The 60,948-nt window shown below is 41.2% G+C and overlaps 1 protein-coding gene across 3 annotated transcripts; it reads left to right on the top strand.

The window, feature by feature from the left end:
* Window positions 1-13,042: 13,042 nt before the first annotated feature.
* On the top strand, window positions 13,043-40,758 carry Sh3glb1 (SH3 domain containing GRB2 like, endophilin B1). 3 transcript variants are annotated; one of them, XM_051194713.1, is made up of 11 exons: window positions 13,043-13,179; window positions 21,492-21,633; window positions 23,912-24,040; window positions 25,122-25,255; window positions 26,754-26,846; window positions 30,165-30,203; window positions 32,669-32,692; window positions 36,682-36,771; window positions 37,191-37,291; window positions 39,715-39,943; window positions 40,295-40,758. In XM_051194713.1, exons 1-11 carry the CDS (start codon window positions 13,108-13,110, stop codon window positions 40,400-40,402), a joined length of 1,161 nt encoding a protein of 386 aa, XP_051050670.1. In that variant the 5' UTR covers window positions 13,043-13,107; the 3' UTR covers window positions 40,403-40,758. The 3 variants fall into 3 exon arrangements, with proteins under 3 accessions (XP_051050670.1, XP_051050668.1, XP_051050676.1); XM_051194711.1 differs by having other exon boundaries at window positions 30,165-30,251; XM_051194719.1 differs by lacking the exons at window positions 30,165-30,203; window positions 32,669-32,692.
* Window positions 40,759-60,948: the final 20,190 nt, after the last annotated feature.

Below are 60,948 nucleotides of genomic sequence, written 5' to 3'. Positions count from 1 at the left end.
CAGTATATATTCTATATATCAAGATTATACAGACAAATGAAATAATCCTCCTGGATTCCCACAGATGTATGTACCCACTAGATGGAATATTTTCATGAGAAATACACACAAGAGCAGTGGGAAACACCCAAAGCTATTTTCTTAGTGAAGAGATGAAGTGACTCCATGGCCTTGCCAGATGGAGCTCCTTTATCACTTATGTGGTAGGTCAACCTGTTGAATATTAGTTATTACGCTGCACTTCTCATGGCTCTTGACAATGAACATTGATGCAAAAATACTCAATAAAATACTGGCAAACTGAATTCAAGAACACAGAAAAAAATCATTCAAGTAGGCTTCATTCCAGAGATGTAGGGAAAATCCATCAATGTAACCTACCACAATTCACAAACAAACAAAAAAGAATTTTAAAAAACCACATGATCATCTCATTAGGCACTGAAAAAAACCTTCAACAAAATCCAACACCCCTTCATGATAAAGGTCTTGGAGAGAATAGCAATGCAAGGTAAACATAATATAGCAAGCCAACAGCCGACATCAAACTAAATGGAGAGAAACTCAAAGTGATTCCACTATAATCAGGAACAAGACAAGTGAAAGACCTGTATGAAAAGAACTTTAAATCTGTGAAGAATGAAATTGAAGAGGATATCAGAAAATAGAAATATCTCCCATGCTCTTGGATAGGTATGATCAACATAATAAAAGTGGCAATCTTACCAAAAGCACTCTACAGATCCAGTGTAATCCCCATCAAAATCCCAGCACAAATCTTGAAAGAACAATACTCAACCTTATATGAAAAAAAAAAACCCCAGGTTAGTCAAAACAATCTTGTACAATAAAGGAACTTCTGGAGGCATCACCATTCCTGACTTCAAGCTCCATTATAGAACTATAGTCATTAAAACAGCTTGGTGTTGGCATAAAGACAGACAAGTGAATCAATGAAATGGAACCAAAGACCCTGATATTAATCCATACACCTATGAACACTTGATTTTTGACAACGAAGCAAAAATTATACAATGGGAAAAACAAAGCATCTTCAGCAAATGGTGCCGGCATAACTGGATACTGACATGTAGAGAATGTAAATAGACCCACATCTATCCCCATGCACAAAATTTAAGTCCAAATGGATCAAAGACCTCAACATAAATACAATTACACTGAACCTCATAGAAGAAAAAGTGTGAAGTAACCTTGAAAACAGTAGACCACTTCCTAAAAAGAACACCAATAGCACAGACACTGAGAGCAACAATTGATACATGGGACCTCCTGAAACTGAGAAACTTCTGTAAGGCAAAGGACACAGTCAACAAGACCAAACAGCAGCCTACAGAATGGGGAAAGATCTTCACCAATGACTCATCTGACAATGGGATGACCTACAAAATATTCGAAGAACTCAAGAAACTGAACATCAAAATACCAAATAATCCAATTTAAAAAAATGGGATACAGATCTAAACAGAAAATTCTCAACAGAAGAATCTCAAGAGGCTAAAAGACATTTAAAGAACCACTCAACATGCTTAGACATCGGGGAAATGAAAATCAAAACAACTCTGATATATACTATCTCATACCTGTCAGAATGATTAAGATCAAAACACTAATGACAAGCCAGGCGTTGGTGGCACACACCTTTAATCTCAGCACTCAGGAGGCAGAGGCAGATGGATCTCTGTGAGTTCGAGGCTAGTCTGGTCTACAGAGCTAGTTCCAGGACAGGTCCAAAGGAATACAGAGAAACCCTATTGCAAAAACAAAAACACTGATGTCAGCTTATGCTGGAGAGGATGTGGAGTAAGGGGTACACGAGTCCATTGCTGGTGGGAGTACAAACTTATACAGCCATTTTGGAAATCATTATAGCAGTTTCTCAGAAAGTTAGGAATAAATCTACCTCAAGACCCAGCAATAGCACTTTTGAGCATATACCCAAAGGATGCACAATCATACTACAAAGACATTTGTTCAACTATGTTCACAGTGAAAGGATGAAAATACAGCTTAACTCTCTAATGACCACTAAAAGTCAGAAATTTAGAAAAAGTCCATCAGTATGTAATTAAAAATCACCCTAGCTTCATGCAAAGCTCAGGAAAAAAGAAAAACACATGAAATAGCTTGATCATGATGACTGGTTTCTGGATATTATTATTATTATTCATAATCACCTAGTGTCTGAAGAATGTTGTTATCCACAACAACAGTCTGGGAACTATTATGGGTCATCCTGTCCACAAAGAAAATTAATAACTAAAAGATGAAATTCATAGCAAAACGGGAAAGACAGAGAAAACAAGAGCCTCTGCTAATAAATATAGATAACTCCCTGACTGGAAAGTACATTCTCCCAGCCGCTCAAGGACAAGACCACTGAGCCCACTGGTTCTTGAAAAGGAAAACCCCCTAACCTTGCAGGTGTGCTAAATCTCTGTAACCTAGGAAGCCTTATTAACCATTCCAAGTTTTGAACTATCCCATGACCTTGCTTTTAGGCCTAGTGAAAATAACAGGCTAGCTTTGAAGCTGGCCTTGTTAGCTTTGATGTAAATCTTATAAAAGCTGTCTCAGTTCTGCCCTCGAGGTCCTCAGTCCTCTACCCCTGCATGAAGTATGACTGTGGACCCCAGTGCACTTGGAATAAAAACTCCTCGTGCTATTTGCATCAAGACCGCTTCTCGTGAGTGATTTGGGGTGGGTCTGTTTGGCTCTCATGTCCCATTCACAGTCTGCAACTGAAGGAATCTGGAGCAGGAACCACGGTAAAAGGCTACTTACTGGCTTGCTTATTCTGGCATGTTCAGATAGACAACCTAGAATCACCTGCCCGTGAGTGACATCACCCATGGCTATTGTAATCCAAGAAAACACCCTCACAGGCATGCTCACAGGACTCTCTGATGGAGGCAGGGGCTCTAGTTTGTGTCAAGTTGACAAAAACTAACCATGGTATACAAAACTGAAGGAAATACATTAAACATATTCCAAAGTATATGAGTGAGTAAGGAAAACCACAGAAGGACAGGTAAGGTGTTATATATTGTGCACAGATTAAAATACAAATGGCTCTATATTTGTTTGTGGGGTTAAGTGAGCAAAAAGCACATTAAATTCTTTATATAGGGAGTTGATAGATAGATAGATAGATAGATAGATAGATAGATAGATAGATAGATAGATTTTTATTTTTATTGATATGGGGAGTTTTTAAAAGACTTATTTTATTTAAAATTTTGTGTATGGGGGAGTGGGTTATGTTCACCAGAGTGCAGGTGTCAACAAAGGCCAAAACAGTGGAGCTGGAATTGCAGGAGTTTGGATGTGGTGATATATTATTTATGGTTTAGTAAAACTTGCCTGAGAGTTTAGAATGCAAAGTTAGCTACAAGCCAGAGGTCAGGCAGGGGTGATACACACCTTTAACTCAGCAACCATACTAGCTAGCCATAGAGCGTGGTGGTGGCACACACCTTTAATCCTAGAACTCAGAAGACAGGCAGTTAGTTCAAGGCCACCCTGATACACATGAAATTGATCTAGTCCCAAAGAGAATTAGCTCACACAACAATGATCTCAGTACGGGATCACATGTACCAGGAAAGTATAAAAGGGTCTCATGTGGAGATTTAGTTTCCAGACAGGGAGAGCATCTGTCTCTGAGCGTTCAGTCTGAGGTAGAGGTAAGAGCTAGTGGCTGGCTGCTTTGCTTATGTGACCACTAGCTTGAACCCCAATATCTATCTCTGGGTTTTTATTTTTCATGTTGCAGTTGTAAATCACCTGATATGGAAGCTGGGATCCAAACTCTGGTCCTCTGTTAGAGTAGCACATGCTCTTAACTGCTGAGCCGACCCTCCAACCCATGATGGTATTGGTCTTGTTTGCTTTCCTTAAACAGCAATGTTTTAACTCTAGATACATTAATCTATGATAATAAAAAGTACTATGATAAATAAAAAGTAATAAAAAATAAAAACAAGAGGGTAAGAGTGCTTGTTATGCCATTTGTTTTTTGTGGGTTTTTTGTTTGTTTGTTTGTTTGTTTGTTTGTTTATTCTCTTGATTTTTAGCTTCAAGTATGAAATACCTTTTCACTCCAGGCCCATTAAATTAATTTGCAAATAAACTCAAATTATGAACTTAAGTTAGAGGCATTGGATGTTGTGCCCACTATCTTGATCTACCTCTGCATACATACAGAGCCACTCTAAATGGGAAAATTGGCAAAAAGTCTCTGATATGATGGATCAGGTTGGTACGTGTTCACTGTGTTACTAACCTGCAGGTGCTGAGCAAACAATTTGAGCTGTGCCTTTGGGATATTCACCTTCAAAAAAGAAAAAGAGAAAAAGAAACCCTGTGCAAAGAAGACAAAAATGGAGTGATAATTTGCGAGTTATTGGAGTTCAGCAAGAAGTATTATATTATGGCTGGAAGACAGTTCCGTGGTTAACAGCACTGGCTGCTCTTTGAGAGGGCCCAAGTTCAGTTTCTAGCACCTACATGGCAACTTACAACCAATTATAACTGTAGACCCAAGGAATCCTACAGCATGTCTGGTCTCTGCACACACCAGGCGCACATGTAATGCACTCATACACAAGGCACACATATAATGTGATACATTTATCTAAGTATTCTTTACTAATAAAAACTCAGGAATCAGATATTTGGGTAAGAACCTGAACCATCACAAAGATGGGGAAGAAGCAACCAGTGACCCTAAGCTCCACCCTACAACTTCCTGTCTATCTGTCTCAGTCCTCCAAAACCTCTATGGTTAATTTTGGTTGGCTAGTAGCTACCTCTGATTCAAAACAAACTTTATTGTCATTTTGGGAGCATCAAAATGCAATCAAAATATAACACAACAGTAATGGACACAATAGGCACACATGTAATACACATACCAGGCACACATGTAATGCACACACTCCTGTAGGCAAAACATGTATACACATCAAATGAAAATAAATAAACCTAAAATACTAAAGAAGTGATAAATCGTAGTAGAAGTGATAATTAGTGATAAGCATGGTGCGAAGAGAATGAAACTCGATTCTCCACCTCCTCCACTCTCATTTCCAAGAACAGAGGTACTTAAAGATGTTGGTTGAGTGCAAAATAAGTTATTGTAATTCTTGACTTTTCAATGGAAACATAGTTGCTCATTTTTAAAATTCAATACTAGCTTCTATAAGCAAACTGTCTATTGATACATTCAGATACATATGGACATCAATATTGGGTCATCTACCATGACTCAAATAGGAAGGACTTTAACTCATGCTAATTTTCCTTTGCTCTCAGATTCACAAAAATATTACATAAATTTATTGAACTACAAATGGTCACTGCAGTAAACGGTATGTATTTTCTTATTTAGCCTCCATGTCACCACTGTGAGGGAAACACTTTGGCTGTATTTCCACTCTATTAATAAGAGAACAGTTTCAGGATATTTGATCACACTGTGAACCCTGAGATTGCATTATTTACTGGAAAAACCTGTTTCTAGTTGTGGTGTGGCTCAGCCCTTGGCACACACCTTTAATCCAAGAGCTTTCTGTTCATTATAAACGGGATTAAATAAAACCACTCATATGTCAAGATACAAGCAGGCAACCAGTTGACAGGATAAACCATAGAGAGTAAGAGGGAGTCAGGAGGAGGTGGAGCCCACAGGAAGTAGAAGGGATGGACACTGAGTTGGAAGCGTTCTTTTTTGGGGGACATTGGATGTGGAAGGTCAGCTGGGTGCTTTCTCTGCCTCTCTGAGCTAGCAGGCTTTCACCCCAGCATCTGCTCCCAAGTCTTTATTGGTAAAATTGAACACTTGAGATTTTGTTTGGAAAAAAAAAAAAAAAAAACAGAACTAAAGGTCAGAGGTGTAAAATAACTCTCCCAAGATCAGACTAGGGCTACAAATGGTATTGCTGACAACCAAGGTCTAATTACAAACCTAAACACTCCTTCCACACCTCATCATCATTACCAACCTGTGTGTGTTAACAGCTCTCGTGATTAAGACTTCTCTAGTGTTTAGAATACATATTTATTTTTATGAATAATTATGAATAGATAATAGGATTGAATTTTTAAGAATAGTTACTTAAATTCTTTAAAATCTAGTTTTCAAAATAGGTTATCTCACCTGGGAATGTTTTATTTGTTCTTTCCTCCAATCCATGTAGGTCTTAGGGATCAAAGTCAGGTCATTAGTTTGGCAGCAAATGCCTGTACCATCTTGTCAGCATTTGAGATGCTTTTAATTGCTGCTATAATTTGAGGATAAATATTATACAATATTAAAATATTATTAAGTTATCAGGCTTGTATTTGACACTCAGTAAAATATTAATAGCTTTTATGTCTTAAAGATATTTTAAACCTTTGGGCTTAATGAAAACCAAAAAATTATTTAACACAGGAGAATTCTAATCTTCACATTCAATATACAGCCACAGAACATATATAACCTCAGTTTCAAAGGTATCAACAAAAGCATTCTCTTTCCTCATTAAACTAACATAGAAACATACAATAGTTTAACTGCGATTTTACTCAATACTTTTATTATATAGCAATTAACTTTTTAGGCTACTCTGACATCTAGTGGAATTATTATAACCATTCAAAATATATAATACACATTTTTTACTTTTTAAAACTAATAACATTCTAAGCTAAGACTGATCACGTAATCTCTAATGCTTTTTGGTTTTCTTGATTGGTTGTTTTGTTGCTGCTTGTAATTTTCAAATAGGCGCACAAGAGAGAAAGACACCATGCAACAGAGTTTAAGTGGAGGGTTTTTTTTTTTTTTTTTTTTTTTTTTTTTTTTAGGGAAAAGGACCCATAAAGGGGGAAGGGGAGAGGGTAGACTGGCCTCTGGGGACAGGAGCACTGGGGGGAACAGAGAGAGAAGGCTGGGAGGGGGCGGGGCCCTTTTAAAGGGGAACACAGTGAATAGGCACAGGTGGTGCTCTTAGTGGCAGCAGCTGAGGGCGTATCCTGTCAGGACTCACTCCAAGGGCAGACCAGTACAGATGCCTAAATACTGACAGCTGCTGCTATCATTGTTGTTTGAGACAGGGGTCTTACTAAGTATGCTCCCTGGCTGGCCTGGAACTTTCTATGTAGACCAGGTTGGCTTTAAACTCACAAGGATCTACCTTTGCCTCCCAAGTGCTAGGATTAAAGGTGTGCACCACCACACCTAGCCCTGAGATTTTTAATATTATAGATTGTATGTCAAGCCAAGATTATCATTATGAAATATCACTTAAGATTTCTATATTCCAGGTGGGCAGTGGTGGCTCACACCTCTGAGTTCAAGGCCAGCCTGAATTATAAATTCCAGGACAGCTAAGGATACACAGAGAAACCCTGTCTCAGAGAGAGAGAGAGAGAGAGAGAGAGAGAGAGAGAGAGTTCTATATTCCATTCCATAGATGTAGGTGACTGGCTAAGCTGTTACAAGTAAAATGTGCATGGCCTTCAAGCAGGTGACAGATTTTGTTCTTTATCCTAAAACTAATGAATAGACATTAATGGATTGAAAGCAAAAGATTAACTTAATTTAAACAGTTGTTTAAATTTGGAAAGTGTCGGTGCCCATAAAGATGGCTGCACTCCATCTTGGCACAAGAACAGAGTTCAAAGCTGTCCTCAGCAAATCCTAAGACCTAAAGGTCAAAAGTGTGGCTACTACAGTAGGGTGTTTGGCTGTCTTATTCTAAATAACAACAGAACTGGTCTGAGACCTGACTACTCCTGACTCCCAAGTCTAGGGAACAAGAAGTGAAATCTAAGTGAGGAAGAAAATTCTGTTCCTTTACATGATACCACGCTCCCCTTTTTGGTTAAGGTACATAAGAGTGGTGAAAAATAAACTCATGGCATTTCAGAATTGGCTGACCTGCCCTCCTGACCTTTATCCTATCTCTCTCTCTCTGTCTTTTCTTTATCGTCTATAGCTAGCCTTTCCCTCATCCACAATCCCCCACTCAGGTACCGACTTGGGGCCACTTGGCTGGTTCCAACTGCAGCCCCACAAAGAATGCTCTCAACAGGAAGGATTTTATAATTATGAGATAAGTAGAAAGTTATGGTTTAATAGGCCACTTGCCAATACTGAGAGAATACTGTTAACTTTTCTTGAGGCATATTTATGGTATTAGAGTAATATTTGACAAGACGATAACAGAAAATTTTATGGCATCTGTGTATAAGCAGACACTTAAATGGAAGCAACAGTGTTATAGAAAAAGAGTAAAGAAACAGCAAATGAGACCTCGAGAAATTCCCATGAAAGTCTGGAGGGAAAAGTGATATAGAAAAACACACACACACACACACACACACACACACACACACACACACACACACACAAGAGGTCTTACTTGAGAGGTAGAAGGAGTATCAGAGGAGGGTTAAAATCATGCCGTCAAAGCCAGAGAAGATTCGAGAGGAAATACTACACATAAATAAGTTAAAGCTGTAATTGGTACATGGATAAAGTGTCAATACATACTGTTCTTATGATGATAGCTGAGAAGAAAACAGAGTAGAACACTGCTAAAAAAATCGTTCTTGGAAATAATGTAGAAGGAGCCATGTTAACGTGACTGGAGTAAATGGAAATTAATAGACACTGAGGCAGTATTACTAAGCATTCTTTCAAAAGTTTTGTCCACTCTGGGAGGGAAGGAGAAAAAAGTGGGCCAGAGTTGTGATGGTGAATAGAGGCAGTATTTGTGACTGTGACAATGGAGGGAGATGATGTTAGGATCAGGAGACCCTGACGGATACTAAGGATAGTAAGGATCCTCTGAAAAGATGGATAAATACACAAGTTCTGAGCTAGGAGAGGGAGAACTTGGGCCACCCATGTAAGGACTAACCTCTGGTGAAGGACAGAAGGAGAGGAGGGATGTCAGGGTCAAACGTAAGTGGGGTGGAAAGGGATGCTTACGAGTTCCCTTCCCTGGAACTCGTAAACAGAATGGTTGCTGATGCTGGGAAGAGAGTAAAAACACTTGCTGCACAAGTCCTGAGTCCTGATTCCAAGAATGCATGCCAAAGCTAGGCCTGGTCACCTGCACCCGTAACCCCAGCACTGGGTGCTGGGACAGGAGGAACCCTGGGGCTCACTGAATCTTCCTCTGACCTTATCAGTCATGGACACAGGCACATGTACATATACACACACATGCATATGCCACACGCAAAAAGTTAATTAGTGAAATGAAAAAGAATGCTTGTTTATATCCTCTATAACATCAGACACTGTTCACTCAGTGTTACTCTCTATCAGTAATGAAAACAATTTTAAAAAGCAATACAAGTTGGCAGAGAGAGGATAAGGAATGATGAATACATGAGTCATTATCTCATGTTTAATATAGTAATTAAATGAATATGCCTAAGATTAACACAAGCAGCTTGGAAAAGAGGAGAAAGGAGATAGTGACAGGTTCACAGAAACACATCCCTCTGTCCCAGCACTCAGGAGCCTAAGTAAGGAGATTTCAAGTTCAAGGCCAGGCTAGAAAGACCCTGTCCTAAAAATAGAAAGAGAGAGGGGGAAGGGAGAGAGGGGGAAAAGGGAAGGAAGGGAGGGGGAAAGGGAGGGCTCAGGACCAGAGTTCGGTCTCGATCCTCCAGTGTTGTTCACTGTCTATAACTTCAAGGGATTTCTCTTCTGACTTCTGAATACACCAGACATCCATGGACATACATACAGGCAAAACACCGATATATGCGTTTTTCTTTTTAATCATTCTACACCATAACTTACTAGTACACTTGTCTGCTAGCAAAATTCACACAAATAATCTAACTTTTTAGTTTTTGCTTAAAATGGAATAGTAAATTTTAGAAATGCTACCATGAGTCAAATGACAAAGAAGAAATTGCAGTTTATTCTAGCACCTTTTAATGGGACCCCTCCTTTCTTTCCTCTAAGGTTTGTTTTCTTTCAGTTGGGAATGGAACCCATGGCCTCACATGTACTCTTGAAAAAGAATTTCCTCCTGAGTCTTTCAAATTATGTAACTGGCCTAAACCCTGAAGACAAGTTCTGGGAGCATAAGATCCTTTGCTTCTTGCAGAAAACAGCAGGACAAATATTAACAGTTGCCTGTCCTATGACTATTCTCTCCCTCTTCGCTAACACAAGCTCTGTGTCCTCTGAGATGACAATGTGTACTGTTTAAAATGAGAGCTACTATTTTCTCCCAAATGTTCTTAGTTTTTGTTTTTGTCTTTTTTTTTTTTTTTTTTTTTTTTTTTTTTTTTAACCAGGGCACCTTACATTTATTAGGTTGAATAGCCATTCTGAGGAACTAAATGGCCCAATTCCAGCTAGTGTTAGGAAAATTAAAGTTTAGTAGCTGGGGGATATGGGAACATTTGATTTCAAAGAGAAAGAGAACTAAGCTGGTGTGTATACCCTTCATCTGCTTTTTGACTTTGTGACACCTAGAGATCCCAAGGCATCTTGAGGCATCAAGATGAAAGTTATATGATAAGAATCACAAAACAGAACCTCGTATGTACAGTGGTTTGGTCCCAGGCATAAGAGAAGGAAAGAGAGAGGACAGGAGAGAAAACAGAGACAGGAAGATGAGTTCGAAGCCATCCCCTGGAACCTGAAGGCAGCCTGAGTTACACGAGACCCTGTCTCAGAAAACAAACGAAATTGGCTGAGTGTGGAGCTCAGTCAGTCACACCTCAGTCAGTCACACCTCAGTCAGTCACACCTCAGTTAGTCACACCTCAGTCATCAGTCACACCTCAGTCAGTCACACCTCAGTCAGTCACACCTCAGTCATCAGTCACACCTCAGTCAGTCACACCTCAGTCAGTCACACCTCAGTCAGTCACACCTCAGTCAGTCACACACCTCAGACAGTCACACCTCAGTCAGTCACACCTCAGTCAGTCACACCTCAGTCATCAGTCACACCTCAGTCAGTCACACCTCAGACAGTCACACCTCAGACATCAGTCAGTCACACACCTCAGTCAGTCACACATCTCAGTCAGTCACACACCTCAGTCAGTCACACATCTCAGTCAGTCATACCTCAGTCAGTCACACCTCAGTCAGTCACACCTCAGTCAGTCACACCTCAGTCAGTCACACCTCAGTCAGTCACACCTCAGTCAGTCACACCTCAGTCAGTCACACCTCAGTCAGTCACACCTCAGTCAGTCACACCTCAGACATCAGTCACACACCTCAGGCAGTCACACCTCAGTCAGTCACACCTCAGTCAGTCACACATCTCAGACATCAGTCACACCTCAGTCAGTCACACCTCAGTCAGTCACACCTCAGTCAGTCACACACCTCAGACAGTCACACACCTCAGTCAGTCACACCTCAGTCATCAGTCACACCTCAGTCAGTCACACCTCAGTCATCAGTCACACCTCAGTCAGTCACACCTCAGTCACACCTCAGTCAGTCACACCTCAGACATAAGTCAGTCACACCTCAGTCAGTCACACCTCAGTCAGTCACACCTCAGTCAGTCACACCTCAGTCAGTCACACCTCAGTCAGTCACACCTCAGTCAGTCACACCTCAGACATAAGTCAGTCACACCTCAGTCAGTCACACCTCAGACATCAGTCACACCTCAGTCAGTCACACCTCAGTCAGTCACACCTCAGTCAGTCACACCTCAGTCAGTCACACCTCAGTCAGTCACACACCTCAGACATCAGTCACACCTCAGTCAGTCACACCTCAGTCAGTCACACCTCAGTCATCAGTCACACCTCAGTCAGTCACACCTCAGACATCAGTCACACCTCAGTCAGTCACACCTCAGTCACACCTCAGTCAGTCACACCTCAGTCAGTCACACCTCAGTCAGTCACACCTCAGTCAGTCACACCTCAGTCAGTCACACCTCAGTCAGTCACACCTCAGTCAGTCACACCTCAGTCAGTCACACACCTCAGTCAGTCACACCTCAGTCAGTCACACCTCAGTCACACCTCAGTCAGTCATACCTCAGTCAGTCACACCTCAGTCAGTCACACCTCAGTCAGTCACACCTCAGTCAGTCACACACCTCAGACATCAGTCACACCTCAGTCAGTCACACACCTCAGTCAGTCACACACCTCAGACAGTCACACCTCAGTCAGTCACACCTCAGTCAGTCACACCTCAGTCAGTCACACACCTCAGTCAGTCACACCTCAGTCAGTCACACCTCAGTCAGTCACACCTCAGTCAGTCACACCTCAGTCAGTCACACCTCAGTCAGTCACACCTCAGTCAGTCACACACCTCAGTCAGTCACACACCTCAGTCAGTCACACCTCAGTCAGTCACACCTCAGTCATCAGTCACACCTCAGTCAGTCACACCTCAGTCATCAGTCACACCTCAGTCACACCTCAGTCAGTCACACCTCAGTCAGTCACACCTCAGTCAGTCACACCTCAGTCAGTCACACCTCAGTCATCAGCCCACACGATGCCGGTCGCCGTGTCCGCCCGAGCCGTCGGTAGCCCCTGGCACCCAGCGCACCCGGCCCGATGCTGCAGCGCGGGCTCCGGGCTCCCGGGAGAGTGGGGGTGGGGCGCTGCCGGCCTCGTCCCGGGGTCCTCCAGGGTCACCGTCCTGAGAGCGGCACAGGGGCCCGCAGCCGCCCGCCAGGGGCGCCGTTCCCGCGAGACTCTGCGGTGACCCCTCCCCAGCCGCCCGCCAGGGGTCGCCGTTCCCGCGAGACTCTGCGGTGACCCCTCCCCAGCCGCCCGCCAGGGGCGCCGTTCCCGCGAGAACGCCCGCTGAGGCCACGCCCCCTGCGGTCCGGCTGCTGACCTGCACCGCGGCGGCTCCTGCGCGGGGACGCGCGTGCGCGGGGACGCGCCCGGCGCCGCCAGCGTGTGCGTGCGAGCGTCCGTGCGTGCGCGCGCCACCCGCAGGAAACGACGGCTGCGCGGGGCCGGCGCCGCCCCCGCCCCGCCCCGCCCCGCCCCGCCCCGCCATCGCCATCGCCGCGGCGCCCCCGCCTCCCCGCCAGCCCAGCCGGCGGCCCTGCCCCGCCGCCCGGCATGAACATCATGGATTTCAACGTGAAGAAGCTGGCGGCCGACGCGGGCACCTTCCTCAGCCGGGCCGTGCAGGTACGGGGCGGGCCGGGGCGGGGGCGCCGGGGCCGGGGACGGGGACGCCGGGGACGGGGACGGGGAAGCCGGGGACGGGGACGGGGACGCCGGGGAAGCCGGGGACGGGGACGCCGGGGCCGGGGACGGGGACGCCGGGGAAGCCGGGGACGGGGACGCCGGGGAAGCCGGGGACGGGGACGCCGGGGCCGGGGACGGGGACGCCGGGGACGGGGACGCCGGGGACGCGGACGGGGAAGCCGGGGACGGGGGAAGCCGGGGACGCCGGGGACGGGGAAGCCGGGGACGGGGACGCCGGGGCCGGGGAAGCCAGGGACGGGGACGCCGGGGAAGCCGGGGACGGGGACGCCGGGGCCGGGGACGGGGACGCCGGGGCCGGGGACGGGGACGCCGGGGACGGGGACGCCGGGGCCGGGGAAGCCGGGGACGGGGACGCCGGGGCCGGGGACGCCGGGGACGCCGGGGACGGGGACGGGGACGGGGAAGCCGGGGACGGGGCCGGGGACGGGGAAGCCGGGGACGCGGACGGGGAAGCCGGGGACGGGGACGCCGGGGACGGGGAAGCCGGGGTTGGGGACGGGGACGCCGGGGACGGGGAAGCCGGGGTTGGGGGCGCCGGGGACGGGGAAGCCGGGGACGCGGACGGGTCGGCCCGCTGATGGGCGCGGCCTGGCGCCCCGGCCCCGCCGGCCGCTTCCGCCCCGCTCGGCCCAACCGCCGCTCGGCCGAGCCCGGAGCCGGGGCGCCGCCCGCACCCCTGCGCCACCCCCACCCTGCTGCCTCGGTCGGGTCGCGCTCGCCCCACCGGCCGTGCCCCGCTGCCCTTGCCCGCACCGCGCCGCCTCCGCCCCGGGAAGGGTCGATCGTCCCAGCCCAGCCCCGGCGGGCAAGTGCACGGTGCAGGTCGCCGCCGCCGGGGCCCACGCTTCACCGAGGACGCAGCAAAGCTGGGGTCAGGGCCGCCCCGACCCGTTCCCCACACCGGCTCGGGGCGTGGTGTCCACCGCCCCGCGTTGCTGTGCTTCGGGCCCACTAGGAGGGGAAAAGTTCACTGCTTCTCCTTGTTCTGTAATCAAGGACTTGGGCGGGTTTTTACAGTCAGCGCCACGTTATGCAAACGCAGTTTATATCTGTGAACAGATGTGTCACAGCGCGGTCCGGCCGCAAACAGTCTGGTGTGTAAGTTAGTGGCATAGGGTAGTGGCAGCATCCTCTTCTGAGAGGAGAAAACAAAAGTATTGTGCCCGGATCATTCCTTGTATCCTTTGCCCTGATTTTATTGGCACCATTTGACACCGTATTGCATTATCCTAGGCAAAAAGAATGAGAGAGTCCCCCCCCCCCCCCACACACACACACAAGGTAATGACTGCCCACCTCAGGGAAAATGCTGTGATGAAGCAGTCTCTGATGGCCGCACATTTCACATGTCAGCTGCAGCAGACATTGTTAACCCTCCTTTGTATAAAAGGAAGTGGCCTCAGATGTAAATAACTTGCTTGACTTGACTTGCTGGGCTAGTAGTAAACCGTCGCCCTCTGGCCTACTACTACATGAGCAGCTGATTTCTCCTAGAATGAGCCTTACAGTGTGTGGGGAATCGCAACATGATGTGGCCTTGAAAGAACTTAAAGAGGGCTGGAGGTATAGGTATCTCTGCCCTTAAAATGCAAACATCTACCTTATTATCAACAGCAAGAACTCTTAGAAGTGGGAAATGCTAATTCCACCAAGCTTTCGGTTTCCTGGATCGATGCGATGAGTGATAAGCTAGCTGTCAAACTTACCCCTTTATTCTCCTTCCTTCCCTGAGATGTTCGGTTAAATAAATGGGAGATGAAATTAAAAGAGAGAGAGAGATTTAACATTGACTTCAGTAGAGGACCAGAGCTTGTGGTATTTTAATTTTAGTGCTGGTACCTGTTATTCTGGATATTTAATGAAGATTTGGTACTACATAATGCCACAGTTCAATACAATTAGCTATGCTCCAGATACATACTTTCCTGCCTCAACAGGTCACATTTATGAAACTCAATCTGAATTATTGAAAGACACAATTTTAAAAAGTAAATCTAGAAAAACTTTAAAGCTATACTTCTCAAATGAATTTTAATTGCTTATTGTTTCAAGTACTTTTTAAAACAGTTTTTCAGTTGTATCCTAATATGTGAACTGGCAAATAATTTCCAGTCTTATTCAAGCATATGTTCCATGTTTAGATTCTGTATTAGGAACATCACTGATTAGCAGCAAATTAGTGTTTCTCCTCATGAAACTTACAACCTAGGAGAACACAGACTATGACAATACCAGGTGATGGTAGCGGATAGGGTAAAATAGTAGAGGTGATTGTAGCCGAAGGAGGAGAGTTAGACATGTCAGTCTAACAGGATGAAGTACAAAAAGACTTGTGTGAAGTGATGACATGCAAGTATATGTAGTTTTTGTTGTATTCCAGACAAAAGACGTGAGTTCAAAGACTCTGGGGCTCTAGAGATACTGGAGAGACCCAGGGGGAGAGAGCTATGGCCACAGGACAGGGAAGGTGGATTTAGTATTAAGTGTCCTTAGATAGTGTCTGTAACTGTTAATGTCACATGCTGAAATTCTATGGTGAAACGTACAGTTTGAGGTTTGTTGTACAGGTAGTTGAGAGCAGCTTTGCGGAATGGTGATAGTTGTTGAAGCTGAATTGTGGGTATGGGCTTAAGTTTCATTATACCACTTTCCACTGTACTACTAGTTTATTGTGTGTTTGCTACGTCCCACGGTGATTTCAGTTAAGTTTTTAAGGGAAAAGGGTGTTTCTAAAATAAAGCATGAAACAAGAATGCTGGCATAGTAGTTTACAGCGAAACACCTTTCTTATTCCAGCATTTAGTCAGTAACTGAGTTAGTTACTACTCTGAGCTATAGTGATAAGGGTACAGTGCCAAAGTGCCAAGTTTCATGCTAAAAATAGTTTCAGACCTGTGCCAGTGAGGAATAGTAGAGAGAGTGAGGCCTTCTCGTTCCTAAATAATTTCCTTTAAAAAAAAAAGAAAAAGAAAGAACAAGCCCTCCCCTGGTCAACTATTGTAGGTACTTTCATTTTACCTAGACAATTTTAATTAGAAATTAAATTTTTTGTTTTAAAAAGAAGCATGACTATTCATGTTTATAAATAGGTAGATAAGTCTTGGTACTTAAAAAAATGCAAAGGTAGAATGTATGAGTGACCAAATGTTCCTAACACATCCAGTGCCTAATATAAGATCCTGGGAAATACCTATTTTTATAAATTTACATTTTGATAAAGAAATAGGAATATAGCATTAGCAGTGTTACTACGTATCTGCCCTAGCTACCTCTCACCTTTTTAAATTCAGGATAGCATTTAAGCAGTCCTTAGTTGAGTAGTTAACTGAATATCCTATAGGAAGTAAAGATAGGCCTACAGTACTGGAAACAAATACGCAGCACAAGGAAGCACAGAGTCTGGGATATTTGGATTATGGAATCAAAATAAAGGTTACGAACTTCTTGAGGTTAGCATAAGTAAAACAAGCAATTATTCAGTCCCAAAACTGACACTTAGACAGAATGTTTAATCACACCAAACCCCAGCTCATCCCTCAGTAGAATTACTGTTCTTACCCTGTAAGGGTTATTTTAATCTGATATAAATAAGACTCATACCTTAGTATAAGGACCTTTCTAACACAAACTGAGCCCGGAAATGAGGAAGCATAACAAAGATGCATTATATTTTTGGAAGGAAAAAAAGAAAAGCAAGCATCATAGAAATAAGCTAGGCATGGTTGCATATACTACAATACCAGAACTCGGGAAAGTAAGGCAGGGAAATCAAGTTGAAGGCCAGCCTGGCCATATATACCACGGCTATCTGCCTCTCAGTAACAACAACAACAATAATAATAATAATGGTAACTTTGAAATTTTTGAAAAATAAATAGCAAAGCTATGCAAATGCTTTGCCAGTTCTTCCTAGCATCATGTGAGACTTCCTTCCTCCAGAACTGTTTTCTAAACAGGCTTCCACATTCAGACTCTTAGGGAGACTTTATTTTGTCCATAAGGAGTTCACTGTTACTGTCTTTTTTGTAGATTCTTACTTTATAATTCACTTCTAATTTGCTTTCTGTTATATAACCAAAACCAACTTGGGAAAGAAAGGCTTACTAATGCAGTTCTCAATCCACCAGCAAGGGAAGCCAAAACAGGAAGGCACAGGGGGCGCTTGATACAGAAACCATAGGGGAACACTGCTCTTCCTAAGCTCACACATAGCTGCCTTTCTTACCTGCCTGCAGGAGGTTCTGCCCATAGTTCTGCCCAGTTCACAAGAAAGTGCGCGCGCGCACACACACACACACACACACACACACACACACACACACACACACACACACGGCCTGCAGGCCAGTCTGATAGAGGCAGTGCCTCTTGAGGTTTTCCTTTTACCAACAACCACGGTTAGACACCACAGTTATATACTGATTCATAAGTTATGTAATGTTTGCTTTTTTTCTTGTTTCTTTCAAGACTGAAACTCCATAGCAAATACATGACTTGTAAATATCATCTTTGCTCTCTTAAATCCTCACTATTTTCTGAGACCAAAATATAAGAAAAATTTAAATAATAAGCCAATAGGCCTACTAACCTGAGATTATGAAGTGTTTTTTCCCAAATGACTAACTTTATGAGCATCAGCTCTGAAATATTGCACAGAACTTCCTTGAACCCTAACTCGTGTTGATAAAGTCAGTGGCTATCTTTTGAGTCACTATCATAAACGTGTTTTAATAGTTTCTAATCTGTGCCTTTAAACCTAGTATTTCTAAAATATGTTAGATAGAATTGACATCTTACATACTAGAAAGAGGGGGCTGTATTTTCCTAATCCTTGGGTAGTACACTTCAATGTGTTCTACCATCTAACTTGTTATGAGAAGGGCACCTCACATAAATACTGACCTAATGAGTAATGATTTTTAAATTAATGATGTTGATCTCTGTAGTTAATCTCTTCAATTAATGTTTGATATGTATACAGTGGTGGTGAGCTCTCCTTCCTCACAGAAACCGATGCTCTAAGCTCCTCTCCCAGACTGCTCCTGGCTTCTTCCAGGTTCATTTCATCTCCAGTGAAAATGTCCCCAACTCTACTGATTCCTATTATTCCAAATAGTTATTCTTCTCTACATAAATTTATTGTATCATTCAGAAAAAAATAAAATCACCTATGTTGATCTTCTGTTGAGATCCTTAAACCTTTGCGTGCTTATTTTCTCATTATTTAGGTTTTATTTCTTCTCAAAAAATTTTGACCGTGTGGTGGTGGCACACACCTCTAGTCCTGACACTCAGGACACACAAGCAGGTAGATCTCTGAGTTTAAGGCCGCCTGGTCTACAGAGTGAGTGCCAGAACACAGAGAAACCCTGCTTGGGTGGGTGGGGGAGAAGAATATATATGTATGTGTATGTTAATGTTAATATATTAATTTTATATGATATATTAATATTAATAATTGGATTATTAAAATAAACCGTGTATATTTGTATGTTGATATTGATATTATGCATACAATATTAATATATTAACTTATGTCATATATTAATATACATTGATCTATACATCAGTGTATTAGCATATTATATATTTAATATATTAAATATATTAATTTATGTTATATATTAATACATTGTTCATGTTAATGCATATTAATATAGTATATGTGTTGTATATGTATTGTGTGATAATTTTTATGTATTAATTAGATTCTTAAGAACAGAAACTTGGCCTGTTTGTTGGAAACCTAAGTGCTTGTCCAAGTTAGTACTATTACATACACACACACAACACACACACACACTTGGTAGTTATTGAGAGTCAGGGAGATGGCTCAGCAGGTTAAAGCACCTGTCACCAAACCTGATGATCTCAGTTCTCCTCCCAGGACCCATATGATAGGAGAGAAGCTACTTCTCCAAGTGGTCCACTGACTGTCAGTGTGCGTACACACAATAAATAAAATGTAACTTTAAGTTTTTAAAGAAAGACTAAATATTTGTTGAAGGAATGACTGGAATAAAGGAACAAATAGCATGTATTTTTAAATTTTTCTTGCTCACCCTTTAAAGATGATGTTCACCTAAGTGTGTTTCCTTTCTCACGATGCTTTCTGAGGTGAAGCATTAATGTAAAATTCTGATGCATACCTTTTCAAAAGGTCTGCTCTTAGAACCCTTAAGAAGAAGTAAAACATACCAGGCCCCATCCCAAGCGTGAGATTGCAGTTGGCATGGCTGACATTGGGATCGGGGTTTGCTGTAGGTAGGTACAGTGTACTGCCTGTTGACAGTGTATGGCAAATTTGGGGGTCTCAAGGAAAGTAGTTGGTCTCTGGTCCCATACAGGATCTTTGATGAGTGCTGATAATCCTTTGAAAGTATGAAACTCAGAAGAATGAGGCCCAAAGAAATGGCTACAAAACTCAGAAAAGTAAAACAGAAGAAAGGGCTGTAAGAAGTGGAGGGGGAGGGGCAAGGTAAACATTGCTTTGTTAGCTAACCACCAAGTCTTGCATTTTCCTACATTGAAGGAGAAAAACCAGACATTGTAGAAGAAAGTTACAGATTGCGTAGAGCCTCAGATATCACATCTGTTGTTTACTTGAAAAATACCCAGAAAACCCCATATGGCCAGAGGCCTTTTCCTCTATTCTATAGACATCGCTGCCTTTCCTTAGCCACCCTCACAGCCCGTATGTTAAAACAGTGTATGGTAACTATATTCAACCTCCTTTTCTGATCTTTAAAGGGAACACCTCCACTTTGGAGCTGGAGAGATGGCCCCATGGGTAAGAATGCATACCGACTGCGCTTGTAGACAGAGGCCTGAGTTCTGTCAGGGTACACCATGTAGTGCTGGTCGGTTAGAGAAAGAAGGCACTCCAGGATGAAATTTTAAGGCCTATCTGGCAGCTGACAGGTCCAGCCTCTCTGATGGACTAAACCCTGAACAGCTGTACAAATGTATATTTATTGATTGTTACACAAAGTATTTCATCATACCAAGGTCCCTAATCTAATTTGCATGTTTTACTGAAGGAGATCATCATATGCCCCATGACTCTAGTCCCTTATTATGTATCATTTGCAATACACAATAATTCAAGAGCCTCGGGCGTGCCTGAGGCATCTTGTGACCAAAGTCATGGGATGGCTGCAATGCCCCTTCAGCAAAACAGTCACTGTTTTCCACAAGGGTTCTTAAAGGTAAAGTACTTTAAAAACACCTGTTCATTCTACTGTCTACCCCAATACAGTGATTGCTAAGTTCCTACAACAGAGTTCAATTCCCAGCACCCATGTCTGGTGGCTGACAACCCCTGTAACTCCAGCTTCGGAGACCCATTGCCCTCTTCTGGACAGTGTGGGACCTATACCCATGTGCGCACACACACACACACACACACACACACACACACACACACATACACACACATACACACACACACACACACACATTTAAATTCTTTTTTTTAAATAAATCTTATAAAAAATACTTCTACTGTGTGAATAATGTAGCAAAAAATAGCCTATAAACACATTGTTAGAGCATACCCTGAAAAACAACGTAAGTGATAACTTGCTCAGAAGGTTTCATAAATGTGTGACTTGGGTGTGATTAAACTTATAAGTAATACATGTCATAAAAAAAATTCAAATTTGAATAACGATTACCTGACTCTAAGCAGATATTTATTTCCATAGACAGCCTTCTTTTTCTCTATATAGACAGTCTTAATTAATCCTCAAAATATTAATTGTTAGGGAAGTTGAGTTAGGAGAACAGCCAAAACCATTCTGAACTACATAGTAAAACCCTATCTCAAAAAGAACGTTATTTTATCACTTCTATAAGAAAGGATACAAATGGAAAAAAAAAAAAAATACTGAAAAGCTTGCCCATGTCTGAACTCAGATTCAGCCGGCCCAAATCTCAGTCTTTGTTAGAAGTGTTTATGTACCAGGAAATAGAGAATTCATATCATGCATTTTAGTAGAAGACATAGGATAGTCATCATAAGTAGGATGTATGTGGGTGATATATTACCATAGTCCCCACACACATACAACCAATTTTCATAGGCACTGGCTTACAGACAAACCTGGGGTATAATTATTTACATGTTTAGGATTATTTGGATTTGATTTTTGTTTTCACTTATTGACAGTTTCCTAACATACATTTGAAGTGTGTTTATGTATTTATGTACTTATTTTAAATAATCACAGTTCACAGAAGAAAAGCTTGGCCAAGCAGAGAAGACAGAATTGGATGCTCACTTGGAAAACCTCCTTAGCAAAGCCGAATGTACTAAAATATGGACAGAAAAAATAATGAAGCAGACTGAAGTGCTATTGCAGCCAAATCCAAGTAAGACACTTTGCTCCTTATCTGCACTAAGCGTTGCTATTAAATGTTTGTAAGGTTCACGGTAGAGTCTGTGTCTTCCAGGTCTGTGGCGTTTTTATTATGTGTATTTGGGTTACGAAGAGATGGTGGAAATTTGTTTACACCTCCTAACAAGTTTACAGAAATACTAGTAGAGTCCTGACATTCATCTTAAGACTCACATTTTCCTCTAAGTTATTACACTTGATTTTTGGACAACCATAAAGTGTTTAGGATCACACAAGTCAGCATAGCCTTGCAAACTGGGACTGCTAAGTGTCTCTTAGGTAGAATAGCAAGCTAACTGGAAATGGAGCTTCAATTAGAAGCAAATGCATAGACATCTAGTCTTTTTAAGGTGTGCATTAAATGTCAAAACGAGGCTACAGTGCCTGTTTTTCTTTCCCCCATTGCTATTGGAACACATTGCAAAATTCCAGTTTTAAATTTCAAGCATTATAAGAATCCTAATAATCACATGCCATTGTAGTTTAGCTGTAGTAACTTTAAAAATGCAAGCCTTGAGTGAGGCTTTGTATCTTTGGTCACCACGGGCACAGTACAATGTTTCTTGCTCATTAAAGAATACTTAAGTTATTCACAATTGTACTTTAAAACTACTTCTGTTCTTTTTCTGCCAAGAGGTCTCACATCTGTATACAATTTGTAAGCTCAGTGACTGGCAAACAGAGAAATATAATACAGTGCCCGCTTATCATTCTCTCCATTGTTTTGCAGCAAGTAAATCAGGTTGATTGTTTTGTGGTATGATTATAAAATTATATAAACTTAAAGTAACCTTTTATTTTCCCTGAAAGTCCTATAAGCTTGACATTTTCGACAAAATTTGCATAAATACATAGTGCTATAGCAGAATTGCCTGCATATTTTCAGATCTGGTGAATGACTTAATGAATGAAGCAGTATTTACTAATGTACCACATATTTTATTTACTGAATCAAAATCAATTTAAAATTTACCTTTTCACTCTTGACCATATTGGTCAAATGCATTTAAAACTGAAAATCACAATCAAAACCTTGAAACCTGGTCAGCATTCATAGGTCATTTCAAAATGACCCATTTTGGTTGGCAGTTAATGTTTTGGGTTTTTGGTTTTTGCTTTGAGGCAGGGTGTCACTGTATAGCTCTGATTGGCTTGAAACTGACTAAGTAGATGAGGCTGGCCTCAAACTCAAAGATAATCATTCTCCTGCCTCTGCCTCCAGAATTCTGAGACTAAAAGCATGAGCCATTATGCCTAACTAATTAAAGGTTTTATGTTCTGCTTTAAAATTCTTATCATTTTGCAGAAGACTGCCAAAAAAGCCAGTATTTTTTTTACATCATCTAATTCATATATTTTGTATATTACAAACTAAACCTTTTATGTATTATAAATAACATTATTTTAGCCAACTTGTAAAGTATTTCCATTACTATTTCAGGTCCTTAAAAAAAAGAAAGAAAAGAAAAGAAAGAAAGAAAGAAAGAAAGAAAGAAAGAAAGAAAGAAAGAAAGAAAGAAACACTTTTCACTGTAATTCAGGGAGATATTAAGACACTAAAAATTAACCTCTAACTGTCCCATGGACTTGTATGTGTGCATACGAGCACAAGTTTTAGCTGTCATACTGTCGATGGATATGAAGACTGTTCCAAAGCAGGACGATTGTAGTCCTCAAGCTCTGTCTCTGTAAGAGAGTTAATACATGTTCATGCTAAAACGCATAGATGTGGTTCTTGGATCTTAGATACTTTGTATACATTTCTGTAGGTGAATATCCCTGATTTTAAAATGATCAACATAACTTTAGAATAGATTAAAGGCAACTTCACTGGATATTAAGTTTATAACTCTCTTAAGATCTCAAAGAATACTCAAGAATGTTTTTGTACTGAGGTACATTACCAGGTTTTTGAACTGTAAACCTTTAGAGATTATATAATAGTCAACATATAATTATATATGATTAGACTTAAAGATACATACTAGAATAAATGGTAATTGTATATTTTCCAGTGGTAGTGACTGGAAGGAGAACAAACTTAAATCATTTTGCTCTTTTGAAATAATTGCGGTTTATTTAAAATTCTTTTCATTTGTTTTGATTGGCGGGGTGGGAGGGTTCCACTGTGTAGTCCAGGCTGGTCATGGACTAGAGTATTTCCCCACCACCTCATGCTGGAGTTACTGGAGTCCACCATGCCTGGCTTATTCCCTCTTTTGAAACACTGGTATTTCTAACCTTTCTCCTAGATGCCAGGATAGAAGAATTTGTTTATGAGAAACTGGATAGAAAAGCACCAAGTCGTATAAACAACCCAGAACTTTTGGGACAATATATGATTGATGCAGGGACTGAGTTTGGCCCAGGGACAGCTTATGGTAAGTGAAAGTGAAAGGTTCTGAAAGGAAATAATTTCAAAGTCATGTTATTTGTCTTCATTTCCTTGTTGTATTAGTAATTGTTGTAATGACTTACATTTAAACTTCCAGTGCCTGTTTATTTTACATTAAAAATACTTCACACATAGTAAATGTTTGGCCAGACCATACTGCTTTTGTTTGACTTCTGCAGTGTCAACACTCAGGGTATGTTAGTAGTCATCGTCTCTGGATATGTAGGATGCATTGTATTTCTAGTTCATGTTTTCCATTATGTGTTTACAGGTAACCCAGCTTTGTTAGTTCCTATACTATTATTACATTTTTCTTTGTTCTATGTAGATATATGTGAATTCATGTGTCTATATGGATATGTATGTACATGCCACAGTTTTTATACAGAGAGTTAGTGTTCTCTTCTATCATGTGGGACCCAGGTCAGACTCAGGCTTAGCAGCAGAAACCTTTACTGTTAAACTATCTCTGGCACTATGGGGACCTCAAAGTTCCATATTTCTATTATAAGGCCTAATTTCAATTTTTCTCTTTCTCTTAGTCTATTTGTATGTACTTCTAGTAATTCTAATGAATGTATTCTGATAATTAAAATTAGACTTTAAGAATCTATTCATAGAAAATAGTGGCCAAAAAAAAATGGGTCTCCTGGCATTGGTCTAAACACAGTATAATATATTTATTTGTTATTTTGGTAAATCCTCACTTTTTTGTATCTTTTAGAGTTTTGAGACAGGGTATTGCTACATAACATTGTAATAGTATATTTAATAGTATAAATTCTGTTGTGCCCATTTTTAAAACAAGGAAATGTCTGTGACCACACAGATATCAACTCAAATGTAGATGTCTGTTTTCAGAGTCAGAAGTTCTTAACTCCTTACCTGTGGGGAGGGATCTAATCTCATGTTAACAACATAAAGGGTTAAGATCTGCATAACCCACATTCTTTGGAGGTAGAACTGGGGCTGATCACGGCTTCTCTTTTCTACTCTACTCTAACTCTGTTTAAATATCTATCTGGGCATAGTTTAAAAAACAAAAGACGATTTTTGTTCCTCTGCAGGCAATGCCCTTATTAAGTGTGGAGAGACACAGAAGCGAATTGGAACAGCTGACAGAGAATTGATTCAGACATCGGCTTTAAATTTCCTCACTCCTTTAAGAAACTTTATAGAAGGGGATTACAAAACCATCGCAGTGAGTCGGAAATACTCCATTTGTCACATAATGTAGACTATGCTTACTTTTTAATAGCAGTGGTGGTAATGTTGCATTTAAAACACTTGCATACTCTGAACAAGTGCATATCCATCAGAATACAAACTAAACCTCATGAAAGGGCTGTTACTAACATAATCCCCAGTTTTTAACCCCACATTGTTAATATGCCTGTACGTTGATTTTCAAATCCATGGAGAAATTCCTGTTAATTATAAAAACAAAATATTGTTATAGTATGCTTGCGTGCTAATTTAAACTGGAATTTAGAAACCTGCTAATTACTTTGGCTCCTATACTTTATCTGTGTATTCCAAGAAGTATTATTACTTTTAAAATGCTACTTATTGTGTAGTCATTTATGTTGTCATGTTTCTTTCTAAACTTAATCTGTTAGTCCATGAAGCTTGTCTTATTGCTGGCAAAAAAAGGAAGCTGTGAGGGATGTTTTTCTTAAGACTTTCTCAGTGCTGCTCATTGTTGTGCATATAAACTCCAACGTTAATTTGCATAGTCTATACTACAGAATAGCAAGATTCAGTTTGTTTAACTATGGCTTTATCTTTGTATACGTAAGTAATTTGGGCCTGACTTAAATTAATGTAACTAAAAGATACTAGCTTAAGCCAAGACTATGGCTCAGTAGTAGTGTTTGATGAAGGCTCCATTAAAAAGTAATAACATGTCAGATGGATGAAATCTGATATATGTAATATAAAAATTAAGAAAACAGACTCCTACAACAGTTAGTATAAAGCATTATACAGTGACTTGAGTTATGTTTATGTATTATTCAGTCTGTAAATTTGAAATTCTGTCTTGGAGTAGTTGAGTTATATTTGATGCTATGACATATTAAAAACAGCCTGCCCAGTCTGTAAGAGAGATCACATAGAACTTTACAGAGCCATGTCCTAGGCCTCTCTAAAAGTCTGAAACAGCTTCTTAGCGTGGCCTCCTCCAACACTGTAGGCCAAATGACTCTTCTTAGTTGTGGAAGCTGAACTGCATTATAGGATGGCGAGCAGCATCCTAGGCTTCTGTCTGATAAATGCTATTAACATCTCTTGTTGTGACAACTGAAGATAGTGCCAAATGTTCTCCAGAGGGATTGCTGGTGGGAGGGAACCATGCTGGAAGATACAAAAACTAATACACCTTTGCTTCACCTGGGATTCAAAATCTGGAATGTTTTTAAGTAGTTTTAAAGGGGCAGGGAGGGGAAATGTCAGGTATAACATGCTTGCAATCATAGCATTCAGAGAACAGAGGCAGGAGGATTGCCACAGTTCAGGGCCAACCTGGTCTGGTCTACATGGTGAATGTCCTGTCTCAAACAAACAAAACGGAAAGACACGTGCGAGGCCACTGCTCTGTATGAACTGGCACACATACTGCATGCAGAGTGACTCCTTAAATGGGGGTGGTCTCCTGCATTTTAGCCTCCTTAGCTTTACTTTGTTCTTTTTCATTATAGAAAGAAAGAAAACTATTACAGAATAAGAGACTGGATTTGGATGCTGCAAAAACGAGACTTAAAAAGGCAAAAGCTGCAGAAACTAAAAGTTCAGTAAGTAGTGTATATTTATCTGTTTCTAATAGAAAAACATTTCGGCTTAATAACTTGAAAGACTGTGAAATATTTTACTAGTACACCATACAAGTACAGAGTACAGATAGAGTATGGCAAGAATCGGGTGTGTTTTTGTTTGGAAACAGATTGATCAGAACCAAGTACATGCAGGTCAGTGTAAACTAGTCATTGTCAGGAGGCATTAGTCCCACCACTGAGGTGGGCCCAACACTGTACCGTGCTGCATGCTTAGTGTGCGTTCTAATGCGCTTTTAAAGGGCTGCTGCAGTGGGGAATGGGAAAAGATTTTAATTTAGATGAAAATGAATCAAGTTCAAGAATATTTGCCTATGGCTTAAAAAGTAAGTAATTGTCTTTAGATATCCAACTCAAAATAAATAAAGGAATTGTCACCAAGAATAGTTAGAAAAGATTGAATAGTGTTAACATGGTTTCCCAGGTAGCTTTTTCAAAGAGGAAGAAACCCATAATATGGGTAAATAAGTTCTGGTATGTTCTTTTTAGAAAACCGGCCCCTAAAATAGGTTTCTCTTTTTGTCTAACTCTTATTTAAAAGGTTTTAAACTTTAATCTAATAGATGTGCTGTCTATATTTTCATTCTATTGTGTACAGTACTTAAATTAGATTTTAATTGTAATAGGTTGAAAATAGTATAATATAAACAAGAATGAGTTGTTAGAGGAAGATAGCATTTTAATTAGAGCATAGGGATGTGTTTTGTTAAGAGGGATAATATCTGGACTCCCCAACCACAATTTCACTCATTTCATAATACACATATAACTAGAATGCTAGAGAAAGCGTATAGTTTTCTTCGGTGAAGGAAAGGTTGAAAATTATTATATCAAGAAGTTGACATTTTGTATTATCTACTACTGGGGGAGGGCTAGCCTCTATCAGATATTAATTGTCAATCACTTCCTTTTGCACTTCTTAGAATATCACAACATCATCACCTCAGTGTGATTTCCATAAAAAAAAACTGTCTATAATATTAAAATTTATAAAAGAATGCTGTAGATGGCATGAGACCCTAAATTAGTTTACTGGTTTCTAGTGTTAAGGAAAGTGAATTAGTATGATTTTACTTTTAAGATACTAATTTTATAATCAGGAAAATCTTAACAAGGATCATTGGAAAATAATGTCAAAAAAAAAATAACTTTGATGGTTGTGGAATAAGAATAATATTGCCAGGTTCCAATACAAATGTTTAATTAACAACCATTCTAGTGACGGTCTGTTCTTCAACCTAGGAAAGTACCAGGAAGCACACAGACCTAACTATACTGTGCTTTAATTATACTAGCATAGTGTAGCAGCACTGCTAGGAAGCACAGGAACTGAATATAGCCTTCTGAAAAAGGATTCTTCTTGATACATCTGGAAAAGTTGGCAATTGATATAGCCATGAAAATTCATCTTCAAAATTAAAAGATGATGCAGGTGGTATATCCCAGCAATTTGTGTAAAGGTTTTTAGAATCACTACATGATACAAACAAAACTTATCTGCAGCCAAAAATAAAAATATTAGTCCAGAGAAAAATTGTATTTTTATTCTTTCTCTGCAAGACTTGTTCTTCTTCAGACATTATTGCCATAGTCTGAATTACTCTTTGCCTGTCTTTCAAGTCCATGAAAACGATAGAGACTACTAGAGTTTAGTTCTTTTTTTTCCCCCCCTTTCTTTCTGATACATTTCTTGGTTTTGAATTGACAAATAAAGAGAGTATTTTACTCTAGAAATTATTTGATTTCACTGTTTTGTTTTTTATGTGGATTTTTTTGTGACTACCCATTACTGTCCTAGTTGGGTTTGAGAGCTAGGTTTATCCCTACTTACTAAAATGCTTCATTTACTGTTTTCCTGGCCTCGCTCTTTAAATTCTCTCTGTACTGAATGCTAATTTTGTCAAATGTGTTCTAATGCAAAGTTCATTAATAATAAAAAATTTCTGCTACCCTCAGTTCACAAATTGTTAGATTAAACTTTTTGATGATTTAACCCTATACATACATACACCTGTATCTAGTATTGACTAATCTTTGTTTTTTGGTGTAGTGTATTGAAGAAAGATAAAACATCAGGGGTATTTCTCAAAAAAGTGTAGCATCTTAGTAAACAAGAAAATAAGACTTCTGAGAATGGGACTCAGCCATAGAATGCTTGCCCTGGATTCTGTTCCCTGCATCACACAATAAATAGTAAAAATAAAATAGACAAAGCCAGACATAGATACACCTGTCATGCCAGAAGTTGGGAGTTAGAGTTTCCTTCACTACACAGTGACACTGAGACCAGGGCAGGGTGAATGGGGCACCGTGCCCCATAAAAATCAACCAAAACAGTAAACAGTTATGTCAGAGAATTAAGGAAAACACTTGAATTGGTTCCTTTTAAATTATATTTGGTAACCTAATCATAATATTAGCTTTTTAAAATTTTGTTTAATGGGTAAAAAAAAAAAGTTCTTTTTAGTGTTTTCTAGCCTTTAAAGGAATCTGAGAGAAATGACCCTTCATGTAATTCACATAGTGTGTGTGCTCTCTGTGGACGTAAGCTGTACCACTGCAATCCAAACCTTTGCCCTACAGTCCCGGTAGGGTGGAGCATTTTCAGTTGTGAGAAATGCAGGAACTGCATGCCTGAGAACTGAAACAGAAAATGGTTAGAGGTGCCAGAAATTCACAGAATAGAAAGGAGCTTTAAATGGGAAGCTTATTGGTATAAAGCAGGTTTTCGTGGATGAAATTTTAACTGTGTTACTTTGTAATCTTTAAAGAGGTATGTTTCTCCTAAACAAGTCTAATTTGATATTAAATATCAGCTGCTTTTTGTTCTGAAAATTCTGTAATGAGCAGGCACCATTCATGAAATATGTAGAAAAACAAATAGTTTGTTGTTTTTTAAATAGAAAGAACATCCGCTGTCGCAATGCCTGTTCATGACGAGCTCTATTGAGCAGGTGTAACTCCTTTCAGTGTGCTCATGGGTATAATGTGTTCTCCATTGAGCAGGTGTAACTCCTTTCAGTGTGCTCATGGGTATAATGTGTTCTCTATTGAGCAGGTGTAACTCCTTTCAGTGTGCTCATGGGTATAATGTGTTCTCTATTGAGCAGGTGTAACTCCTTTCAGTGTGCTCATGGGTATAATGTGTTCTCTATTGAGCAGGTGTAACCCCTTTCAGTGTGCTCATGGGTATAATGTGTTCTCTATTGAGCAGGTGTAACTCCTTTCAGTGTGCTCATGGGTATAATGTGTTCTTTGTCTCTCACCTATGCACTTAAGCAACTAAACTCCACCCGGCTTGAAGGAGATAACATTATGGTAAATTTCTCTTACATGCTCAACTTCCTGCATGTAAAATGGCTGAAGGTTTGTTGGCCTACTGTGTTCTCTACATCTTCAACAAAATGCCTTCTCTTGCTATTAGCTGCATGTAGAAATCAAGTAGCTGAAGTTAATAAGCATTGATTATGTCTGGGAAAAAAATGCCAGTTGAAGTGTTACTAAAACTTGAAAAACCCACCCAATTTGTTGTTCATGCCAAAACATTTTAAAACCATAGGTGTGTAATGCTCTTTTACATCTAGTAAAGGTTTAGTGTTAGTTTAGGCTGAATTTGCAGAGTGTTACTTTAGCAATGAAAATTAACAAGATTTACCTTTCTTAGAAAACAGTAAAAGTATACAAATGGACTTCATTTTTTGTTCTTTGACCATATTGCTATTGAAATTCAATATAGAATTATTTTGTCTGCTATTCCAGATAAGACATATTCCAGTGGCCAGGCCTGTTCCATATTCAGTTTTGCTAAGTCCTTAAATAACTCCCCAGAATAAGGAAATGGAAATTGTTTATAAGAGCTAATGTACATATTTAGCTCAAATTGAAGAAAGTTTTGAGAAGCTAGGTTTGTTTTTGTTTTTTTTTTTTCTTTAATTAAATACAATTATGTGAATATAAGAAAACAGTTAATTCATGTTAGCCTCTAGCAATTGATAGTCCTTGGGGCCGGGTACATGGTTCAGTCAGTATAGTGCTGAGTTTGGATTTCCCAGCACCCACATTTTAAAACCCATGTATTTCAGTGCCTATCTACAACCCAGCACCAGAGGCAGAGACAGGAAGATCCTGGAGCCAATTGGTGAACTCCAGGTTCAGTAAGAGCCCCTGGCAAAATGTAAGGTGGAGGGAGAGCAGTGGAGGAGGGCACCTAAAGTCAGTCTATGTCCCAGTGTCACCCCAACACATGCACACGCACACTCACACTCACATATACACACGCACACACTCACACATACATATACACAAGCACCATATACACACGCACACATGCACACACACTCACACATACATACAAGCACACATATATACACACACTCACACAGTCACACATACATATACACACACACACACCACACATACACGCACGCGCACACACTTACATACAAACACATGCACCACACACACATGCACACTCACATGTACATACACACATATACACACACCACACATATACATATACATGCTCATACACAAACACACATGCACTACACATGCACCACACACACATATGCACACATGTACCACACACACATATACACATACACACACATACATACCACACATATACACAGGCACTACATATACACTCTTACACACACCACACACACACACATGCACCACATGCATACACTCATACACACACGCACTGCACACATACACACATACATACACAAACCGCACACACACACACACACGCACACACACTCACATACATGTCACAGACACATACCACACACACATACACACGCACTCACATACATCCCACACACGCATACACACAACACGCACCACATGCACACATACATATATTAAACACACACAAAAAAATTCATAATTCTTGGAATTATATTCTAAATAAATTGCTGCCATTTAAAATGGCAAGAAGTCAGTAGTCTCCTTAATAATTAATGGCTCATTGATTGCTTTTATTCTGTTAGCATTAAACTAAAAGCAGGAAAAATAAACCTGATGTTTAGTATTTGCTTTTGTTTCCAACTATTAATTTTTTAAAGTCCTGACTAAATAACAGCTTTCGTTACATAGCAAGAGAACGTATTTATTTATTTCCATTGTCCTATCCATAGGTAATTGAAAAGGGTGGGACTATTTCAGTCATTTTTAATTTTGTGTAAACCGTAGGTTTCCTTTTGTTCATGGTAAAAATATTTTAAAATGTTAGTAAGACTTTGCTTGGTTATTAAAAGCATTTGTTTTATAGCTGTTTATCATCTACTTAGTAGATATATAACTGGCATGATAAATATATAATAAAATGTTTAACTGGCAATCTTAAATTTATTATATTTCAAATTAATTGTTTCTCCCCAAAAATAGTTGTATCAGTAACACTCAGTGTCTATATACCCTTGTTTTGTTTATTTTAGAATGTAACCCTCAAAGTTAGTAGTTCAAACCTCTCCTTTTACATGAGAAGCTGTAGGTTCTCTGAAAGCTCAGATAGTCTCAGTTTGAGAAACCTGTTACTCTTATTTGTAGAGTTAATTAAAAGATTTTAAAGTTGGTAGTATTGATACATATAATAGGCAGACTTCATAATACAGTCAGCTATATTGATTTAGATTACTACTGTGTTCACTTTGTAAGGGGGAGAAGTATGCCATTTCAATTCAAGTACATTTTTCTATACTATAAGTTGTAAGAAATGTTTAACTCCAACTTTATTTCATGTTCTATATTTCTCTCTAATTTTTAATGCTGGCTAGATTTGGGCAGAGGAAGTGACGAAAGTAAGTAAACTTTTAAACTACAGGGTTGTGAAACCAGGATTTAATTGACATTCCTTCAGTAAACATTAAATGGAGCTACTGACAATTATGGCCTATGGTACAACTCTTTTAAACCCTGAAAAGTGAGGAAATTGACGTTTGTTTACTACTAGCAGCCGCATTCAGCAGTAGAATTGCACTCCACAGATGCTGTGCACACCGTGAGGAACCCTAGACAACAGAGAAGCAGGTGGAATTCACACGGTGTGTTGCTAGAAGACGGGCGAAATACTTATTTATTCATTGAGTTATTTTAAATGTAAAGGACACCAACTGTTGTACCCTCCCGTCTTTAGAGAACTGGGTTTCAGGGAAGTAAAGGTGGTGAGCCCAACATGAAATTTTCTGTCACTTTAGTAGAGTATACCTGTAAAATATATAGTATATAGCTGCATAAAACGCAGCCTAGCAAATATCTATAGTCACCATCATAATTCCAATTTCATCATTGTACACACAATTAGATCTTTTGATTTTTACCTTCTCCCTCATAGTAGTGAAAGCCATCCGTCTGCTTGTTGTTGGCTGTCCCTCTGCCTCTCTTACCATCTCTCTTTTTCTCTTGGCTGGGAAATCAAGTTTTAGCTCAAGAAAATGGTGGTTTTTAGTGCAAATTTATTTCAAATGTTATTTAAGGTCTTCAGGCATTTGTTTCACTTGCCATTCTCAGGCTTACCAAAGTCTGCATTCCAGATGAAGATAATGTTAGTAATTAAGGGTAGGTACTGACTGTGGCCTCCGATATTTAAATAGCTTGGTAAGCCTTAATTTTTATTTTATCACTTATAAAATTGTTGATCGATCCTACAGTGTGTTTCATGCGTTTGAAACACATGTAGTTTGTTGAGCTATATTGATTGTGTTGTTTGGCAGTGCAATGTGAAATGCTTGCCTTAAGGTCTCATTTTCCTGTGTGGAATCTTAATCAACCTAGTGCGGTCCCATTCTCTCCAACATGAAGAGGAGGGCCAGCATGTGAGAGAATATAAGTGGGACTGTGAAACCAGGATATAAAATACCATGACCAAAAGCAACCTAAGGTAGAACGTTTATTTTGGCCTTGGTTTCAGAGGGAAGGGCCATGTCAAGGGAAGCATGGCATGGTGACAGGAGCAGGAGGCTCCTGAACACATCTGTATTCATTCACAGGGAACAGAAAGAGAAGCAGAAGCGAGGCTATAGACTTGCGAAGCTGTACCTCCTCCAGCAAGGTGCCCCTTCTAACACTCCGTAACCTCCGATCAGGGCTTTATTCCTACGGAGAAACGCCATGACCCTGGCAGCTCTTACAAAGCAAACATTCAGTTGGGGGTTGCTTACAGTTTCAGAGGGTTAGTACATTGTCTTCATGGCTGGAAGCATGGCAGCACACAGGCAGACACAGTGGGTGCTGGAGGTCTGAAGGCAGCGGGAAGAGCAAGACACTGGGCCTGGCTTGAGCATTTGAAACCCAAAGCCCACTCCCAGTGACACACTTCCTCCAACTAGGCCACACCTCCAATAATGCCACTCCCTGTGTGCCCGTGGACCATTTTCATTCAGACCACCACACCCCCTACAATACCATCACCTGTGCCTATGAAGGACAGTTTTCATGCAAACCACCACTTAGGGCATCTTTCCTTAGTACAAGCTCATAAAAGATTTCTGTCTACAAGACTGAAAAGTAGTTGGTGTAGTAAATGGGGGAAATTTGTGGTTTAAAAAATGCCTGTTACATAAGAGTATATAAAAACACAGGAAATTTGTCTAAGTGGGCTTGAGACCTAAACTAACCTAAGCCTATAAGTAGGTAGTCCACCGAGATTGTTAGAGCAAATGCCTCAGAAGTATGATGAGCATTTCTAGTATATAGGTGCTGAGTCGTGGTACCACCACCCAATAGTGTGTCCATTTTCCAAGTTTCATCTTAAAGGAGCTCTTACAATATACCGACCCATCCTAAACTGTCATAGTAAATAGGCAGCTTGCTAGCAGTAATTCTTCTATGATCTTTTCCTTACATATCTGTACCTTAATTGTAAATGAAGTCAGAAAGAAAAATGATACCCTAGGAGATCAATAATTATTGGTAAAATTCATTGTCTTTCAGCCTCTCTTATGTAGCATTTCTTCTTCAGTGAACTGATGATGTTTATTAGCCTCTATTTGTTGGGTGAATAGACAGTTTGAGATATTTGACTATTTATAGCAACCTTGAAATTACCTTGGAACTTGTTAAAGAGATGAGATTCATTCCTGCTGGTTATTTCTCAGACTCTCAATAGACAGTGCAGGGTGACTCAATAAGCTTCATAGTATGGTGCTGTTCAGCTGAGATTAAGCATGACGTTTTAGTCCCGCCTAGAAGACTAATGTCCTGGCTTTGTTGATCTTTGCTAGTACTGCCGATGTCTCCTTTTTTCTCCATTAAAGCATTGTCGTCATTTCAGTCTCATGTACCCTGCTCACTTTAATCAGACACCTAACCTTATAATTTCTGTACATTTGTAGAAGTAACCCATATGTTATATCAGATTGTACTTTCACCTGGATGGAACCAGCCCAGTTTACCTTTGAAATTCATTTGTTTTAATTTGCTGGAGGTTTTTCTATAAGAAAAGCCATTTTGTAGTCCATCAAACAGAGTAGTAAATAGTACAAGTGTAACCTGAAGTGACTGAGGCTTCTATCTATACCTTCTGAAAAAAGAACACTGATTCTTTTCATGAACTTTTATCTGCTTCCTATTGTCTTCCAGATAAAATTAATTTTAGGCCCCCTAAAGTATCTGATTTTACTTGAAGTTAATGTATTAACTTTACTTATTATGCAATATAAATCAAGTTTATTTTTGTAAAATAAACTTAGTGGTCAATACTTACTTAGTCCCTCGGCCAAGTCTGTTGCCAGTAGGATATTAGAGCCACCGACTGGCAATGTACTCCTTTGTTAGCTGGCTCATGGGAGTCTTTTGTCACCAAAGGATAAAAGAGATAAAGGAAAAGTATTTGGCCTTGCTTCATTACATCTAAGAAAGCATGTCAATTGTTTGCATGTGGGTAACTACATGCTAGAGAGTCCGTCACTATCGATGATTTCCAGTAGTGAAGTTAACCTGATTGTTTCAAATAGGCTGTGAATTTCATTTTTCCTCCTCATTTTCCTACCACCTACTTCTAACCAAAGTTTTGAGATATTGATATTTAGTATATTTAGATTTACTTAGTTTTTCAGTGAACTGTTTGGTTCCGGCACTAAACAGAATCCAGTAGTGCTACCTACTTCTCATTTCCAAAACCAGTGACTTCATCTTGGTAACTGGAAGAGTATTTATATCATGCAAATCAGGATGTTACAGCACTTCCTTATTCTTTAGAATCAGTGCTGGCACAACACTGAAGACTAGCTGTAACTGTTAGAAAAACTTTCAAACCCTAATCTTAATAAATGATGTAATTACCAAAGCCTATAAGAAAGTTAACTTGTAGGACAACCAAGAACTATCTTAGCAACAAGTGTTTAGTAACTATACATAAGAGGTGGGAATCCTATGGCTTTACTCTTGCAGTCTTTGATTTGAAATTAAAGACTGTTGTTAACTTTTAGTACAAAAGAAAAGCACATATTAATAACTTTTAAAGTACTACTGTTTTATAATCATAAAACTATGGTACTCAGTAAAATACTCACTGTAGCAAAAAAAAAAAAAAGTATATGGGTATCTTAACTGTCATAATATGTCTTCAGACTAATTAAGTATGAGTCAAGAGTGAGTGAGGGACCAGTTCTGTTCATTGGGTTTGATGACACAGATAGGTCTAGAAACTAAAAACCAGTTAAGACACACACAAAGAATAGGGAATCATCAAATTCTTATTTGGAGTATACTGGCATTTGGGGGGGGGGGGGGTCTGTGTAAAGTGAACTAAATCTTCTAATGACATCCTTAAACTATGTTCTAATTTAAGTCTGAACAGGAACTACGAATAACTCAAAGTGAATTTGATCGTCAGGCAGAGATTACCCGACTTCTGCTAGAGGGAATCAGCAGTACCCACGTGAGTATTGAATCACCCTGAACAAAAGACGCTGAGACAGCACTTAGGCGGCTAAGGAGGAGTCTGTGACGTTAAAGGGTCCCTGAGCTACGTAGCAGACACGGCCAGTCTGTCAGTCAAGGGAAGCTGCAAGTGTGAGTTGTTAGCCGGGGCCTGAGGGAGTACTTCATTTTCTCTTACACCTCATCACTTACTTTCTCCCCGTTTCATAAACCCTCATGTTGGTTCCTCTTGGCTAAGCGAAGTTTGTCAACTTATTGTCCAGCGGTAATTAGTCTTAGTAAGCCTGATCGAAATATGAGTGTTAATAAGCTTTATGGTGGGGCACTACAGGGTCCCTCCTTCACTACAGTGTGTCCTCTGTTCTCCCGTGCCACCTGAAGAACTTCCCAGAACTGACTGCAACCTTTCCATTGCAGGCCCATCATCTCCGCTGTCTGAATGACTTTGTAGAGGCTCAGATGACTTACTATGCACAGTGTTACCAGTACATGTTAGACCTCCAGAAACAACTGGGAAGGTAGCGCTTTCCTTTTGCTATGTGAGGGGAGAGTGGAGACTGGGAAGGGGCCTCCATGGGGAACTGGGCACACAGCACTGGCACAGCAAGATGGTAGAAAGAGACAAGAGGAAGCATGAGGCTGGCAGGGAGGGCATTGGAAAAGAAAAGGGAATGAAACAACGCATAGCACAAAGCTCATTACTTTGCACAGTAACAAAACAAACAAACAAAAAGACACAAGTTTTTTAAGTCCTGATGGAAGAAGATCAGGTTTTTTATGTGAGGCTGGTGGTGTGGCCCAGTGGGTAAAGGTTCCTGCTGCCAGGCCTGATGACCCGAGTTCAGTTCCCAGGACCCACATGACAGAAGGAGAGAACTGGCGTCTGAAACGAGTGCTGACCTCAGCGTGCCCGTATCACACACACGCATGCACACACCACAGAAAAATGAATGAAATTTAATTAAAAACTGAAAAGTTTTTATACACAATCCAGTAGCAAGGGTGAGAATTGAAAGAGTTAAGGATATTGTTAGCTTGTACACAGTTCCCTTTTTTTTAATTATCAGACTTCAGAGGTAACATTTTTAGCTTTCCTAGCACAAATCTGTTACCAGAAATGAGAAGGTAATTAGGGGAATGCTTTTTAGTGCCATATACAGACAATGATAGATATATTTGAGGCTTAACTTTTCTTTTACTACTAAATAAGTTTTGCTGTTGGTTGAAGAAGATAGATATAGCTACATTAATATTTTGTTACCTTAAAGGTAAGCTAATTTATTAATTTGTTAATTTTGAAATACCTGCCTTAGTCACCAAATATATTGTGCAGTTACACCAGCAAACAAAAGAAACTAGGTTACTTGCCTTGATGGAGCTCACATTGTAAGGTGGCACTGGAAATAATATGAATTCTGAGTACCAGCCGTGCATAGACCAACCATGTAAAATGTAGGAGCAAGGCGCTGTGAGGACATCTAATTATGGCCCAGTTGCAACGAGCTGCATATCCCAGGTGGAGTTATTTTAGTGGAAGTCATCTAGATGAAGAACAAGGCAAGAGTGAATATTGCAAACCAGGGTACAGGAGAAAGAGAAGCAGCAAGTTGGGAAATTGGCTGTACTTCATTCTAGTGAGAACATAGTGTTTTAGTGGAGAAAGGAATTGTTTGCAAGACAAGAGGAGTTGACAGGATTGCACCATGAATGGCCTTAAAAGTAAACCATTAAAAGGAATTTGTCATTGTTTATTCTGCAAATTTATCCTTCAGATTTAGGCCTAGACCAAAGTTAGGTAACATCACAAAGCTAATTTTAGATCTTCAAAATAAACTGTAGCCTATTATTTTTAGATCTGGTAGCCTGCCTGGTTTACATTTGTACATTCTTAGTGTTTTAATAGTAGTATGCATGCCTGAAGATAGAACTGTTTAAACCTGAGAAACCGTATCACTTCCTTCACACTGTACCTTGACACTGTGGAAATCCAGCAGATGAGTCGTGCACTTAGCCATTCAGACAAAGCTTCATCGCTGGTACTCAGGTAAAGCACCGTACAACATAAAACCAGCGCTGTTCTGGTGAAGGCTGCCCATCCTGCCTCTGCCAAGAATTGTGTGGCTGCTAGGGACCAGTGACAGGAGTAGGGGAAATGTTAACCTTTTGTTTATGTCAGGACAGGTTAGCTGTCATGGGTTATGTCTGAAATCCCAGCACTCAGAGGCTCAGGCAGGAGGCTAGCCTGGTCTACATAGTAAAACACTTCTATCTTTTTTTGTTTTAAGTTCTTATATGCAGACCTTAACAGTAACAAATAACAAAGCATCCATGTCACACTAACCAACCCAAAAGCTGTTTCTGGAGAGTAGAGCCATGTTGTAGTAGGATTATTGCTAGTAGTAGCTGGATAACATCTGTTACTTCTGTAGGACTTAAGTTGTACTCAGATATTTTCCATACACCTCATATGCGTTATTCATAGACTTTGTAGTTCTCACCACCACACAAGACCAGCACTGTTAGTGCATAGTATTCACAGGAGGAAACAAGGATCAGGCACAGAGTTGGTCGTCTTTTAATTAACTATAGTGATTTGGTGTTATTGATTATGAACTTGTACAGATGTATTTTTAAATGTTAAAGTTCTTAGAAAGGTGGCCATCATTTTTCAGACTTTCTTTCAATACAGATGTATGTCGTGTGCCGAGGTGGTAAGTTAGAGAGGGACAGTAGAGTCTTAATCACATCACAGATTGTTAAGTCAGTGAGACAGTTGGTTGAACAGTGGGTGGAGCACTTCCTAGCTGAAGTGTTTCTCTCTGAATCTTCCCAGTGGGAAAGTTGGTAAACAGTGCCATCAAGTGGTGATAGTGAGGAATTTAATCACTTGAAAATAGATAATTGAGGGTTTGGATTTTTGTTTTTGTTTGTTTCCCAACAGTTTTCCATCCAATTATCTTTCTAACAACAATCAGACTTCAGGGACACCTGTGCCATCTTCTTTATCAAATGCTATTGGTCCTTCTGCTATGGCTTCAACAGGTAGCCTAGTAATCACCTCTCCTTCCAACCTCAACGACCTTAAAGAATCAAGTGGCAGCAGGAAGGCCAGGGTTCTCTATGATTATGACGCTGCAAACAGTACTGAGCTGTCACTTCTGGCAGATGAGGTGAGTGTGTCACAGACACGTGTAGTCTGATGTTAGGACAAAATGTAAGTTTCTCATTACTAACTTATGAATCGTTTATTGTGAATGTGTCATAATTTGATTTGTTAATATTGACACTTAAAATTCTATTTTACATGGTAGAGCAAAAGAAATAATGTTTTAAATGTTTATACATGTAAGTTCTACCTATGTTTAAAACTGCCCACTGATAAAATCCATAAATTTTCAGCTAAATGGTTATTAAAAACCCTTAATCAATGAATAGCTTAAACATATTTAACAAAAATTTGATTTATTTGCTATATGTTTATTTTTAATATAGTTAATAATTGGAAATATTATATCTTGTAGGTAATCACTGTGTTCAGTGTCGTTGGAATGGATTCAGACTGGCTAATGGGGGAGAGAGGAAATCAGAAAGGCAAGGTGCCAATTACCTACTTAGAACTTCTCAATTAAATAGGGAAACCATGAACAATTACCTATCATGACACCATATTTATATACAGTAACTCTAAAGCAGGCTTAAGTATCTTTCATATTCATGTGATAAGGAACTGAGAAAGAAAAATTACAAGCCATCAGAAACTAGCCATTCTGCCAATAAAATTGCATGGTTAATACTTCATTACAGAATTTATGTTAGAGATTTCATGACAAGAATGTTTTCTTACACAATTCTCTTTCTACTGAGGTTTCACTAACAAGCAACTTCTACTTTTGACCCAATTTAAAAACAAAAGGATTGTTTTCTACTGAATTTTTCATTAACAACAAGCTTTTTCTTTTATGCAAAATAAATTTATTGTGCATGATTCTAGTGACTCATTTTTTAGGTATAATAGCCAAAGAATAAAGTAAAAACTCGTTTTTAACCTTGCTGCCCAATAGGAGTTAGATGACTTAAATACTGTGCTTAAGTAGGGTCTCTTGGCTTTGGAGTTTTGTTTGTATTTGGTTTGGTTTGGATTTGTTTATTTTTAAAACACTACTGGATAGTTTCTTTTAAACATAAGTCCTTGGAAAATAATACTTTATTTCATACTATTGTTAAGGCTGCAGAACACTGGGGACAAATTATTCACTATGAATAATCATAAGATTTTTTTCAGTTGGCACAATTTGATGCATAATCAGAATTGCATCCATTAAGAACATACTACACTACAGTAAAGATCTGGTATTGAACAAGAAGTGTGTGCAAAAATAAGGATTAGTGCAGTAGCATTCATTATGGAGTAAATCGTATGCAATGAGTATAGTTTATCTTCATCTGGGTCTCTAGTTATGAAGTACACCCTCTGGAAATTACTAATGACACATTTAGAGCCAGAGAATTGCTGAGGACCATACTATATATCAGCAATAGTTGCTCTAAATTGCCAGTTGAGGAATTCATTTGTTAGGTATTCAGTCCTCATTCATTCATTCCTCCACCCATCCATTCAAAAGACATTTGTTGAGAACCAGGTACTTTGTTGATCCAACTAAATGTACTACTGTGAACAAGATGCTCCTAAAGAAGACAAAATAATAACCTATAACAAAACTAATATGATTGAAGAAGTAGCAAGTACTGTGTTAGAAGTCTCCTAATTCATATGTAAGAAGTCAGAAGTAGACATAGGTAAAAAGAAAATGATGTACTGAACCTGGAACCAGGAGTGCTTAAGTTTGTTTAGATTAGCTTAACAGTGAAGTTCAGAAAGTGTAGTTCACTTTTTCAGAGATTCTAGAATTGTAAACTTTTCAGCTCCAAGAAGGTGATATTTAAATGGCATCCGTTTGTGTTAAGAGCACCTAGGAACTCGGTAAACTTGGAAAATACAGTTCTTGGTCCCAGCTTTAACAGCCCCTTTATTTCTATGCTGTAAGACACATTCTTCTGCAGTTTTATAGTTGTGTAACGTTTTGACTCACACTTGAGTTACATACTTAAAGAACTCCAAAAACTGCTCAAGATGGCTCCTGTTCTATGGAATCAAATGAATAACGCTTTTGTAGTACCGTCTGTTGTTTTTGTCCAAATTTAGGTTTTAAGGGACTATAAAAATTTGGGTAAGTTTTAAAAGCAGCTTTAGTTCAGCAAATTAAGTTTTTGGGAAATAGAACAGTACAGAAGAAAATATAAATATGGAGTGAATTGATCCTGGGTTCAGATATACAGCCTTCCTCGCATATTGGGCTCCATGGATTTCAACTCAGATTTATAACTGCCATTTTTTTAAAGGTAAAATGGCGTACTAAGTGTGCCACCTAATAGGAGAGTCTCCCACAAGGGTTACTTTTTGTCTTTTGCTCCTAAGCAAAGGCCTGGCACATTGTAAACATTTTACACACACTCACGCCCCTTTCCAGTCCCTGTAGCTAGTCCACCTTGCTGTGTGGGCCTCGTGACTGGACTAGAGGGACATCTTTCTCACTGTGCGTATTCCCAGCAAGTCCACTTTCCACCCACTGTAAATCCAGCCAGACCCAGTTCTCCCCACTGCACTCAGTGGGGATCGTAGCAGGGCCTAACCCTTCCCACCAGGAGTGTTGCCTCCCAAGGCTGCACTGAGCTCCTCCCATAGGATTCATGTGGAGCTATTAAAGGATAAAGGGTCCTTGTCCCTTTCTCCACCACAAATCTGCCATATTCTGTATGCATGCTCTTTTATTTTGCTGTTGTTGTTTTAATGAGGTTTTATTGTTTGGTTGGATGTTTTGTTTAATTTTAGTTTGGGTTTAAAGTTTAGGTTCTGCTCAGGTAAAGGCCTAAGGGGATTGTTAAGCATAGAAGAAAGCTCTTGGGAAGCCTGTTAATTCATGGTGCAATTCAAAGTTTCTTAAATAAACCCTTGGCCCCTGAGCATAATTCAGTAGTACAGTAATGAGTGAAGGGTGCATATACTGATGAAATAATAAGCATGGCGGTATTTATAGGCTCTCCACAAACTGAAAAAGAAATGGATTTTATCCCCCTTTGTCCTTAAAGTATCTAACCCACAAGGTTGTAGTTAAAACACTTTCATGGTGTAATAAAGAAACTCATAGTCGGATGAGGCTCCTGAAGTGAGAGTGTGTCTCACTCTGGGGAACAGGGAGAGCATAGAGCCCCAGCCCCAGTGTGAGACAGCCCATCCTCCAGCCTGTGCTAACCTTCAGGGACAGGAACAAAGGGAAGCTAGTGTAGCAGGGAGACCCTGACAGGGTGGGACAGGAGACTTGTTCATGCAGTCTCACAGGATGCCACACTGTGCTGACATGCAGTCCCTGAAAATCCTCCTTGTCTCCCCAGTACCTGAAGTTTGAAATGAGATGCCTAGTTGCACAAGCCAGAGTGAAGAGCTGTCGAGGGGAGATGCCTGACAGCCAGCTTTGCTCCGGGCCTCTCCTTCACTTCATGGTGCTCATGTCCTCATGGAACCATGACGCTAAGGAAAGTGCCATGCTTGCCCCTCTCCCACTCTGTCCGTTAGGGTACAGGACCTCAAACGTGTTGAAAATGCTAATTGCTGTTTCAAATATTCTTCCTTATTTATACTTTTGTCTACATGGGCCTGTGGAATTAATAGTGTTAATCTTCCATGTGAACGCTTTTTAAATATTGTAAGACAAAAAAGGAATTTTACTTTCTTTATTATGTTCTATTAATTGTAATTATATTGTTTTTATAATTTATTTATTTAGCATGTACTTGTCACTCTAGAATGTAGCCTTTCTAAGCGAGAGATTTTAATTCTGTTAATTATAAATTACCCTTAGCACACAGCCTGACTCTTAGTATGTGCTCAATAAATACATGTTTGGTAAAAGGAAAAAAACTGCTAATACCTGTGTCTTCCCGCACAAGACCTACTGAGCCGAATTCTGGAAGCAGGGCCCAGTGTGCAGTAAGCCATTTTTGTGACCCTGTTGCAGGCGTGTTGAAAACCCTGCAGAATAACAGAGCTGGCCTTCCGCCCTCAGGCACCTGCAGTGTGACATCTCTGGACAGTTTCCCCTTGCCTTCTGCAAGCCTTCCCACCACTCTAACCGGTAGAGAGACTCTCACATCAGTCTTAGAAGTGGGTGTGAAGCTGGAAAGGTGCATCTGAGAATGCCAGGCCCTGGCTGCTGTGTGAGGTCAGTAAGAATGTGGACCTGTCTAAAGCAGCGCTTCTCAACCTGTGACTTGCAGCCCCTTTGGGGGTCAAATGGCCCTTTCACAGTGGTTGCCTAGAGCCATCTACATATCAGATATGATTCATAACAGTAGCAAAATTACTGTTAAGATGTAGCAATAAAAATAACTATGGTTGGGAGTCATCACGCCATGAGGAACTGTATTAAAGGGTTACAGCATTAGGAAGGTTGAGAACCACTGGTCTAAAGAAAGATAAACTCCAACCATCATATTTCCACACAGTGCCTTTGAACTGGTGTTTAGCATCAAAACATCCAGATAAACCAGTGAAGCAGTATAGACTAACGTGTCTACATCACAGTACCTCAGGTTGCTAAGCTCTACTCTTATTCCTACATCAAAGTAGACTTTTTAATAATTGTTAATGCTTTTTTATTAATACAAGTCATATTATACTGACAAAAAAAATGTAAAGGTAAAAAATAAAACATGGCCTATAATTCCACCATCTGAGGATAAGTGCTGGGACAGGTGTGTGGCCTCCAGACTCTGTACCTTTAAAGATTTTTCTTAAATGGGATCAAATTGTACATGCTGTTTTGTAACTTTTTCACTCTACAGTATCATGACGATCTTGCTGTGTCATATGTATTTCTACATCATTTTTAATGGCTGCATGATATTTCTTCATATGTGCCACATTTTATTAAACTACTGTTGAATTTTTAGGTTTCCAGTTTTTCGCTAATAAACTGCTTTGAAGAACATTGTGCCGCTAGCCCTTTGTGTTCTTATTTCCATGAGTGCTGTGAAGTGGAGTTACTGGTAGACAGAGTATACCAGTTTGAAAATGCTTCTGCCACTGCTACTATGCCCCCTAGAAGACATTTAGCACTCTATGCTCTATCAGCAATGTATAAAGAGATGCTGTTCATAGAGATGGAGTATTCTAGAGGGGAGGGGCATCCAACCGAATGCCTTTGTGTCTTTGGTTTGAAAAAGACAATTGAAAATCAACAGTACTCGGTCTTCATTTTTTCTCTCTCTCTTCTGGCATGGGCTTTGTGATACATTGGAAATATTCCTACTACTAACCTGCCTGAAGCTTCTATGCAGCCTCCTAGAAGTTACCATCTTCTTTAATTTTTGGTGAGGTAATGGGAAGAAACAGTCTTAGACTGGAATCCTGTGGCAGTTTTGAAACAGACTGGTATTTTCGAGAACATTGTCAAGTGCACTTGGAAAGGTAGACAGTGTTGGCTCTTCCCCTTGTCTGATGGTAGTCATTAGACCTCTTAGAGGCCTCATCTCTAGGATGAAAGTAATATGAACTATTTACAGAATTGAAGACCAGATACATTATAAACAGCAGGTGGTACCCAATGTGTAACAAATAATTAGCAGGGTTCCAAATAAGTGTGTCAGAACAATTGCTATTGCAAATTAATTCTTCCTTGAAAGTTGTCACAGTGACTGAACATTGTCTCGTATGTTCTACTGCACCTGCAAAGTCTGTTTATGCATTCCTGGCTCCTTTGCCAGTGTTCAGAATAGACTAAACGAAGTGGCTAGTGGGATATCAAGAATTACCATGGTTTTGCAGCAGTGGGTTAGAGGAGCAGTGGTCTTTGTAAGGGGAGGGAATGTATCAGCCTACCGAAACTTCTAACTGCAGCTACCATATTTTTGTGCTTTGGAAGGCTGGGCCTCTGAAGACTCCATTCAGTGAAGGAAATTTTAGTTAACTAATTGCAGGAGTGTCTATGCCGATCAGGTGTCCACACTAAGTTCAGCATGAATATGGTGACCTACCGGGAGCGGGGGACCACCAGGTTGCCTAAGGAGGGGTGAACCGGCCCAGGTCGGAAATGGAGCAGGTCAAAACTCCCGTGCTGATCCATTGACATGAGACACTTGCTCCTGGCAGCACCGTGCACTTTCCTGGGTTAGGGTTAGGGTTAGGGGACACTGTTGTTGCTCCTGCTGGAGCCCATTCTCGCCTCAGCTAAAGGCTTCTTGGGCAAAGAATTGCCCCCACCTTGACCACTGACTTGGACGTGCGGTCCTATGTGCTTGCAGGAGACAAATATAGAAGACTGCTGAACCTTGCCAAGTCAGGGTAAGACAGCCTTTCTACCTCCCTGCTGTTGTTGTAGCCTGTCAAGTACTCTTGGTCTTAGCCAAAACTGGCTGTACTAACGCTGCTGTGACACCTTGGATGACTGTCCAGGTAGCTTGCTGTTTCTGTCCTTGCTGCACCTTTTAGAAGTTGCCCATCCACACTTCCTAGTATCGTTTTCCTTCTCAGGTCTTTGATGAGGTTGAAGATTAAACTATCACAACTATTATTCTCTCCTCCTAGTTAGATATATTAGGTACTAGACTTAAGCTTTCCAGCTTAGGACAACTCTATTGTAAACTCTGTTATGCCTTCATGCTAGGACTAGATATGTAGGTCATTTTGTTCTAGATTTTCCTTTTCTTAGAGCATACTTGTTATTCACTGTTTTGTATATAGTTTTGTATCAAGCCTAAATCTTTTCTTTAGACTAAAAGGGGAATTGTAGAGGGATATTCACTTTGTCTCCTTCTGTGGCACTGACCACACCCATTGGGGGGTGGAGCCAGGGGCAGAAGTGACCTGTGGAAGGAGGTCTGAGGAGGAGCCTGGGAATGCTCTCTGGCTGGTGGGATGCGGAGAGGAGAGAATCCGCTGGAACTTGCTGGTGTTCGTCTGTCTAGGTTGTAAGTTATTTCTCCCTGAATAAACATCTATTCGGCATATTTGTTTATCCTGATCCTTATTAAACTGCAATATCGTCTCTACAGATTAGTCCATACTGATAGAAAACTATTCAGAAAATTGTATGAATTTAGCTTTCTGGCAGTATTTCCAGAAAGGTACCTGTTTCAGGGTTAGAGCTGCAGTACGTAGCCCAGAGTAGCAACTCATTTTAACAGCTGGGTGACTCCCAATACATTTAAGTTAGCTTTGTGGTTTGTTGGTTATGAGCCAAACTACTCAGCCTATGAGGGGTAATAAGAACTTTTATGGGGCTTGGAAGGAAGGGAAGCTGAAAGGAGGCTTGAGGGTTATGAGGACAAGACAAATGACTAATTAGGGGTTGGACTGTGTTCCAAAAGGCCTTTTTTTTTTTTTTTTTTTTTTTTTTTTTTTTATTAGAGCCTGCCACCCAGCATTTTAGGACTACTGTGTCCTCTTTTCCTAGTGACATTTTCTGGACTGAGCTGTACCAGGTAGTTCCCAACATTGTGTACTTGATGCCTGTTGCCTTCTGAGTGTAATCTCTTCTAGCAGTCTCCTTCTGAAAACCAAATTTGTCCAGAATAAACTCAGCACTCTGAAGATATTCTGGATTCCCTCTGGCAAAATTATGCGCACGCAAACCCACTCATGCAAACAAACACACACACATGCCATTCCAGCACACACTGCCTCAAATTACTCGCAAACTTAGCTGAGTCTCAAGGACAAGGACTTTGCATCTCCAAATAGCTAGTACGCCCATAAATCTTTAGTCTTCAAGCTTACATAAAAGGTCTACTGATTGTGTGTAGGCACTATTAGGTATAATTGGCTTAAGAAACGGCTTTCTTGACTAAATATAGTAAAAGCACACTTAAACTTTTTAAAGAGTAAACTCCACTATCCATATTCCCATTGACTCACTTATTTTACATGCTTGTCACTAACCTACACATTGCAAACAGTAACTTAGTGTAGAGTGGATTCTGCTGATTGCACTTGAACTTCAAGTTTACTGTCAGTCACATCAGTTGTTAGGATTGGGCAATTTTGTTGATAAAGCTATGTAAAATTACCTAAATATTTCCTTTCTTCTCTTCGCCTCTTCTCACTCTCCTGACCTTCTCTGCATGATTTCCATATGAGATTTCTAAGAGGCAAGTGTGATCAAGCTTCAGGGTGACCATTCACATGTGGAAGTCTGCCATTGCTCAGCAAACAGCCCCTCAGGAGCACGCAGAGAGCACATGGACATAAGAAGGTACATTAAGACAGAATTGAAAGCTAAGGTTGTCTACAGTAAACACAGATGATTTCCATTGGCGCCCTGAATCACAGTGACTGAGCCTGCACTTGGCAAGTGGGAGAGTCCCTTGGTCTTCATGTCTCCAGGGACTTTTGCTTATGTCTACAACCCTGTCCTCCCTTCTATCTGCTAGTGGGGAGTGGTGCTCTACCCATCTCACTCCTACCCCAAAATGCGCTGTGGCTACTGGCAGTGAAGCTGGGGAGTGGGCTGAAAGTTGGTAAAACTGAACACCACTAGCCTCTCGTGTTTCGTTCTACAGAAGACCCTGTACAAAGTGATTTTAGTGAATGTTGTAGTTGCTGGTCAACACTCAAAATCTCATCAGTTTCCCAGTAGCATCTTTTTCTTGCTGGTAAAAAAAAGAAAGAAAGAAAGAAAGAAAGAAAGAAAGAAAGAAAGAAAGAAAGAGTAATGGGATGGGGCTGGTGAAATGTCTGAGGACCCAAGTTTGAATTCCCAGAATCACTCAAAGACAACCTTGGTAGCAACTCCAGTGTTTCTGTGGTGAGATGGGAGGGGGAGACAAGCGATTCCCATGAGTTCATGGGCCTGCTAGCCTGCCATATGCAGCAGCCAACAAATAAGAGACCTTGTCCCAAGGTGAAAGGTAAAGACCTCTGAGCTCCACAGTACTGTGACACCCTCCCTTCACACCTCCCATACAGGAACACATAGGCACATGTACATATATGTAGTTTGTTTGTGGGGTTTTTTTCTATATGCTCTTTATTGTTGGTTCTTTGGGAGTCCCACCACCCAGCTCCCAGAAAAACCAAGTGGTCTTCTTACTAGCCAAGCGCCTAGCCTTAGCTTGGCTTGTTTCTAGCCAGCTTTTCTTAAATCATCCCATTTGTCGTGTGCCCCTGGGCTTTTATCCTTCTCTATTTTATGCACTGGTCCTTCCTTTCTTACTCCATAGCTGAGTGGCTGTCCCCTGATGTCCTTTTCTTGCTCAGTCTTCCAGATTTCTCCAATTGGTTATCTCTCTGCCTGCCAGTGCACCTCCACCCCATCTTTTCTTCTGCCTAGCTGTTGGCTGTTCTGCTCTTTATTAGTCCAATCAGGTATTTTAGACAAAGTAATACAGCTTCACAGAGTTAAATAAAACATAAGATTGAGACACATCTTTGCATCATCAAACAAATGTTCCACAGCATAAACAAAATATTCCACAACACCTATGCACACAGACACATAACACACACATACACAATCTCTCTCTCTCTCCTCTCTCTCTCTCTCATAGGAGCCTTCTGCCATAGAAATCTCAGTGACAAGAGACCTTGCCCACACACAGCTTCTTACTGACCCCCTAACCCATCCCCTTGCTCACAGCTATATACCACTCCCAATGCCTAGTCATTACTGCCTCAGACTGGTGGAGGTCAGAGCATCAAGGTATGAACTCCCTATGCTCAACCGAAGGCTCTCACAACTTAAATACAGAAACCCTTAGATTTTACACACAAAGCTAATTCTCCCAGGAGAGCATCTTCACCAGGATGGCTAGTAAAAGATAAATGCCATAATACAATCTACAAAACAATCCCACACCTAAGGCTCAAGGGAACATTGCAGAAGAGGAAGCAGGAATATTCTAAGAACCAGAGGATTGGAGAGTTTGCTGTGAGACTGTGTCTCCTAGCAACATCAGAAGCTATATCTGTAAAGTCTCGTCAACATGACTGCCCAAACATGAGCTGAACAAGGAGGACACCAACAAACACGCCAAACTGGTTGGGGAAAAACCCATGAGGCCTCAGCCCTATACAAAGAACTACAAACCTGAGTACAGCTAGGAGAGGGAGAGGTCCTCCCCAGGGAAGAGCATACCAGTTATGGTTAATGGTCAGCCCTGAAAACATAACATGCAAGTAACATGTTTAAGAATTAAGTGTGTGTGTACAGATGCATGTATGCATACAATAACAATTGACTTAAAAAAAAGAGGCTAAGAATTTGAAGAAGGGCAGGGAGAGTTCTGTGAGAAGATTTATAAGAAGGAAAGGGAAGAGAGAAATTTCTCTTGGGAGTATTATTCTGCCCCACACTCTGGCTTTGATTAGGACTGTATCACAGCATCCACATTTTAATATCTTTGGAACATAATATAGGGAGTCATAGAGACCTGCCTTATTGCTAGGATCCATCCCAGCTGTGAAATAGCACTACTACTGTTCTGTCTAGAAAGGATGGGTTTTGATGCTCAAACCACTTAGCACAGAAATTAAGACTAGACTTTGGAATACAATATAGACTATTGAATCAAAGATGCAAATTTCAAACCCCACCTCAATCACCACCTATGTCCTGTGTTTTCATATGTAATACATGAATTGACATGCTCTTCCTGCCTGGTGTGTAGCATTCAGTAGTTCTGAAACAGTTCCCAGGGCCAGCAGCTCTCACTACTTGGGAATGTATTTGAGAGGCAAACCTCAGACCCCTACTGAATCAGAAACTCCAGGGATAGCATACAATAAGCTATGTCTTAAGAAACCCTCAGAACATGATGTGTGTGAAAACTTACTGAACCACAATTGTGTACATTAAAAGAATTCATGCAAGTTGCATACCATAGTTAATTTCTAGATAACTCTTAGAATTTTAATGAAATGTACTATTCACACTTTTCAAGGAAAAGTCTGTATGTTTGTATCATGATGCTTCTCATAAGAATTTGACAATCAAAAGTCTGAGATTAAGATTTCTGATGGGCATATGAAAGACAAATCCCTATACTTTCACCATATAGACAATGGCAATTTTTTTTTAAGAAAAAAAATAAGTGATTGAAATTGTCTTAGTGTTGTATTGCTGTGAAGAGACACCAATGACCATGCAACTCCTTTGAAGGAAAACATTTAGTTGGGACTTACCATGGTGGGGTAAGCATGGCAGCATACAGGCAGATGTGGTGCTGGAAAGGTAACTGAAGACTCCACATCTGGATTAGCAGGCAACGGGAGGAGAGAGAAACACTGGGACTGGCTTGAGCATTTGAAACCCAAGGCCCACCCCCACCCACTTCCTCCATCGAGGCCATGCCTCCTAATTCTTGTTAAGTCAATATATGAACCTGTAAGAGCTACTCCTATTCAAATCACCACAGAGATCTATATAGAAAACCCCACCTCCTTAAAAGGGAAGTACTAGAGGAGGGTTGGAGTTTTCCTCAGAATCTGCCTCTGTTGGGGGGAAGGGTGGAAGAGTTTGAGCTTCAGCGTGCCAAATCATAGATTGCAAACATGATCAGGTTACCAGCCTAGACACTTTAGGAATGCCTGAACTTTAAAACGAAAGACAAAAACAGATATTGCTTAGGGGAAGAGGTATGCTTTCATTTGTCAGGAAATGAAAGGCTGTGGATTCATTCGAGGTTCATAAAGATCAGGTTTGATGAGGAGGATCCCCTAACAGTCCTGGATTCATGCATAAAGAAATAAACTTAGAGAAATTACAAGACAAGTGACGTATATTTTACCTGCTCAAACATAAAACAAACAAGCAAAAAATTACCTTTGGCTGGCTGTACATACAGCACACAGTCCATACTTGTGTTGATGCAGTTTGTTGACACAAACTTTGAAAGTTTGTGTGTTTTCAGAGCAAGGGGACCAGACACCAATGAAAAGAGGTGGCCTGGGTGATCCAGCCTCTCAGAGTGCTGCTGTTGCAGTTTCCTCCGAGTTCTGCGACCAGGACAGCTTCAAGGCTGCTGGCTGAGATGGTCCAGCCTCACAGACTTATCCTGGCTAGTGCTGCAGATAAGCCTTGTACTTTCTCATTGCACAGAGACTAGACAACAAATGTTATGGCTAGCTCTCCCAGGGTTTGACCATTATCTCAATTTTCTTAGATTCTCTGAAAAGATGCCTTCACCCACAGACAACAGGAAGCAGTTTAGAGAAGACAATGCCCACATTCCAAAGGGTGGGTGGTTTTTGATCATTCTGTGGGTTGTGGATGTCTGTCTGCATTTATTGGGAATATAGGAATATAGGATAAAAAGCTATTAACCCCAATATTCTACATTGATATGGATTTTGGTATATTGATACAAATGTAAAGTTATTTTTATTATACTGTATGTATGTTTATACTAATTTGGGTACCTATGCAGCTCATTTAAAAATGTAATGTATCATTAAGAAATACGGGTTAGTAGTTAGTCATCTATAATAATCAAACTTGTAGTCATATTAGGTATGTTTTCAAGGTTAATCAGATTTATTTACATAGATGGTCTTCAAGACACTTCAAATACCTAAAGAATATGGCCTTTATGGTGTTTAACAACTAAGGCTTTTTATGATAGTGAGATATGTCTGCTCCTGGCAGCACCAATTTACTTCAGAGAAGACAATGGGCATCGAAGAAACTCCTTATGGAGTTTGCTTTCTTTGTTGCAAAGAAACTGTTCTTGCCTTGACTGCTGACAGTATGCTGTACAAACTGGACAGGCAGAACACAAAGGAAAAAAGACTGTCGAACTTTGCCAAGATAAGGTGGAACCGTCCTTCAAAACTCCTGCTTCATAGAAAAGTCTGCCAGACATTCTGCAGGACACACAAGAGAGCAACTGCTGAAGTTTTACAAGACTAGGCCGCACAGTCTTTCAAAACTCCTGCTTCATAGAAAAGCCTGCCAGATATTCTACACCTGCAGGCTGAAGATGGATCCCCCAACCTTGCAGAGGAACTTTGAGTGACTGTTCAAGCAGCCAGATGTCTGTCATTGCTATAGTTTTGGAAGTGGCTTGCACTGTACTTCCTGTTTACTCAGGTAATATTATATCCTTCTGGGTTCTCTGATAGAGTTAAAGACCAGATAGTTATAGTTTTCCTTAATTACAGTAGAAGGTAAATTAGGTACAAAACTTTGGACTCACCAAGACAGAATAAATAATGGAGTGTTTTCCCTGAATTTGTCAAATATAAATGGACTAGATATTATAACTGTAATTCACACATGATAGCTGTTCTTATGTATAGTCTTGCAATGTTAAAATTAAAACCTTTTTATTTAAACAAAAAGGGGGAAATGTTGTGGAATATTATTTTAGGCAAAGATGTGTTATATTTGTTAATGCTGCAGAATATTACTTTGACTGTGTAAAGGTGTGTTAATATTTGTGCTACATTTTTTAAAATTATGTACAGATGTGTTCCATCTGTTTAACCTTGCCTGCCCGAGGCACCTGATTGGTCTAATAAAAAATGGAGCAGCCAATAGCCAGATTGGCTAGAGGGATAGGCGATGCTGGCAGGTAGAGAGAATCAATAGGAGGAGAGATCTAGGCTTAAAAAGAATGAAAGGAAGAAGAGAGGAAAGAATGAGGGAGACGCCAGGGCTAGAGGTCAGGAAGCCACCACCTAGCCAAACATGGAAAAAGCAAGATATACAGGAGGGAGAAAGGTGAGAGCCACAGGCGGTGGTGGGACACAACTTTAATCTCAGCACTCAGATGCACAGGCAGGCAGATCGTTGTGAGTTAGAGGCCAGCCTTGTCTATAGAGTAAGTTCCAGGATAGCCAAGGCTACATGGAGAGACACTGTCTTGAAAAACAAAACAAAGCCCTAGATAAAAGGTAGATGAAGAGAAACAGGTTAATTTTAAAGAGATAGCCAGAAATAAGCCTAAGCTAACTGAGCATTCAAAACTATTAAGTCTCCCTGTCATGATTTGGGAGCTGGTTGATGGCCTAAAAGAAAACCCTGGTACGGAGAAGGGGGGAGGGGGGAGATGCTGAGACTAGGAGATGCACCAGGACTAAGGGCCAAAAAAGTTCCTGAAAGGGAAAGAACGAGAAGCAACAAGGAAGAGGAGTGATATAATAGATGTGGGAAAGGGCTCAGTAGCAATACTGACCATGACAGAGAACCCTAGCACAGAGGACAGTGGAAGGCGATCAGGCGAGGAAAACTTAGCAAATGGTCAGATTTGCAAAGAGCTTATCGTTTCTGCTCCATCGTCCTACACAGCAGTCAGCATACAGTCCCTTGTGAAATTTGAGTTGCATTGTGTGTGTGTGGTGTGGGGGGGAGTGTCGGGGTGTGTGTGTGTGTGTGTGTGTGTGTGTGTGTGTGTGTGTGGTGTGTGCATGTGGTGTGTGTGTATGTGGTGTGTGTGGTGTGTGTGGTGTGGTGTGGGGGGGATGTCGGGGTGTGTGGTGTGTGTGTGTGTGTGTGTGTGTGGTGTGTGTATGTGGTGTGTGTGGTGTGTGTGTGTGTGTGGTGTGGGGGGAGTGTCGGGGTGTGTGGTGTGTGTGTGTGTGGTGTGTGTATGTGGTGTGTGTGGTGTGTATGTGTGTGTGGTGTGTGCATGTAGTGTGTGTGGTGTGGTGTGGGGGGGATGTCGGGGTGTGTGTGTGGTGTGTATATGAGTGTGTGTGTGTGTGTGTGTGTGTGTGTGTGTGTGTGTGTGAGTGTATGGGGGATGTTCACATACAGCAGGTGCATGAGTGTCACAGTGCACCTCTAGTAGCCAGAGAACAACTTTCAGGAGTTGATTCTCATCCTTCCCAGATAATTTAACTCCTATCATCAGTCCTTCATGGCAAGTGCTTTTGCCCACTGAGCTATCACACTTGCCCTGCAGTTGTTTATTCCCTTGGAATAGTGACTTCCTTACTGTCCCAACAATGCTACACTGCAGTCTGTTGAACTCACAGCAGTCATCTGCTCAGGACTTACAAGCTGGAAAGACCCTTGGTGATGTCTGGATCAGAGGACATCTACCTCCAAATGATTCATGCATTCCGATGCAAAAGCAGTTCATTTTATTGCTGCTTTTGGAGTGGGGATGTGCAGATGTGTAGAGACTAGAAGAAGACCTGGAGGGCCCTATTCTATCATACTCTGTCTTATTCCATTGAGACAAGGTCTCTCACTGAACATGGAGTAAATTAATAGCCAGTGAGCCCCGGAATCCTTCTGTCTCTGCTCTCCCATAGTGCTGGAGTTACAGGCATGTTACTATACCCAGCTTTTAATGTAGGCTCTGGAGATTTGAACTCAGGTCCTCCTCCTTGCACAGCATGAGCTCTTTGCCCACTGAGCCATCTCCCTAACTCCCAAAGAGGTTCAAAGTTTCTTTCTCTGTGGTACCAAGGATCAAACCCAGGGCCTTGAGTGTGATGGGTAAGGCACCAGGGATATAACCCAAAAGCTTTTTTAAAAACCTTTAATGTTGTAGTAAATAAACAGTACTGATCCAGAAACTTACCGAGCTCCTAACAGACCTGTTTTCACATTAGAAAGCCAGCAAGCTGGGCAGAATTTCCTGTCTTCCCTACCGCTTCCCGCACAGGTCTCATTAGCAGAAACATTGAAAGTTTAGAGCCATAAAATAATAACAGCTACAGCTGCAGAGTGACACAGGGCTAATGGTGACTTACACCCTTCCCATTTTCACCCTGTGCTCCACAAAGGGGGATGAAGGCTCTTAGCTCACACAGCCTGAGCCCTGACCCAGATCTCCTCATTTCCAAGGCCTTGCTTTACAGGTTTCCCCCCGGGGGACTATTAGATCAGTTAGCAGTGTTTAGAACAGGGGGCAGTGAGTACTTCCTTCTGCAACAGACAACTCAAGCCCACCTCAAGCACAGTCCACCGTCTGCCATCCCAGAATGTTTCTCCAGGAAGCCAGTCCCCTTCCCTCTGCTGCCTTATCTTGTATTTATTTCCTCTGGAACCCTTCTTAGCTGCATCTTCAGGGTTGGAAACAGTAATCTCCTCTCCTCTAATGTGCTCAGCTCACCTCAGTAGTTTGGGCAGAGTCTCTGAGAGTCAATTACTTAAAACATGGGGGGCACAATCATAAACTATGGATGCTGAGGAAGCTCCCAGGTGTACCCCGAAATCCTTTAGATCTATGATTTGCCTAAAACTTGATTAGTGCAGCCCTAAGAACACTGTAGAGTCTGGGAGACCCTTCAATTCCTCTGAACCCGTTCACACTCCTCAAGTCTATGAGATGACAAGGATATAGTAGGAAATTAGAGCGTTTTGTAATATTTATTCTTGTTCTTTCTTTTTTTGACAATTTCATCCATGCGTATAGCTCATTCTGAAGACTGTCACCCAATCTTCTATTATCTATTCAAATCCCTTTCTCACATCTAGGTCTTTTTGAACTGTTTTGTGACCTCATGGGTTTAACCAGGACCATCTGTGCAAACATGGATTTGGGGCTATCCGTGAGAGCCCAGTGGATTGAGATACCATGGTATTTAATGAACACTTAACACTCCATGTGCACTGCCGCATTTAAACTTCCCAGTAGCTCTAGGCAGGTGATATAATACGAGGCTCAAGCAACTGAGGCCAGGGCAAGGAGCTAGAGGTACCGTTCCATTGGGAAAGTGCTTGTCTTGCAAGCATGAAGACTTGAGCTCAATTTCCTAATGTCACTCAGGAAAAACAAACAGAAAACAGGTGCTGGTGCACATTTGTCACGCCAGAGGCAAAAGCAAGTGTGTTCCTTGGCTAGCTTGCTGGCAAGCCTACTTACTTGGTAAAGGCCAGATCACTGAAAAAGTCCGTATCAAAAGAGCAGGCAGCCCCTGAGGAATGACGCCCAGGGTGTCTGTCCTCTGGCCCCCATGCATACACATGCACACACAGAAAACAAATTAAAGTGAGACGTGCCTTTTCATCGTCCCAGAAATGCTAAGTGGCAGAAGCAGGAACAGAGTCCAGGAAGCCTGAGCTGCTGTAGAGAACAGTTACACCGTGGGGCTTTACTCACTAGGGGAGTTGGGAAGACGAATCCAGGTGGAGGCTCTGCTGCGCATCAGCTGGGATACACATCTGGGAATCCCTCAAGAGCGAGGTGTCGAGGGGGCTGGATGGAAGTTCTGTGAGGGTTGACTAAGGCCCAAGACCCCACATCATGAAGGAAGGAGGGTCCTGGGACGCCAGGAGGTTGCAAAGAATGAGTAGACAGATAAGGCATACTTTGTTTAGCAGCCCCCAGGCTGCTGGGCAGGCCGATGCTGTCAGGCACCCAGGCATGATTGGACTGCACACGGGTGGGCACAGGCACACATCAGGCTGGCAGGTACACAGGCAGAGGTAAGCACACACAGCCCTCCGTAGACTAGCAAAGGCAAAAAGTAAAGTGAACACTCAAGGCCATATTACACAGACTCACACAGAAGCAGCACTTTACCAGGGATGGATGTATAACACATCATATCACTGCTTGCTTTTGTGTCCCCCAGACACACGATGTCAGTCATTTCACACTGACTCACAATGCCAAGGTGTCTAGTGTTTGCCATCTTGGCCCATTCCAGACATTCATATCAGTGTCATAGTGTCTAAACATAGACTGGCTTGAACATCCCTCTGTTCCATTCAGATGTCGAAGAGTCTGATGCTCTCCACTCGAGCTTCTCTGCCTTCAGGAGGGAAAGTGGTCAGTGCACAGGAAAGGCCAGTGGGATCGGCCCAAACGATGGTGGGACCCCTTTCACTGGAGAGTAAGCCTCCTCCGCAAAGCCTCTCCTATTCCCCTGGCAGGACTGAAGGTGAGTTAGATAACTTCTAGATGAGTAATGGTTATACAAACCCCCACCTGCTGACTACTGGTGTCAATGAATTGAGACATTTGACATACTTTGCTCTGTCTGGAATCTTCCCCCTGTTCATGTCTCCCTGTGACTATTATTACTCTACCTGTACGGTATCCTTTGACTCAAAAACAAAACAAGGCCAAAGCCATTGGAAAACTCTTCTCAGATGACATCACCGTAGCAAGTTGGAGGGAAGAATCTTTTTTGTTTTTGCTTCTGAACCGCGAGGTAGACGTTCCCTTGCCTGCACCGACAGCCCATCACCAGCATCACCAATGAGACAGCAATGGGACTCAGCACTCCTCTAGTTTCTGCTTTAGTACACTCAGAAGTGAACGTAGAGGTTGCAAAATGAAGGAAGCACTTGACCGAAGGAAAAAGCAGCTGCCTACCGGAGCAGGTCCTGAGTGATTAGATGCAGGCCAGCATCTACTGGGAGACACCTGCTAATTGGAGTGGTAGGTGGGGAGTGGGACAAAAACAAAAAACAAACACAAGAAAACAGAGGAGCTAAAACAGATGAAGGTTCTCATAAAAAAATCTAATGGCCCATACTCTGGCTGCAATGGTGTTTTACAAACTAAACTGCAATTCTTTATGTGTAGCTTAAGAGGTGGGTCTTACTCCTTTCCATCCCATAGCCAGAGGAACACCCACATTATTCTTTGATGGGCTTTAAAAAAAATAGATCCAAGATAGATGGACTTTAAACTTGACATTTGGTTTCATCTCCCCCTGATGTATAGAAGCTACAGAAGCTTTTGGAAGACACAACACAGAGATTATATGTAAATCAATAACAATTTTTCTTTTGTGCTCAAACCATGAATACTGACTAGCTGGTTTTCATGACATCCCAATAAGATGAGTGAGTTTAATGTCCCTGTTCCAATTCAATTATGCTTCAGTGTTTTAATTAGCCTAAATGATTTTACTTTTTCTCCATAGAATGAATTTCTGCCAGAGCCCTACATTTTCATCAACTTGTCCTGTCACAGCTGAGTACAGACAGCCAAGTGCTGTGTGGAATGAGGCAGACAAAATGGAGAATCTGGTAAGGAGAGCCCTGGCAAGGGCTGACGGGCATGGCTGGGAGGGCAGGTGAAGGGACCCAACCCAGGTGGCCAGGCACAATATAGAGAGGCAGTAGGCGTGTAGAACACGGGCACCAGGGTAACAGCGGCAATAGCTGAGGATGCGCAGTAGGCGTGTAGAACACGGGCACCAGGGTAACAGCGGCAATAGCTGAGGATGCGCAGTAGGCGTGTAGAACACGGGCACCAGGGTAACAGCGGTAATAGCTGAGGATGCGCAGTAGGCGTGTAGAACACGGGCACCAGGGTAACAGCGGTAATAGCTGAGGATGCGCTGCGTTCAGCAGACGGAGAACTGCACTGCCTTCCCCATCCCCATCAGAAGGGTCTCCTCTACCTGCTGAGTCCATGCAGGCTCATCCACGTGACTCTCTTGTGCAATGAAATGTTAAGTGCATTGCTTTGTTTTGTGTTGCTTTGACAGAATACCTGGAACTGGTCAGCAGCATTAATCTTCTCCAGGGACCAATCGTATGTAACCCAAGCATGTGTTCAACCCCACGTCTCAGAAGTACCACCATCTCTCATCACCGTGATGTTGGAGCACATGGACAACATCTGGCTTTGTTTCTCCATTTTTAATATATTAGCTTAAAAAAAACTGCACAATGTATTTGATCATATTATTTCCCCTCCTCTCCTCCCCTACCCCTCTCACCTCCCTACCCACTCAACATCACGTTATTTCTCTCAAAAAAAAAGAAAGAAAAAGAAAAAAACCTAAAAAGAAAAACACACACAAAAAAATACCAAAACAAAACCAAAAACCATCAACTCTTATTTGGTGTTGTCATCTACTCTAAAGCATGAGGCCTGCCCTGGAGTGAGGTTGGGATGCCCGGTGTCACTCCGTTGGAGAAAACTGATTTTCCCTCCACAGCAGGTATCAATGGCAAACAGCTTCTTGACAGGGGGAGGGACTTTGTGCCCACTTCCCCTGCCTGTGCTGGGATTCACCAGCCACCTCTTGCTCTTACAATCCACCTCCTCTTCCACATAGATCCCCGAGCCTTGAGGGAAGGGGTTTGATAAAGATCCCCTTTAGGACCAGTTTCTTCACGGCCAATACCAGAAGTACAGCATTAGCACCATTAGGCTAGGCCTCTGAGGCTCCCAACAGCACTCTAACTAATAATAGCCCTAATAACTCCAGTTCAGACAAGATGAAAAAAAAAAAAAAAAACCAGCAGGATAGCCCTAGATCAGCAAAGGCTGGGCGAGATTCCATCTAGAAACTTCTTTCTAGCTTCCAAGCTCCACCAAAGCTGCTTCCTTTGCAGCATGCTTCCCAATGCCCGTGCGTTTCTAATCTTCAAGCCCAGACCTAAACATGGCTTCCTCAGGGTGCCCTCCCTGACTCTCCTCCCATCAAATTTATGCCTGCGCTTCTGTTCATTTTTTCCTAAATGCACCCAGCTCTTTCATGGAAGTTTGATTATATGTCTCATGTTTGTCTCTCCCATCATGCAGTATTCCCCGAGATCAGTGTAAGCTTCATCTAGTTCTAGCATAGACCTTAGTGTAGAGCAGGCATTTAACAAACTCTTGTAGAACAACAAATAACAAGCACCCTCCTGGGGTATGAGTCTGTGAGGACCACCCTGGTGGCCTGGGGCCCTCCAAGTAAGGAGACAGATGTTCATCTACACTCGTAGACTTCCACACTACCCAGTGTCCGAGTACATAATGACGTGTCTATGGTTTAAGATTGACTTGAGAGGCAGGCATAGGATCTATAAAGCAAAATTAGGCCAAAGTTCAGTGTCTTCAGACAAAGCAGCCTTGCAGACTACAGCCAGGATTTCTTCATCTTCTTAGAATCCCCCATGACAGCGCCCTTTACCAGCAGGAAGTAGTTTGGAAAGAACGACGCCCAAATTCCCAAATATTGTCTATGAATGTTTGTTTTCATTTAAATGGACTTGGTTATAAAAAAATAAATAAAATTCAATGTCTTCAAAGAGCAATTAGTTCTCAGAGTGTCTGTATATTAAGAGCTTGGGAAGAGCTTGGCTGGGCATTTCTGGCTGAGATACCTGTTAAGAAGCTGGAGACGGGTGGTGAATTCGACACTGGAACTAGCAGCCAGGTACCTGTATCATCTCAGGGCCACTGCTCGCGGACTGCTGCACAGAACTGGGTATAT

Source organism: Phodopus roborovskii, unplaced genomic scaffold, assembly GCF_943737965.1.
Source record: "Phodopus roborovskii unplaced genomic scaffold, PHOROB, whole genome shotgun sequence".
Lineage (NCBI taxonomy): Eukaryota > Metazoa > Chordata > Mammalia > Rodentia > Cricetidae > Phodopus > Phodopus roborovskii.
The sequence above is the reverse complement of the archived record's forward strand: the minus strand, read 5'-3'. Positions and strand labels throughout refer to the sequence as shown.

Excerpts from the sequence above, each read along its gene's own strand:
- Sh3glb1 (XM_051194711.1), top strand. The coding sequence starts at position 13,108 with ATGAACATCATGGATTTCAACGTGAAGAAGCTGGCGGCCGACGCGGGC. Across the intron at positions 25,256-26,753 it reads GGGATTACAAAACCATCGCA|AAAGAAAGAAAACTATTACA; the intron begins GTGAGTCGGAAA and ends TTTTCATTATAG. Across the intron at positions 36,772-37,190 it reads AGGGAATCAGCAGTACCCAC|GCCCATCATCTCCGCTGTCT; the intron begins GTGAGTATTGAA and ends TTTCCATTGCAG.